Genomic DNA, 72,089 nt, shown 5'->3' with positions numbered 1-72,089 from the left:
TGCAAAGCAATCGCACGGCAAATGGTACCCCCGTCGCCTGCTTCGCTCGGCCAAGAAAAAAGAACGAAAGGAAAAAAAAAAAAAGCGCGGTCGGGTGTAGCCACGTGACATCCGGCACTCTCTCCACTATATTCCTCCGACCTCCGCGCGCAGGTTTCAGTTTCGGTTTCTAGCAGTTGCGTTTCTTGGCTTTATTAAAAATATACGTGACTCTGTAGCAAAATATTAACAGGGTAGTCCTCCGAAACCATACTAAATCGACTGCAAAAATTGAAAATTTTTTAAGGGGTGTCAGTGTCCCTTTAACGTGCACCACGCAGTCGTTATACACGACAGCACGCCGGTACGATGCACATCCAGATCGAAACGGGTAGGGGTGGGAAGTAAACCCAGAACCCTTCAGTTCCGCAGCGCTGCCGACTAAGAAATAAAGTACACCAAGCATTTGTGTCGTGCTGCTGCGCGGGCGCTGGAGCGAGTTTCCAAAGTATTTGTTCGACACTATTAAACTGCTCATAATTAGTTGCTAACAAATTCTGGAGTCCAAAGAGCGATCCCACTGATCGAGGCAGCCTAGTAGGCTGCATCACGTATCGAGACCTCGACGTATACACCAAAGGCGATTATTGCTTGGCACCAGAAAGCACATACACATTTTTGGGGGTAATGAATAAAAATAAACTTCTTGAAGCTTCTGTGAAGACTATTGTAAAGAAACGTTTATGAGGTTTCGCAGGAATGGTACGAAGAATAAGTAAGGCTCATAAAAGAAATCTCACTTTTTTTTACATTTTTCTCATAAGGACCTTATGGGAAAAATGTAAAAACGTCACTAAAACACTCTGTTAGGAAACGCACCATTGAAACCCGGACCGGTCGCGTCCACCGAGACTAAACTAAATCCGATAACAGCTTCGCCCTTCAGCGGTAAGTCAAAATATGATGATCTATATAGTTACCTCGAAATAGCCCGGCTAGATTGCGCCACCGGCCATTCCAGTGCTTTGCTTAATTCGTGCTTTCATTTCCCTTAGTGCAAAGATGGATACCCTACTGAAAAAAATAGTTTAAACTGGATTATGGAACATAAAATCTAACAGAATTTCTTGATGGAAACCTAAAATCTGATTTGCAGCAGACAATTTTCTGCTAACTGAATTTCAGGTTTACAGCAAGAAATCCAGTAAGATTTCCTGTTTCATAATCTAGTTCATATCGTCTTCTTTTTTTGGTGGGGAAAGGATTGGTTTTGAACGAAGCCGGATTTTTACGTTAACCATGTTCAGAAATTTTGTTTCTTATATTCACACTTTGCATTTCTAGTACCATACTGTCACACAAAGCTTTTTTTTCCGCATCCTGATATTAATTAAAAACGTCATCACTATAACTTCACTGAAGTCTACGTACAGAAGCATTGTCACACCTTCATACATTCCGGAGCACTAACACAAATCAAACCATCAATTCCACACAACTGATTTCCCAAAAAAGTCCCATACAATGTAGAGCGCGGCATTGTAGAAAAACTGACGCATTTGCAGCCATATCTTGACTTCAAGTATTCATGCAGGCGGCCGTTCTATCACTTCATTCCTTGGTTATATATGCTCTCGTGTCTCCCTGTGTGTTTGTGCGCGTTACCATGCACGTGCGTGCGCGTCCCTGTGTGTGTGTGTTGTGCGTGCGTGTATGCTTCCGTGGGGGCGCGTGACCATGTACGTGCATTCGAGCGGTACGTGAGCGTGACTCTGTGCATGCATGTGCGAGTGCATGTGTGCGTGCGAATACTTGCATGTGCACTAAGCGTGCCTCTACTTACGTATGTGTGTGAGTGTTTGTGTATGTTTGTAAGCGTGCGTGTTTGTGTGAACGTGCGTGTGCGCGTACGCTGTGTTCAGTCATGCTGGCTGAGAAAATATATATTTAAATTGCCATGTTCCCGCTCATCAAAATAAAACATTCAGTTGAACGTTTGTTTAGGCTTCAACTAGGCTTAGGGAATCTAAGTAGTAGGAAGTTTCTTGACTCTGGAGTTCGTATGCAAACGAAAACAGCCCTTGGCATGCTAGAAAAACAAAATAGTCTATGTGGCAAAAAACGCCACGGTCTCTGAAAACACTTTTCTTTGTATGCAAGTTTTCATTGTGTGCTGACTCAGAATACAATAAGAAACATCAAAAACATATGTACGCGAACGTATGCCAGCTAAAGGTAAATGACTCTCGCACGGTCAAAGACAGCAGTTATTGTCTAGACTCCACGTGGAGGAAAACAACGCAATTCTCGTTTTCGCTCAAAACGTACTCACTTATTTTTTTTTAAATATAAATTAAACATCTTTTATTACCTTGAGCAACAATGCGCGTAGAGGGCATTGTGGGCGTGAATGATTTTTGCGTCAATAAACCATACTGAAATCCAAAGCGTCGTCAACATCTATCGTCTGATATTGAGGAAATCACCGCAGTGTTTAGTGTCCTCTTTATATACGTGTTCATCAGTGCTAAAACAAGTGAAAATACCTTGTTTAGAATGCTAGAGTTTTGTTTCTCTTGTTCCGAAGAACCTCTTGATATTAATAAAACTCTCTTCCCGGTTGTCGAAGTGTTATAGTGTGCACTTCCTTTTACTAATAAAGTCTGACAATGATTATGTCACTGTGATATTCTAGTCCGCATCACACAACGAAATATGGACAGTGTGCACTATGCTCAGTAACATGTAGTGCACTGATTAAGGGCAGCGAGTTAACTGGTTGCATTTCTTACACAAGTGAAAGAGGAAGTTCTAATATATCGCTTTCAATTGTCGGATAGAGCTCCAAACACACGCTTCAGGTCGTTCTTTTTAGTGGTGTCGACGAAATAAATTGAACATAGTATCTAAACAGCGAAAGGTTGATGTAGACTCTCTACGCACTCTCACCTCAAGAACTTCAGCACAAAGAATTAAACTCCGCGAAGAGTGTGACCAGTTTAGACCTTGGTTGTGAATTACAACACCTTCATATGTATCTAATATGAGTTCTTTTTATAATATCGAAACATTCGCATGTCAAATGCAAAGAGCATCGTTTGTTTTTTTTGTTTTTGTTTTTGTTTTTGACAAACGAATATTGTAAAAAAGATTCCTCATCCTATGCAAAAAGGCCTTTTTAGGCCACAATGGGCGTAGGTCACATGGTAGATGGAAAATCTATTCAGCGCAGTACGACTGCTACCTTGGGATTCTTACCGTGTATAACATGTACGACCTCACCCCCGTATCATGCTCGTCTGAGTCTGCAGGGACAAAGATTGAGCTCAGGACCTACTGAGTCAGCGGTGCATGTCTTCGGTCATTATGTTCAAAGTGTTCAAAGCTACAACGTGCTAATACACTTAGCCGCCAAACCCGCTTTGAAGTCGCACTGCAAACTCCCAATAGTCAAGAAAACACAACCTGCAAATATTTCTGAACATTGTTGACAGATGACATTTTATTGTGATGACATTGTCTGTACAATGTATATTTGCTCCTTTGCGTTGTTTGACCGTTTCTGTCTGCCATTTTTATGACTCGGCTAGCAGTAAAAACTGCAACTGCTGTTGACACGACACAATGCACGAGCTGGCAAACAATCCTTAAAGTGAACTTAAAGCATGGCAACCTTTGCTAGCAATGTATGTCTTCAGAATAGTTACTTGCGATATAATCGAGGCGCACACCTCTTTTGACTATTTCCTTCTCTTTCTGAAAAACAACAAAAAACAACTTGCCATGACCGGAAAATAGGAAGCAAATGTACACACACAATTTTAAAATTAATCTTGAAAAGTTTTGGATGGGGCCTGCTTAGGCCGAAGACCAAAATGCAGAAGGGAAACATAATAAAGTGGGCTTCACCCCTTTGCACCGAAGTGCTTGAGCCTGGATAAGTGGCTGACGAGGAGGAACACTTTGGTCAGCTATACTCTTTGTCACATCTAGAAAAAGGGAAGTCTTGCGCATTATGCAGGCACTGCACGAAGCAGCTCTTACAAGATTTAGTTGTCAGAGGAAGAAATTATATCAGTTGGGTTTCAAATGTGTGTCTTCGTGAAATACCAAGCTAATCTAAGGTGCACATATATATAGCTTAATTTAACACATTAAGGAAGAAATGAGTAACGTTCCGCGAGCAGTAGGGCTTTTTTACTGTGGTTCTTGGGGTGAATAGCACTATAGGTGGGTTAAAAAGTCTGCAACAAATGTTTGATATACCGTCTACTCAGTTTTTTCTTCTCAAATTAAATGTAGGGGGTGTGCGCTTTTCGGTGTATAGGTGCACGATCAGTATATTACTGAACGTCTGTGTCAGACAACAACCTGCGGCATTCGCGGTGAGACAGCAACACATTAAAATAAAAGGCTTCAAGCTTTACGCCTACACTCTCCCGCTCTTCCGCATTGAACCTTATCCGCTCAATTTAGATTAACTTCTTCCCGTACAAAACAAAACCGCCCCACTGCTGCCTAGCAACAGTCATTTGTCCGAGGGCTTGATAATGATACAGGTGGCGTCCTTCAACTCTGAGCGATACGTGTTTAGCTTCGAGCAATCTTCCTCCAATTTGGAGCAGAAGTTCGCTTACTTCAGCTCCTCGACCATCTTCTCATAATAGGAGGGGCACTTAATCTCTACAACTCCATGTTGAGGGCCTTCACAGGAATCGTGTACAATCCAATCCAGCGATGCTCTAAACCATGGGAAGTCTGGTTTCACTAAACAGTCCGCACGAACCGAGTTCTTGATAGTGCCTCGCTGCAACAGGTTCGTTGGTGAGGCCGTGTCTGAAGAATGAGTTACAACTAATGTCATATCTACTATATTTATTATTAGAAACACTTGAGTATACGTTTCAGTTTGGTATTCCTCTGAGAAATGCATCCTTCCTATTAGGTCTTTTTCGTGCTTATTAAAACTCCCCACTGATACTAAAGCTCAACTCCACCACTAAAACATTTAGAGCTTGGCAATGATTGGTTGCCGTACACAAGCACTGTATTTTGTAGGGTTGTTCTCCTGAACACAAACTTAAAAGAGTAAAACAGCTGTTTTCTAACATTTCCTGCTTTTGAACAACTCGCCGCACTGCAGAAACCTTGGAGATGCCCTTTGGGACAATAAGGGCATCCAGTCTTTTGTCGGTCCACTCTGGCCTTCAGAAGGCTGTGCCAGAGTTTGAAGCCGTCAGACGCATCATGCTCTTTTTGCACTATGTCAAGCTCTTTGATCGCTGCCTTGTGTTCTTCTCGAAGTCCCTTGCTTGTATTGGTGTAATCCGTAATCTCTAGAATATACAGAAAAATAAATCGTATTGATATGGTCAAGACCAGCAGATTTACTGGTGAAGAGCTCTTTAGTACCAGTCGAAGTGGAGATACCTCTTTCATCCTGATGATGTCTTCAACTCGCGACTGAAATCACTCAATGCAGAAGACTTTTTGTCTTGGGCTGCCCAGTCACCGGCACGTTAAGCTCCTATTTGGACTAAAAATGGCGTCTCTCAGTGTTTATATTTTGATGTATTAGAGGACAGTTTATTAAGTAATTAATCCCACACCTACATTTGTGTGGTAAGAATTCCTTGTTTTTTTTTCAATGTTTTCCTGAACTGCATAGGTTTTACGCAAATTTGAAAAATGTAAAAGATGACATCTGCAAAAACAAAATCCACACACAAAAAAGCTTTTTTTGAAGTTTCGCTAGTTGCTTTAATAAACTATTTTTTTTCGTTCATGTCTCAACAATTGAAAACCTCCTTTTGCTCTATTCGCATGGACTGACCCACGATTAATCTGATTGTTTTTGAAATTAATAATATTAATTGTAATCGTTACTATTTCTTCTCCCCACACCCTTCCTACAAAAAAAAAACTCTCGAACAAAATCTCCCACATAAAAGCGGTCAACCAGAAGTGGTGGATTTCGAGGATCAGCATTTTGTAATTTGGTCATTCTAATTTCATACTTTACACTGAGAAACGCCTATTTTCAAACTTGCAGAAGTGTATGCCATCTTAAAAATGTGAAGTAACACGAAACGTAACGGTTGGTTTTTCAAGTGAAATCAATTACCTTTTCCTCACATATATTCAAGTAATCTAATTGAATGCATTTTAAGCAAAATTAATTTTAATTTATAACTTTTATGTGGTAATGTGTAGAATACTTCTTTCTGCCCAGGCAACTCCCGACAAACCCAGGAGTGCATCGTCTGCTTCCCGAGTTCGGAAATGCGCACTGCCCGTCAGTCTTGTCTGCCGTGTGTCTAGGGGGCAGAAAAAAACAATTGAGACCGGACAGCTTTTACCGATTCGAATAGATAACGGATGATGGAGCTTACCTATTGAACTTAAATGCATTTTGATCGAATATGTTGTGCTACTAAGAACAGCGCAATTCTTGAAAAAGCACTACGCTCTTTGCGGAGAAGGCCTCAAAACCTTCCCGTTCCACGTATGTGCAGTATTTTAGACTCTGGACTACAAAATGCTCAGAACTTACAAAACGTAACAATCATGAATATAACTTCACATAATAATTCTGTCCAGCAATCCTAGGTAAAGAAACAAAGAATCGCCCTAGCTGTACTGTTATTTTCCAGGGAGGATACTTGAGTGAAAATAAAGTTTAAGCTAAAAAAGCCTCGCTACTCTACGTCATGGAAAGTTTCCTGCAAGTGGAGTCGACATCCAAGCTGAAACAGTCATTGCTCTTCTAAGTAAAGTGATTCATATATCGCGAAGCCTACACGCACACAGTGCAGTGGCGAAAAACATTTTTTATTGCAGACGGGCTCACTCCCCAGCCCGTTGCTGATGCATAGAATGTATCCCGAGGCGCACCCGACAGACAAGTGCAGAGTCTGCCGAAGGGAGACGGCCGGCTTCGCACATATGCTGTGGGATTGTATCAAGTACCCGGAAGAATCAAAGTCTGGGAGCATCCCGCTGCGACTTGAAGCAGCCGCAGGGAGCGATAATCAAGAACAACAACTCTGGGCCGTCCAGCAGGTCATCGGGGCGCTGGCCCGGCAGGGACCCAGCGCCCAGAAGACGATGTAGGCCCCGTCCGGAGCGCGCGCGCAAGCGCGCGTTTTACTGCAGGCTAAAATAAAGTTTACCCACTCCACTATTGCAGGCTCTATTTCACGACTATAAAAAATGTCATAACAGCTGGTGCTGCAACACCAACCAAGTAACACAGTGACGTACAGTCGCAGTCAAGCTTAACTAAAACGCTAAAAAATCTTTTTTTTTTTTTTGCAGTGCGATAGTTTGACGGCAGCCGATGATATCAAATGGTGGTCACGTGGAGGCGGACCAATTCAGAGCGCGAAGAGACGGCGTTGCAGACTTTAAGCTAGGGCAGGTATCGAAGCTGCATCAAAGATACACCACAATAAAAACGGTGTTATTTTAGCTTTATTTCATGATTTGTGTCGGGAAATGGCAAGGTGCATAAGATCTGAGAACTTATGGCGCTCCCCCGTGCTCTGGGATGAGCCGTCGCCACGTGACCAACTGTTGGCACCGACTGCCGCCAGGCTAGCGCCATGTGGAAAAAGACGCGCGGTCGAGCGTACCAGTTAATTTGATTGCGACTGTACACCGTCTTCCATTCACATACTATACAATTCTTGCAACGTGCAATGCAGCAGTGATTATCTACAGTCCACGTCTGTGAGCGAAGTAACTGGGCATCGGTTGTCTCCATTTAACATTGCAGTGCTGACAACGAGAAGACGTAGCGACTGCTTTCGAAACGCATGTTTCTGTACCTGCGGCAAACGCTGGCTCCGGAAATAAATACGATTCGCCGAAAGGTCGTGTTACGTGTTTATTTGCTGCTCCGCTCGCCCCGTACAATAAACGTAGCGTCCTCGCTATATCTTATTAACTCGATTCGCTCAATTCGGGGCCGCCATAATGAAATGCAGACGAAGGAGGAACTTTGCTCCGCAGCTTTCAGGCACGAACGTTTCTTTCTTTCTGAAGGAGCATATGTATTAAGAGGGTACAGTATGGCTACAGTATGGCCCCTCTTCGTCCGACATGTCAGAACCATGCGTGGTGATGAATGGTGACAAGAAAACGGGAGCTCCGGACTAAGAGCGAAAATAAGTATTTTCTCTCCCTCTCTCAGCGGTATCAAGTAAATGACTCGTGCCGCGAAAACAACAACAGAAACAAATTCGTTCATGTATTGTTTGACCGTTATTTTCAACCGAATTAATTCTATAGTTATGAAAGGATTTGTGAACTCGTGAAGTTAGACTTGTTGCACAACAGGAGAACAATTCGTGTGCTGACATATTTGTATACGCTTGTAAATAGTATAATTGATTCACCAGAGCTACTCAGTCACATCTACTTGCACGTTCCTCGTAGGTCTAGTAGATTTTATACTTCGTTTTACCCTACCGATGTTTACCATGCTGCACCCATGACACGCCTACAACTGACGTATAACCATTTAGGACAGATTTGTGGGAATGCTAGTCTTGATATTTTTGATGAAGAGCGTAAATTTCGAAAGTGTGTTGAGACCATAATTTTGTCCTAACATTTTCTTTTTACCCTGTTTAGAATTTTACTCTTGATTGACTCACTGATAAGTTCACGACTAAGGTGGCGTGAAGCTTTTGGTGGGACACTCAAAATAAAAACAAAACAAAACAAAAACTCTGGCTTGGAGCATTTGGTGCTGGTGTCGCCATCTCGTTGAACCTATGGAAAATAAATCCAGCGAAAACTGCCCTGGTAAATTTATCTACACAAATATGCAAATGCCAAGACCTTTAGTCTTCCCTTAAGGGCCCGAGAATTACTATTGGAGACGTCTCTAGTACGTACCACCATTTGTCTTGTCGCATTTATCATCTAAGTAATTTGAATTCCTAAAATTTTTCAAAACGTGTGCAAAACATTAAAAATAGTAAAATTCCTTAACTTTGTAAAATCTCCAGAGCTTGTTGAGGATAATCGAAGGGCCGTACAACCTTCATTGTATTCTAATAGTGAACCAAAAAAACAAAAATCAATACTCTGGTGCATTCCTGAAACTCAAATTTGTGTAGCGAAATTTGCCCATTGAGTGACGAGCGCGAGAATTCTTCTTAAGTGGTACGCCAGCGAAACGCCTATCGTGGCACAAGCTTGGCGATCCCAGGGGCCTAAGTTGGGCCTGATACGGTCTTGCTTCAAGGTGCTAGTTAGTGGCAGTGTATTTTTCTCTTGCGTTTCTGTGGTTTTTATGTGACTGCGCACATAACTGCCAAAGAGCCAAGCTTGAGCCAAAGATGCCACGTGTGAACCGAAGAATCGGCAGCCTAAATCTGGCACTTGTTTGGAAATTTAGGCCCAAATTTGCCACATGAAAACCGTGCAAATAATGAAGCCTAACTTAATGGATCAGGGTAAAGATACCCAAATTCTCGCTTAAGAAGGTAAAGGTTGGCTTTACCTCAACGTTTTTAGGCTTTTCAATAAAAACCAATATTCCTACAAAACAAATTGGCTCCAAAAATACACGGATTTCACTAAGCGTTCCACGCATGCTTGACGCCGCCATAATTTTAGTTCACAGGAGGCAATCGGCAGTGCACGAGACGGTTCGTGCTGTCTCGAGCTCTGCACGGGCTGAGCTCTAGTGAGGTTGTTGCACGAGCAGAAAGATTAAAGTTCTCGCGATGGCATTGCGGTAGCGGTGGCGTAGTCAAACTGGCTTGTGACATCGATCTATTGTACTACCTGGTATGCTAAACAAACACAATAGACCCTTTTCAAAGGTCAGAGTCACCTTGTGGCAGCTTCAAGAGCCTCAATACTGCCGCTCTAATGGCGGTGATAGAAGATCGTGCTCTGCTAAATCAAGCACCCTCAATTTCGTGAGTCGAAGGTGACGTGAAAGAACCAACACCTTTTGCCCTTTCTGCTCTATGCTTTCGAAGACGTTCGCATTTTCTGGTGTGGAGAGGCTGTGTAGTGCCGCCATTAGAGCGTCGGGTTTAGCTCTGCACAGGGTGGGTAGACTGACTTTCGGGAAGGGTCTATTATATAATGCATTACTTTGATCTAAATTATAACATTACTGAGTATCATGATATTCACACTAAAGTAGATATTCACACTAAAGTGTGAACACCTACATGTAATCTTTTTATCCATAAGCATATCACGGTATTAAATTGTAAGCAAATGCAGATAATATTTTTCCTGTTTTGAGAAAACTTGTATCACCATTTAAATAATGTGTTTTTAAGAGTGGAAGCATTCAACATTAAAATAACTATGTGGCTTTCTCAAAGAGGTAACTGTAGAAGAACTTTCTGATGTCATCTCCAAAGGCACCTGTGTTCGTGCGGCCATTGTCCTTCCACGTGTTTTTGTTTGCAGATAAAACGATTGTTTGTTACTTGAAGCGCTGCATGTCACGAGAGTATTATGTTCTTATTGTCTTGGCTCACGACGATCTAGTCTATTGTAAATGAAAGGTTTAAACCCCGTAAAGAAAGTAAGAACAGTGACATTGCAAATGTGCGCTTGGTTGAAATTCTAAAACCCGTGTATTATCAAAGTGTTTTTAATATTTTATATATTTTGCTGCTGGTTTCCACAAATCATAATCGAAAATAAGGCCTCGAATTCTTGGAGGACATGAAATAACACGGACACAAAGGCACACCCACTAATTTTTCTGGCTACATTCTCATATTTCAAGTACATGGGTGCATAACATAGTGAAAATATTTCGTGGAGAAAGCACACTGGCTACATAACTGCTCGCAACTCAATATTTATCTCACACATAATTGCATACTGTAGTGTATTCTGTATTGTACCAGTTTATGGTATGACCTAACTGAGCAAACGTCAGACCTATCTTCTAAACCAACCAGAGAAAGATCATAACAGAGGTGTTATGACCTTTCTCAGCCGCTCGTACATCAACAGGCAAATTTCGCTACCCAAATTTGAGTTTCAGGGATGTAGTATTGTCTATTTTTGTGGTTCATTATGAAGATGTCATGAAGGTCCTAAGATTCTTAGATTTTACCTTGAGAGTGCTATGGATTTTAATAAAATCCAGAACTATGACCATTTTGGCTGTTTTAAGCGCATTTCGAGGCAATATTGAAATTAAAATTACTTAGAAGAAAAAAGTGACAAAACGAATGGTGGCAAGTACTAGAGGTAATGCGTATTAGAGGCGTAGTCCAGGTTAAAAACCCCAGGCTAGCGGTTCTACTGCACTGGCTAAATTTCTCATATACAGCCGACAGACCAGACGCCCATTTAGGCTAGCTTCCGGCGGTATAAAAAAACACGGAACCCAACTTGGTCGCTAAACTCGTCTAGCACAACTTTGTGCCCGAAGTTTGCAGAACGCGCTAATTGGACTTTCGCGACGCTGACTTCGCGCCGAGCGAGGTGTCAATCATTAGAACGCTCATTTCTTTGAGAGCGGCAGAATTACAGGCAGAATGTAGCAAAGTTCATCGGGGCGCGCGTGCAGCGCGTGAGGGGCGCGAGGAGTCCGCTGATTGAACGGCTTCGCTGATGACGTAGGCCCGTTTATCCCTACACCACTACGCCAAGCTAAAATTAATTCAATGCAGATTGTCCCTGGGCGACCTGTTGACGCTACAAATACCTCCGAAGTTTGTGTAAAAAAAATGTGATTAGAAACCTCGTTTGTCGAAGTTGTCGCTGACGTCAAAGTGACGTTTCCGAACTTTGCGAGAACCGTGGTTTGAGCTCGAAATCTTCGCTTTGCATCGAGGCGAGGTTAAACTTTGTCAGCATGGCGGTGCCGTACGTTGCGGCCGAGCTTATCTTCCGCCACCGTCGACGTCACTGCCGAGACCACCGGGGGCGCCCTTCAACTCCTCGACGACGACTGTCGGCGACAGTACCGGCTATCGAAAGCCGTTGTCAGTTGACTCTGCGACGAGCTTCGTTCGGCGCCCGGACTTCGAGGCGGCGCAAAATCGCGTCTACCATGACCGTGGAACAACAAGTTCTCTGCGAGCTCCGGTTCTTCGGAACCGGTAGCTTTCAAGGCATGGTGACGACTGACGAGCACCTGTTAGTCTCCCACATGACTATGAGCCGGGCTGTCAGAGTTTTTGCGGCTGCCATCGTTTTTTTCTGTAGTATCCGAAGAGGTACTACTAAGCTAGTATATAATTCAGAATGTTGAAAAACAAACAAGAACCGGGGTAAATCTTGGGTAGGATCGAGTCTCCCGGCAGCCGGCAGAATTATTTCCCGAAAGTCTACTGGAAGTTGTCACTCATTGGCGGTCAAATCAGTTCATCGAACGACGTGTCATCGACAGATCGTTTCATCCGCACGCGATGTAATCACATGAAGGAGATTTTCTTCAGTTAGAGGTATATACACATTAAATATTTTCACACATTTATACATGTAAGTGGGGTGTCCCGCAACTAACACCCTAATAAGTGTAGCGATAGACCTTATAAAAAATATGTAAACCTCACACCCTTAAAAATGTGTGATTTTTTAAACCCGTTTCTTAAGACGTGTGATAATGCACCACACATTTTTATAAAGTTGTAAAACTCCACTACCCCTCCTCGTAAAGGTGTAATTACCACAGTACACTTCTGTTTCGGGGTCTACACAGTGGCCCGGGACCTCATAAAATGACTGAACAAATAAATTACAGAAACGAGTCGCCGAAACAGCACGTCGCTATACTTGGCCGGTGTCGACGCAATTTAGGCCGAAAACTGGCTCCAATATTGGCCGGATGTACGGTTTTGCGCCTCGTCCCGACATCTGGCAGGTATGGGCGTACCGATGCAAATAAACGATTTATGTCCAATAGCACTGGCACCACTGACCTTTTAGTAGGCTGGATCGCGGATAGAGACCTCTTGCAGGGGTCGAGCGGCACCACCGGCAGTCATATAGCTTCACACGAGCTAATGCATGCTATAGGGGAAACGGGAAAACTCAATTTTATTATGTTAGTAGGTTGTTCTCGACCATGAAACTTCTGTCATGTTTTCCGCAAATAACAGTTAATATCATGGACAAGAATATTAAAGGCTTTAGAATACCAATCTTTTTTTTTTTTTAAATAAATGTTCCGTGGTTGAGGGTCGAGGGCGACTTTGTTGGGCGTTGACTGTAATGTGTTTAATGAGACAAGGGTTACCGACAGTTATTTGGAGTCATTCGTGATCTCGGAGTCATCAGAGCTCAGCAAACGATCAGTTACAAGGCCTTTACTGGGGACATTCGCATCGTTTTAACCGCGCTTGTACATATACTTCTGGGGAAAGCTCTTTGGACTGCTGTGAGGGCTTCCGTGACAAACTGAAACTCGGAGCGTGATGTTCAGTCACTTAACGTGTCATTTATTTAGCAACCGAAGCAAGTAACGTCGGTAAAGTCGATGGTGCTCCGATCCATTCTTTTTTTTATCGATGTTCGAACGCTTGACGAATGTCTATTTGATCTCCAAGCACCCGATATAATGATCGCAGCACGTCATAAAAGACTCGCCCTCGAGCACCGTGTACAGGCTTCGTACTGTTGCGTGTTTCTCCCTTAGATTTGCGTTTATTGCCTGTTATCAGGCAATGGCCGCCGGTGATGCCAGTGACGGGCTCCCGATCCGCGATCCAGACTTGCACTGTGAGAGTTCCAATGCATTGTACCCGCGGAGTGCTGCACGGAGAACCGGCCCCAGTCGAACTTGCCGAATGCACCGAGTGCAGACTGATGCTGTCGCCATAGATGTTGTAGAAAAGTACCGACCTCAAACAGAAACTAGCGCCTTTTTGTTCGACGTGATGGGTGGGAATGCGAGAGTGCTCCGGTCGCTGCCATCGTTTATCTATAAACGTTGGTTGCTGCAAGGTGTAACTTACATTTGCGATGACTTCCACTTAAGCAACTCGGCTGTCAGAGATATCTATAGACGGCGTAAGTTTCCGAAACCAGCTGACTACAAAACAGCATACCACTCGAGAAAATTAATCGTACTGTACCCGCAAGAGCTTGCTTCGTCTTAAGCACGGTATTATGAGTGAACCACTAAAAGGATACGGCTTAAATCTAGTTTGTTGGAATATCTAGCAATACGTTTGGTATTTATTTCCCTGGTGAGGGCGTTGAGAACGAGAGCTTTCTCAAACAAAATACGACGGCGCAAGATAGCTGCCGTTCAAATAGGACTTTGCTCAAGCCTCGGGCAACGTCTCCATGTTGAGCTTTCCCGGGCACTGAGTGAATGCGTCACAGGTTCCTGCTGTGGAATCATTGTCAACAAATGTTCCACTTTTCACCCGCACACGGACGATGTGAGATCTCGTGGCCTCTGTGTTTGTCCTGAGTCTTTCAATACACTGGTAGGTTTCAGCGTCTGCACGGCAACATAGCGACTCAAATTTTGCAAATAAAACACGGGTCGTCGATTCCTCCCTTCGTGAAATATCAGACGCTTACAATTCAAGCTCGCGTTTGAGTTTGTGGCTTGCGAGAAGCGATCTCGAGCAGAAAATCTACTTTTTCTTTCGGTTCCGCTTTGCGGATGCCTCATCGTAGCAGACGAACTCCCGTCGTCTGCTCTCGGTCTTCGTCTGAGCGAGGCATGACGGGTTCGAATTTTGGCCCAAAGGCGCTACAGAGCCCAAAGAGAACGCACAGCGAGCGGCGTGAACGCTTGCTTCACCGCGGTGTCTCGTGCTCTCGTGCACCGCCTAGGGTTCGCGCGGGATTTTTCGTCCAAAGTTGCGAAGTTGAGCGCGCGCCGGGAAGAGGAAACTTTGCGGCGTTCTTTTAGTCAGTCCCCCCGCTACGTCAGAAAGCAAAGAATGTTTTGTTCCACGAGTTTAGCGACTCTGATCTCGACCACGCCCAGTGTGAAGGAAACGGCGCGTGCCGAACGCTTTTTGATTGGCACAGCTATCCATGGATATGAAGCCAAAGCTACCGGTGCCTGTGCGTTCGCGTTAGGGTGCTCGCGTAGCTTGAGCACCACTGAAAGTTGTACACGCGCGCTCTTCACTTCTTCAGAAATGCCGCCCGCCTCAGCACGGCCGGTCACGTTGCACACGAACAGTAAATGTGTAAAAGAAAAATATTGTTACGAGAAATACAAAAGGAAACCTGATAGTCTTTTAATAAAACGCTAAAACTGTTGTTGTTGTTTTTTTGCGTTTTACTAGCGCCGGCGACCAGATCCTGACAGATTCTTATACCACTTATGCGCCGTTTCAGTGTTAAAAAATCACGGCCCATGTTCAATCTTTAGAGGTCAGAACACGCTTGTTCGTCGCTTCGGAAAGCGAGCAAAGTACCTGCCATACACACGAACACTGATGATCGCACGGTTCATTCATCTGCACATATTCGTTCATATCCTCCTCGGAGACCACGTACAATGGTGTGAAGTGCCCTTGTTGTATATTCAATAACGTGGCTCTTGATTCTCGCAGATGATGATGATACCGTGTCTCTAAAGCTCATAAACAAAGAATACTACATGTACACGGGACGAGACAAACAGTGGGAGGATTGCTTGAGCACAAACGAGCACGTACCACTTGACACTAAGCGTCGTACCGCGTTCCACGCGGCGGCGTGTGTTTCCAGAACACCTCCGGTTGGATACATTTCGTTTCTTGTGCATTAATAAGACAGGTAGGAAACGCCAGAAAGCCAAGGTGGAGTGGTGTAGAGGTTAGCACACTGACCGGACATTGGGAGGCCCAGAGTTCAAATCCTGGCTCCGCCAATTTTTGGCTTTCGGCGGGTTCCTGAAAACTTTGATTCTTTGATTCATTGGATTAAGTACGGTTCATTCATCTGCACATATTCGTTCATATATATATATATATATATATATATATATATATATATATATATATATATATATATATATATAGATTGGGTGTTTCAAAGAACGCAGGCCAAGTCACTCCTGCGAAAACTACTCATCGCAACAAAAAAAGGCTTGTGGCGTTTTGGTCCTGGTCCAGGGGCCCATTTAGGAAAGTTATTAGAGTCCGAGATAATTAAGTTTTTAATTATTTTTGCGTAATTAGCTTTTTTTAATATTGTACTTAAGGACATGGTTTAAATTAAACAATCGATCAGCATCATCAAAAAACACTAAATCAACAAATCGCAGAACGATAGAAGGCGCGCGAAGCATTTTATGGCTTTCTGAAAAACCGCACAAATTCGACTGCTTTTTAAGTTTCGGTTTGCTATCGGAGCGCATCTCGGCCCCGGCGGCACCGCGCCCCGTGGAGTAAGAGTGCAACCAGCCCCCTTCTGCGTCGCGCGATGACAGCGCAGCAGAGGTTGGTTGCACTATCTCTCCAAGGGGCGCGGTGCCGCCGGGGCTGAGATGCGCTCCGATAGCAAACCGAAACTTAAAAGCCCGTTGAATTTGTGCGGTTATATATATATATATATATATATATATATATATATATATATATATATATATATATATATATATATATATATATATAGTACAAATTTATCTGTCGTTTGTTTAATTGGAATATTGCGGAATTCGCAATTTTCGGGTTTTTATGTTTGAGTGTCAGGTTAAGATTTAGGATTGTTTGGCAACAATTTTTCAAACATTTCTAATCCAAAAACTATATGAAAAAGTAAATGCCACCTCTGGCGCATAGTTCTTAAAAGTTTTATAAAATATTTGTCTCAATATTTCTTTCAGCAAAAAAACACTTTTTACAGTCCCTTTGTCTTTTTCTACTGGAAAACAATGTACGATACTGACAGGTGATTACACATTTTGGAATATTGTCCGAAATAAACCAGTTTCGCAGTTAAAACTAAAAGCTAAATATTTTTTTCACAATATCCCTCAAATATCGATTGTATTGTTTCGTAACAGCGTACATTTCCGTTTATTTACCCTCCCCATTTGTTTCAGCGATCTTTCAAAAATACTTAAAGATATGATATTAAAAAAAACTCTGCGCGTACAAACTGCCAGCCATGGCGGACTTCAGGGATTCATAAAACATACTAATTAGCTGAATTTTTAACAAATATACTACACTTCCTTTTAATTATTGAAGAGAAACCTATGGTTCACAATATAAACCTGCTGAGCACCATCGAAAACCACTAAATGAACGGAACATTATGAAGCAACCCGAGGTTAAGAAAATGCGAAAGTTGACACCAAGAGAAGAGAAGCCAACTTTTAACTTTCGTATCTCCTCAGTCTTGTGTCGCTTCAAAATGTTCAGTATACACGAGCTCTCTTGCGGCCTTGCGTTCTCTTCGTTAAATCAACTAAATTTTAGAAACATATAAGGCACGTACAGCCTCTTACGGCGTTCCGAAAAAACACAACATTTTGACATTTCTAGGTTGTGGTTTTCTATCAAAGCGCATTTTTGCACCAGCAGTCCCCTCCCCTGTGGCCGAGGCGTGCGACGCACGTGCACCACACTTCCTTCAATCCTACAAGGAAGGCGAGACGGTAGCTCCGCGCCTCGGCCACGTGGAGGCAGGGCCGCTGGCGCCGTTGGGACACCGAAACATAGAAACGCGTCGACGTTAAAAGTCTTCGTATGTTCTTTTTTTACTATTATTAGAATGTTGTAAGATATTTTGGTTTCATAATATCTTAAAATAGGTTCATTTATTAGTTTTCGATTATGTCTATAAAGTTTTTAAATGAAACCATAAATTTATATTTATTACATTAAAAGGTGGTTATTAAATTGCAGATAATTATCCAACTAATTAGCATGTTTGTTTGTTTGTTTGTTTGTTTGTTGTTTTCTTGTTTTTTGGGGGGGATTGCAATCCCTGATTGCTGAGGCAAGTAGCTTGTTCCAGTACAAAGTTTATATTTTTTTCTCTACCACCCCCTATGTTTAGGGGTTTTTGAAAGTCTTCGCTGAAACGCCCGGTGTATTCGCGACCGTACATAATACAGGTGCTGGCCGGGGGCGTTATCGCAAAGCCTCCATATGCCGGCTTTTCAGGGTTCACGGCCCCGTATTATTAGAGGATACAGAACAAACGAAGCAAAGAACATGCGAAAGCATAAACAGGCAAGAAGAATAGGAAAAAATTAGAAATGTTACAATGGTTTAAGTTCAAGAACAAAGTACAGCTGGAAGGGACACAGGCAACACGTGTGCACTTCTTTCACAACAAACAAAAAGTGCATGTGACGGTCTTCGCCCTCTGTGCCAAAGCTACAGCAGCTCGGCGCTTGCGTAATGCGCTATCGTTGTGTCGCCATTGTCGTTTTCGCGCCGCTTTCTGAACCGAGTCTTGACCATGATTCGAATTATTTTCACAATATCTTGGCTTCCGCTCTCGATTCGGTTCCACTGCATCATCCGTACTATTTCTACGACGAGCCTCCTCAGCGAGCCGTAACTATAAAATTCGCATTCTTCGGACCCGCTACGGACTTTCCGAGGTATGCGGAGCGCAATCCATCTGGTTCTTTTGCAAGAGTTCTGGTGACATCAGAAAGACTCTGAGCTCTGATTGGCCCTGATGGAAGGATAGTGGGTAGACCTTAAAGCAGCTTACTTTGAGGTCTACCTACTATCCTTCAATCAGAGCCAATCAGGGCTCGGCGTTCTTGCGTCACCACAATCCCTGCAAAAGAGGAAGACGAACTTGCGCTCCGCATAGCCTTACGGCGGACAAAATCGTCTGCTTGGATAGTCGTGCGCATGCGCCGGCACAAAGGGGGTGACGACTACAGCGTCTCTTTTGAACACCCGATCTCCAGCACGCGCTCGTCGCCTTCAACCGTGCTCTAGCGACGTGTGCAAGCTTGAAGCTCACGAGAGGCCGAAGCGTTATCGAATGTTGAAGAAATGAAATGAATAGACCCTTTTTAAGGCAAACGCCACCAGGTAGTGCTCCAGTCTTTCACGTGCCAGAGAACTCCCGGTTTATGAAGAGAATGAACCAAGGCCACCTTAACACCGCTGCTTGAAATGTAGATGAAACGTTTAACCACCAATTCTCTGGGTGAACGCCAAAAGAAAGAAGGAGAGCGAAATCTGTAAAAATGTTTAGAGTATTCTTCTAAACCAACTCGCCTCCTCTAAAACGTAACGTTGTACAGCCGAAGGCTGTACAATATTACATCTTGTCCATCTAGCATTTATGCTTTCTAGCACAGGTGACATAAGCAAGCTCAACAGGAATGCAAAGACGGTTTGACCGGAGGTCGCTTGGGACGCAAGCGGCAGTACATGTTTGTAAAGAGCAAAATGGACTATACTCACTCTATACTCGGCGACAATTTTTTGGCAATGCATTTGAGGGTACAAGCACGCGTACCCTCTCCCATTTTGAGCGCTGAATAAAACTGTGCGCGCGCTCTCCTCCTCTCCCCGGAAATGCTAAGAAAAGTTGTCACGGAGTATAGCGGAAACGCTTGCTATTATCTATATGTCACAAGTTCAAATCCGGCTCTACAGACAAAAATGTTATGTATTAAACTCAGTGGCAGCGGCGGGAGCAGCAAGGAGTTCCTGGCTGGGTGCAATCATGTGATTGATTACATCGCCTAGAGTTTCTGTAAAAGCCGACCACGAAATTTCCCGGCGAGGTTCCCACTAACACGGTCGATGTAAAATCACCACAGGAATGTCGAATATAGAAAAAGGGGTGTTGAATGTTCAGCAATTAGGGTGGTGGCGCCCGCGATTAAGATGGAAATAAATTACACGAGACACCGAGATGCGTTTGGCAAATATTCGCTGCACAACGCAAAAAGAAATGGGAAAGTATATGAGAGTATATATTCAAGGTCATATGCAATGTGTGTTTAGAGGGTCCAGAAATTAAAAATGGGAATCTGCGTTAGGAAGTATTTTTAGCCCCTGGGTTAAGTGTGTGGGCGGGAGGGCATGGAGTAAATAGAAAAGACAGAGTATTGCTTAATTAGTTTGCTGACAACCTAAGAAGTGCTTATTGACATTTTACAATTTCAGTCTTGGAGGCATAATGTAGTTCGGAAACTGACGCTGGACCTCGTGACTAGCCATGACATAAAATTTAGATTAAAAATGCATAGTGAGCGCTGCGGGACGATAAGAGTCATCGTACGCATGATCTTGGTCACCATAATTTTGCATAACTATCACCGACCCTTGGTCTTTTTTTAGGCGTCAATGACGAGCGGCATTTCAGGATCAACATGCCATGATCTGTGAGAATGTCCGTATGGTGTCGTTCGTCATCAAACTTTGGAAGATGAGAGCAGTTTAAAAACAAATTATTAAGGGTAGGGCAGAACTTTAAGTACAAGTATATGAGATGCGTATTTAAAATTATGAGTAGTTTATATTTCGCATATAATTCCAAAATATATTTGTCGATTGTGCGTAAATATGAAAATTGGCATATGCAGAGCCCAGTCCATCTGTAAAGCCTAAAAAACACCCTCCATAATTTAGCGATTATTGTACTGTTGTTTCTGCTTTAGATTTGCTAAGTTTGACGTAACATTGATCTTCGCTCTTGCTTTAGTTTGCAGTCTATGAAGAGATGACCATTATGCTCGTGCATGTGGTCAAACAAACTCGTGTTGCGCAGTTCCAAATGTTCACAGGGCGACGCCTTTTGGTAGAATGATGCAGGAAGGTCCCTGCCTTCGACTGCTGCGTGCGCATCATTGTGCAGCCCTCTTTTTTTACGCTACAAAGTCAGACTCGGAACTTTTTGATCAGGGAACAAGGTAGTGCACTAATATCGCACATGATCAGTATTAAGGAATCCTGAGATCTGTTCCTGGCTCCAATAGTTTTCTAAATTAATTAAATTGGATTGTTTTCATATCTGAGCATCATGACTTTTTTATACTTCAAAACATGGAAAGGACTATCAAAATGCCCTTTGATATGTAAAACCTCACGGTTTTTCGACACTTACATGTGATGATGCATTTCCAACAAAAAAAAACACATTCCTGTGCACTGTTCAGAACAAAGCAGTGAGACAATTCCTTGAACAAACCGAGAATGTACCATAATGAATGAAGTAAAGCGCTTTACTCCCTTATCGTATAAGCGAAAGCTGTCAATGTTTTTCTATAATATTTTATAAAAACACGGTACTTGTGTGAACGTGAATCACTGATAATAAAAAAGCAATTCGTGTGTGCTCAAAAATGTATTTAACATTATTAAAATTTCGTTTAAAAGCTGTGTAGTTAAGACAAACATAAAAATACAAGGCACAACTATCTGTCACTCTTTTTTTATTTTTCGTTTGTTCTTTTTGCATACAGACACAACTTAAAAAAAACGAAGACAATAAAAAAGTACACCGTCCTCTCGGTATTTTGCCAACGATCCTTCCAATGCCTGACGCAACGAAATTTGAGGCGTTGCAATCAAATATATGATGTCACGTACAGGTGCACCGCGACATATTCTTAGGCAACATTCACCCCCTCCGACGACCTTGGATAACAATGCCTCCTACGTAACAACGCATCTGCGTTAATATTATAATATACAACAAGAAAATCACTTACCATGAAAGCAAAGTACTATATAAACCCGTCCCGAAATTCGTACGTACGTCGTCGGCACTTGTCCTGCAAGATGAAGTCAACTGTTGCAGCCCTTTGCTTCCTTACTGCTGTAGCGTGCTGCATTGCAATGCTGCTTGGTAAGCCCGATCTTCCCTAAATCGTTCATTTTGCTTCTTGCGATCTGGAGTTCTTTTCTTGGCTTGCAATCTACTTTCCAGTCGTCGAACTATCCCAAAACACTTCCTTGTTTTTACAACTGGACGTGATGAAAGAGCCAAGGAACAAGGATTCATCTATTTGTGTAGTAATTATTATCACTAGTGAGAACTCTTAAAGTTTACTATTACATATTCGGAACAAAAAAAAAACGAATCGGTTTATATTCACGCTACCAGTGGCAAAACGACTTTACAATCTACGAGTACTTCAACGGCTGCAATAATAAAAACTACTTAAGAACCTGTCAAAAATTTAAAAAAATATATTTTCAGCTCATAGCTCACAGCATTTTTAACAAAATGCACGTCCAAAAGTACACACTCGGTTTCTTTAGATGGCTGATTTAGTGCACCCCTTTTACGTTTAAAGCTAGCATATTAATACAGTTAATTTATGTTTTGAGTCATAATTAGGTTTTGCCCTTGCGTATTATTGCCCTTTCATTTGGTGCATTGGAAACACATTAAAACTCGTTTTACAAATGCTCGCTCTGCGGTGAAAAACTCTTATTTATATGACAAATTTTTTGGTCTAATAAGCGCATATGGTTAAATAAGATTATATAAGAACATATAAGAACCTTATGGAAACATATACGTAAAATATAAGTTATAAGAAACTTCTTATCAGTCTCTTATAACTTTTACTTATTTATATACTCTTATATGGTTCTTGAAGGGTCTTATTATCCTATTTGATCATTGTGTTTATTGGACCAATAGTTTTCTCATGCAAATGAGATATTTTAAAAGGGGCTAAGGTACCAAAGGGCGGATGTTTTAAAACCTTCATTTTAAAACAGTAATAATAAAAAATTGTTTGACAGTGAATAAGGCTTGAATGTAGCCACTAAAATATAAAACTTGCTTAAAAACAGGGCATACTCGTGCGGTATTACTAAGTCGCCAACACACAATTTTCGTCATGTTTTAACAAAGGAAAATATAAAGCAGGTTGACTTCTCGCATAGGTCGGGATCCGCAATCACGCTTCAAGATATTTCGAAACTTATGGCAAATATTCGTAATGCAAGATTTCGAAACAATGTTTTTCTTGTTTTGTTTTGAAAAGCGAGAAGCGTGATATAATAATAGTTAGTTACAATTTTTCAGACGTTTAAGGTGACGCCTATGCTATTGTATTTGGTAATTAAGGTCAGATACAACAATACGCCTCAGAGTTAATCTTGCCTTGTCCAACATTCATGTTGTTGCATGTCTTATTATTATTCGTTTAATCATGTTTCTTTATTTTTGCTTCTGCTGATTATTTATACGTAAAACAATATGTTTCACATTTCTGGGTGAAAATAAAATACCTCTCTTTTTTTACCTAAGCTGCTATGTATCAGTGTAATAATTCTTCAAAATAACTATATGTAGTTTTAAAAGCTGTGATACATACTTAACACACGAATCTCTCAAATATTTTTGCAACTTTTCTGCAGAAGAACAATGCAGAGCACCTCGTCCCACCGCATCTTGTGGCAGCAATGCTTCTCTAAGATATATTTACTTCTTCAGCAACCATACTAACCAATGTGAACGCGAATTTGGATGTACGAAGGGAATGAACAGCTTTGAAGACAGAATATGCTGCCTGACCGAGTGCCCATATGGTGAGGTTCGCGCGTATTTTGTTCTTCACGTCCTCTTACCTTTTTTCTTAAGCTATACCCGATGCTGACGTTTCTTATTGGGGCTCTTAAGAAAACGCACATGTACCAAACAGACCTTGCTTATTCTGACTTTTTCTAAAACCATTACGCAACCTCCCCACAGGATTGAAAACGTTGTAGGAACATGTTTTTCGCAATGGCTAACTTAAACAAGTTTTACTTTATTCGGTCGTAAAGCGCGTCACGATAATTTTATGATTGAAACGTTTTGAAGTGTGTTACTGTGGGCGCACGAAACCTGAAAAATAATGTATCATGTTATTAAGAATGAACATTCGAATATTGTCCTGAATTTAGACTTTTTTAATAATATATTAGAGAAATGAAGTAGCCAAAAATATTTAGAGACAGCTCACGCACCACTGTTTGAGAATGCTTTTCGTACTAAAGAGTCTGCTACAATCGTTCTTATTATTATTTGCTCGCAATAAAACTGTTTACGACCAGACTTAGAAACCATTAGAGCTATTAAGCTTGGTGAAATTATTAAGTTAAATATGTTGTAAGTGACTCAAGGAGACGAATTGAACGATCACCCTATTCGTGTTGATTACCAGCCCCAAGCTGAATGAACAAGAAAAGGATATGTGCAAGGATAATTTGGCTACCTCAGTAATTATTAAGTTGCCCTCTGCTAAGTACATCATTTTTATTTGAATCATAAACACGTCTATAAAACGCGGGGTTTAATATTGATTTCAACATGTGTGTTACATATGTGGGTGTGTTTATATGCCCAGGGAATCACCACCCGCCCGGCAAGCCAGGAAGCAGTAAGTATTGTTCACCAACTAATATTCATTACTAAACAAAAACTCGTATGCAACACAAGCCGCCACGTCGGCGAAACGTTGTGATGTTTATTCAAGGTGACTTTTATCTGGCTTTCGGTAGAGAGATTTTTGGGTACCGCTGCTTGGAGAGTCAATTTGATCACTACAATGTCACCACCAGGCTTATCATATGGGAGAGCCTAACATTGTATCGCCGTTTCATTACCAAAAATGGCTCAGCTGGTTGTCCAGTCTATAATCCTTAAATCTACGTTGGAAATCATTCCCAAATTTCCCGAGTTTGTAGCACCCATACCAACCTCCAGATGACCCAGACCACTGGGCAGTGTGGCATGTCGAAACAATTAACTTATTTACCTTTAAAACTAAGCTCGATTTAAACTTTTGTTTTGTTTTTTATTAAGAATTCATTGAGAAAGAGATGTAAAAGATTAGTTACCTTTTAAACTGCTTTAATTTTGTATCTGTGTGTCTGCAGAAACTCACACTGGCGGTGCGGCAGGCTAGAAGTCAGTAATGTTCGCCAACTAATGTCCAGCACTAAACAAAAGCTCAATATAAACTTTGAAAAAATTTAAGTGAATGTCTTACTCGATATAAACCTTAAAACGCCTCTGCGATTGTCAGATTTCTTGCCAAGACCTCGCTATCATTGTCCATCGCTTTACAGCACCAAACGTAAGATACACTAATTAAATATTTTCACTAGCTTAACAGTAGTAACTCTCTCAGCTTGTACTTAAACCAGCTTTCGACGAAATCGACTGGACGCAAGTATCATCACTCTTTAACATTCTATGCTGCTCGTATTAATATGAGGTGTCCCAAGTCACCAGGCTCGATCTAAGATGAACCGTAAAAATCGACGCCTGCACGTAGCATTCTAATCTTTTCATCAAAGGTATATTTCACAGGTCGGTATTTTCTTGCAAAATTACAAAGTGTAGCTCCCTTTCTGTAAAAAAATAGGGCCAAGAAACTTGCCAGGGTCCACGGCGAGCAGCGACGCAGACGACCAAGTCGAGTGGTGGGGCGCGCTTGGTGCACGTATTGATAGATGGCGCTACCTCCTTATCGAGACTGCTCGCGACCACCGTGGTTTATTAAAATTAACATAATATTTTAATGCGAACGCTTTAACTGTCCCATGCAGCGAGCCGACGTCACCAGCTGTGAAGCCGCGCCTAACGGCAGCTAAACTCCCCTCTCCCAAAGGAGCGAAGTGAAGCCGCGATCTGAAGGCTCCCAGCTTTGAAACCGCGCCAAAAGCCGCGCCAAACGGCAGTTAAATTTCCCTTTCCCAATAAAGCGAAGTGAAGCCGCGATCTGAAGCATCCCAGGTTTGAAGCCGCGCAAAAAGCCACGCAAAGACGGCAGCTAAGTTCACCTCTCCAAAAGGAGCCAAGTGAAGCCGAAATCTGATGGATAGGCTCCCATTGGCAGGCGCGCGTCATAGCTTCAAGGAGCGAGGCTCCCAATGGCCGGCGCGCGTTAGTTTCAAGGAGCGTCACCCCATGGCGCTGCGGGCCCGCGCCGCAGCGCGCTGATAAAAGGAAGCGGCTGGCTGCGGGGCCGGGGTCTCCCGGAGCCCGCTCGGGCAGACTCCGGAGCGGCTGAACGGCCGATGACAGCGCGGCGTGGCCAGTTCACGAGAGCGCACGCAAGAACGACTTTCTGCTTTTGCATTCACTACTCATAAGAAGTGCTTAGGTGTCCCTCTAGCCTTTTTGCAATGTACCTTTGGTTCAAAAATAAATGCGAGCAATAAAAGCAAAACAAAGTTAAAAAAACGCGTCAGCGTAATGACGGCGCTCTTGCTGCTAACGGATTTCGTCTGCGTGTCTCTGCTTTCTTTCGCTGGTCGGCTGCACCTTCCCAAGCTGCTCCCGACGCCATATATCAATACGCGCGCCAAACGCGCCACGCAAGTCGACTCGGTCGTCTGCGTCGCCGTTCGCCGCTGACCCTGGCAAGTCTTTTGGCTCTATTTTTTACAGAAAGAGAGCAACGCTTTGAAATTTTACAAGAAAAAAACGACCTGCGAAATTCACTTTTGACGAAAAGTTTTGATTTCCACGTGCAGGCGTCGATTTTCGCGGTTTATTTTAGATCGAACCTGGTGACTTGGGACACCATGTATATTTAAGTTTGCATGCTTTCCTCGAAGAATAAGGAGTGAAATTTATTAGCTCGAAAAGTATGTTCTCTTCGAATCTCGCCGTGGTACGAAAGTGTTATCTGAATATGATTATATATATTAACCGTTTTTTCTTCATTACGTACTGCTTGCTTGCAGTGAAGTCTATCTTTGTTTTTCTTTAGTGAAATAAGAAAGGTTTCTATCTTTTCTACTTTTCGCCAATATAAACAGGATGCAAACTGGTTTGGTAGTGATGTATTTTGCTTGCAGCAACAAATTGAAGTTTGCCTTAGGTCCCGGGACTGAATTTTAATGTTTGATGTACCTATGGATTTGCGCATCCTGCTTGGGCCTTCCCAAATCTCAGTACAAAACAAATTTAAAAAATATACTATGAGATATTACCTGTTCATGGCAACGCATCAAGAAAGCAACCGGCTTGCGGGGTGATGTTCATGCGGAGTGGCGTTAGGCTGCATTCGGTTTGGGAGATTTCGGTCTACAACCCTAGAGAAAGTCAAATGGGTCACCGAAGTTTCACTGCTATGCTGGTACAATTAACAAAAAAATTACAAATTACAAGGAAGTACAAAATACTAGCACGCCTTTCTAGATCCAAAGATACTGAGCTGGTATTCTAAAGTCAATATTCCTTCGGTTCGCGTTGAAACTTATATTCGAACTTCCTGAATCGAATTGCGATAACCCCGGCCTCCAGATACCATAGACCACAATCATCTGTGGCGCGTCGATACCATTTATTGATTTAAATTTGCCACTAAAGTTGTCGCTTTTTTCTAAGATTTGACTAGAAAAGACATAAATAGTAAGTGTGGTTTTATTAAGGGGTTATCACATTGGTTTACAATTTATTTTTTGTTGTAGATACCAGTCACTGAGAGGTCCGTGCATACGTCCACTTTCTCTTGTAGCCGAATGCCTTTGCACTACCTGTGTAGCAGCTTCCCCATGGTCTGCTGGAACCCCTTTTTGAGTGCATCTCACTCCCACGCCTGAACAGCTGCTTCCAGCTTATCAGTGACCGTGAAATGGCATTCTCGCAGGTTTTTTTTTTTTTTTTTCATCCCACCCAACAGGTGATAACCACCAGAGGCCTGGTCAGGTCATACCCATCAGAGACGAAACGTCTGACTGGTCGTATGACGTGTCAGAAAAACGTCCGAACCTCAACAGGCGCTGGTCAATCACTGCGCCGTGTGCATTTACGTGACGCCGTGATTGGCCGTCACCTGATCAGGTTAGGCAGTCTTTGTGGCAGGTCGTACGACGTTTGGTTGCACGTGGGTATGACCGGACGGTCCCACGGTGGTTGTGACCTGTTGTGTGCACTAAACAAAAAACCTGCGAGGACGCAATTCCGTGGTTATTAATAAGTTGCAAGCAGCTGTCCAGGCTAATATGTAAGGCACTCCCAAAAAGTGGTTCCAGCAAAGCACGGAGGAGCTGCCACACAGGTGTTGCAAAGGCATTTGGCTGCAGGGAGAGTCTCTCGACAAATTGAACAAAAGCGCAGACCTGTGACTGGTGCATATAAAAAAAAAATTGTAAATCAATATGATACGCCCCTTGTACATTGTCTTTAAATTGTGCCTGCGTGTATGCGTTGCGTGCGCAAAACCACCCCTGGGCAAACACCGGATATAAAAGTAATTTTTTGCCAACTCATATCAAGTAATATCATATGTGATGATAGCGTCTATCTCAGCTAATCATAACCACCCTTCTGCAAACATGGAAAATCCATACAGAAATGTTAATCTGCATTCGTGTTCAAGGCTTTTGGTTCATTATTATATAGGGAGTCTATAACGCGTTTGAATTCGAAAGCCAAACGCAGGACGCCGGCGTTCGAGATTCTAAAGCGTTCGAAGAGTGCATTGAAGGCAAAGGCTTTAGGTCTACCCACTAATCTTTCCAATCAGAGCTCGGCGTTCTGACGTCACCGCGCGCTCTCCTCTCCTCCTAACTCTTAGTTTCTCGGCCCATAACAAACATCGCGAAATATTATAAAAACAAAAGCACTAGTACGCCCTTCTAGTACCAAAGAAACTGATCTTGTAATCAAGTTATTAATTCTTCGGTCTGCACTAAAGCCAGGACTTAAATAATATGACCTATAACGTAATACCTCCGGCCGTCGAATGCTACAGATCGAAGCAAAGTATGCCATGCCGAGCTCATTATTTTATTAAAATGGAAGTCCGTTTATGCATCTACTTCTCACGTTGCTGTTGTCGCTACCCTTAGCGTGCCAGGAGTGAGTGACGTACGTATAAAAAAGAAAACTTCAAAAATATGAGTTATATTTGAGCACCGGTACTTTTCACATTTTTAATTATGTTAATCAAGTATTAAAACATTTGAGGCTAAAGTTACCTAATCCTATTAATTCTACAATCTTCAGTATGGTTATTTTCCTCTGATTTCTTGCTTGGTTGGTGCGTACGCCATCGGCACCTCTCATTTTACGACACTTCTACAATCGGAGTACTTTCGATGTGCATGAAAAATCCCCAAAACACCTACAAAGAGAGCAGGAATTCAGGCAGTGTATACAATGTATGTACACATCGCGACACTGTTAGCGCGAACACGACATCAGTGCATTTTTGGCATTTTACTTCTAAATAGTATTAGCGAGCACGAAGTTTCATCGCTTACATCATAGAATAATAACTTGGATGACATCCCTTGGTTTCAGAGAAAAAAACTTAAAAAACCGGCCACCGCTTCTTCGCGCTAACAGTGTCGCGCCATGTATCACTATACACCAATTGGATTGGTTTGATTTGAACGCACCTAAAGTTTTATCTGTCGAGAATTTAAATCAATGTTTTTCTTTCAGGGATAAATTATTAATCAACAGCTTCGTTGGATCCGCACGCAACGCCTGCTGTTGGGTTTAGGAGAAACTTTGCGACAAGGCGCCCAGATTTCTCTGAATAAAATCGTGCATTAAAAATTAATTTTATTATTTCTCATTTTTTCAGTTAGAAACCTTGGTGCAGTCAAACTTGCAAATAATTTTGGTGCTGTTATTACTGCGAAATAAATTATTGACATGAAAACTAGGCACTTTTTACTACAGTTGATTAAGAGAAACATACTAGTCCTGTACACAACAAGAGAGACGCAAAAAGGAAGTCAAATTTTTAGAAATATTGAAATGTTAAGATTATGATAAAATACCTTCTTCGTTTGGATTCTTTTGGTCTTCTGGGGCAGCCATGTTTATTTAGGTAGGCTTAAAAGACTGGTTAACATATTTTTGTTTCAGCGTGACCGAGTGTGCTCTAACGACTTGTGACTTTCTACGATGGGAGAGCACACTTGTGCTATCTAAATACCCTTTTCCGTTTACCCTCGTCCTCAGTCACATAGTTCACATATGCGCTATACGGGAAGGGGAAAACAATAAACACCGTACAACTTGAAACAAGTAAAATGACGTAGAAGAGGCAAAACAACAAGAATTGGCAGTCATGATTAAAGTGGAAATACCTTTCTGTTACCCAGCGCGGGCAAGAAAATCTTTCCCCATACCAGAGGTTCCGCAATTCAAGATGGCGACAACAACATTGAGTTGCCTTGTAATTATTCTCTCGTCATAAATTTGAAGCAGTTTTCACAATGTTATAACTTATAAGCGACCGTTTCTCATTGAGAGTGCGTGTATTTCATCCGCAAATATTGCAAATCCGTTATCCATTTATTTATTTACTCGCAAGGCCGAAGCATTACAGAGAAGGTCGGTAAAAAAATGTAACAACGTAAGCAAACAAAAAATAGGCAAAGTTACAATATATAATTATATATGGCAGTTTTGAACAGGTTGGTGTCTGTCATGGAAGCGATGAGGACGGGGAGGTGGTTTTAGTCGTTGCATGTGGCGGGAATGAAGGAACAAAAATGCAAATTGGTTCCACTGTTAGCCACGCCAGCCTTGAAGCGATGATCGCTGCGGGAAGAGATGCATGAAGGCGGCTGGAAAAGAAGTCACTGAGAAGGAGGTAAAAGTGGTAGATTTTCTGAAAAAGACAACATCGAAAGATTTTATGGCGTAAAGCGAGGTCGGGCAAGTTTATATTCAATTTCATTGCTGTGACGCTAGCTATACGAAAGTAGATTAAAAAAAAACGCGCAGAGCAATTTTGGATAACTTCTATGATAAAAATAAATGAGTTTAAATGAGTGTCCCTAATTTATGACGCGTATTTAAGTTTTAGTCCTTCAAAAGTTTTATAAAGCAGAAGTTTCAAACTAGGGGGGGCTAAAGAAAAGTTTCACCGTAAGTACCCGACAGTAGAATTTGCGTTTCTTGTTACGTATAGTCAACGTGAGTTTGCCGAGAAAGGTTATCAATTAATTGAACGCCGATATATTTGTATGAACTAACTTGGGTCAAGGGAGCGTTGTTAAGTGAGCAAACGGTTGGCATAGCGTAGGAGGCAAGACGTGAAATTTTCATGAATATGCATTTAGTAGTGTTGAGTTTTATGAGCTAAGTATCACACCAAGAAAAAATGTTGCCTAGGTCAGATTGAAGGATGTCATGATCAGAAGGACTAGTAATGTTCCGATAAAGTACACAATCAGCTGCAAAGGATTTTATTGACGAGAAAATGCTAGTAGGTGAGTCGTTAACGTAGGTAAGCAACAATAGGGGTTCAAGCACTGATCCCTGCTGTACGTCAGACATTGCAGGGCACGAAGAGGAGTTAAATTCATTAGCAGTTACAAATTGCGTGCGGTTAGACGGGAAGAATTCAATCCTTTTTTTTTTTTTACAAAAGCAATTTATGGCAGACAGTATCGAAAGCTTTGGAGAAGTCGACAAAACTGCAGTAAACAGTCTATGAACTATATATAACAGAGAAAGGATAAAACTTGAGTCTCGCATAAGTATTTATAAACAAAGGGGACGATAGGCAGGCGAACTACCTTCTACTTTCTACAGTCGTCTGGAAGCAGAGACGACTCTAGAAACAGCTTGAGGGGTTCCCAATCAAGCTGCTTTTAGCAGCTTTTTGTCGGGAAACCCCTCCAGTACTTCTGAAAAAATAATGTTTATTGTATTGTATTTTATGATTCTAATGACTGCGAAAAAATCTTTGACAGTATTATTGACAAATAAGCTTGAGTGTTCTCTTTATAATTTAGGATTTATACCGTCATCACCTAAACACAAGGAAAGCTTCAAGTATTGAATAAGTTCACGTATTCCATACCAGTCAATAACTAAGAAATTCATTGCAAAAAAAAATCACGTGCAGAAATATAAGAAACCGCAGGCAATGCAACGTCAACAAAAATGAAGGCAGATTTCAATACAGTATAACAACTTTCTCGCGGAACAAGAAGTTCAATATCAGCAGTCAATTCAATCGACCTTTTCTCGTCACCATTGACCACATGCCAAAATTTGCGAGGTTTGGTTTCAAGCAACAATGGAAGTGTGTGTTGAAAGAAACAAGATATAGCGCACGTTCGTAGTCATCTTCGACGCTGTAATAGGCAGCCCATCTTTCCCGAATCGATGACAGTTTGACTTTTCTAAAAACGACGCTTCTTTTTATACAACAATCTTCTTAACGATGGCGGAAACTAAGGTGATTGCGTATTTTTAACCTCCCGAAAAGGAATATATTGACTAGTTAGCTGATTTACTTTGTATTTGTACAGAAGCCAGTTTTCTTCTGTAGTTCTCTCGGAAAACCTCAGAAGGAACTCGTGCAAAAGGCCTGAAGTTCTGCACTTATTAAAGTGTAATCGGCTCTGCTATAGTTCCTTATTAACTTTATAGTCTCAGGTCTGCTAGGCAAACTGTTGTGGACGCAAAAATAAATAACAGAATGGTCACTTAGGTCACAGATAAAAGCGAAAGTAATTAAACAAGATCCGGATGTGTGGTGAGTACTAGGTCAAGTACAGTTGCGCTGGACTTGCGTGGTGCGGGTCGACAATTTAACAAGCTGACTCATGTTGAAATCAGAGCATGTATTAAGGAAGGCAATACATTCTGAAGAATCATCTCCACTTACGGGAACAAGTGTGTTCTAAGGTATGTTAGGAAAATTAAAATCACCGAAGACACATATGGGTGAAGCGGGTAACCTTAGACGTATTTTATTCAAAACATCATATAAACCTAAGAAAACACCAGCAGGTGAAGTAGTCGACCGATAACAATTACAGGAAATTACATCCTTCTGATTTATACAAACGCACACGCAAATCAATTCAAGCGGAGAGGCAATGTGAAACATTGAAAGAAACCAACTTGTCAGAAACCGCAATCAAAAAACCACCACCAGATCTAGTACCACGATCGCATGTATAAAAAATAGACTTTTTTTCGATTTAAAATTTTTGTGTGGTGTACTTTGGCGGACAGCCACGTTTTGGTTAAAGCCACAATGTCAGCAAGGCATGTGTCAACGAGCGATGATAACGCGTCGCGTTTATTGATGACGCTCCGATGTTACACAGTAGGGAGAAAATATCCCGAGTGGATGGGCTAGTGCGTGCAGTCGCTTTTAGTTACGATAGTGGTTGACTGACGCGGGCGCCAAAAGAAATATTTGAAATTTTTTTAAGGGATATCGCAGTTGGTTTTGTTTTCGCACACACTCATAGAGCGTGCGTAAATTTCATTTCGCATATATTTCAATTTTTTTAGTCCAGTTGTACAGTTATCGGAAGTTTTCTAAGGCTACTGATAGATTATGTCTGTGTTCAAATATATCGCATCTTAAGCGATCACAACCAGTTGTTCAGTCACAGTTGGTCACACTTACAAGCCATTGTGTGAACCAGCCTTAAAATTTTTTTTTTCTGATACAGCGACACAAATAGAAACGATGTGCATCACCGAAACATTTGCTCGATAATAGAGGACGAAAGAAAGTGCGTGATAGTCCAGCTGGAATGTTGATAGAGATGTTTCCCTCGCCGATAAAGGTGTAAGCCACGGACGGTCCGGCCGGAGTCGTCTGGCTTCGAGCTTGCTCGTACCGTATCGTGTCAGGGAGAGTACGCCACCCTGCTGGCCGACTCTCTTGCGCTCCTCCGCACGTCTCCTGGTTTTCGGGGGACCAGCGAGATAGTGCGGGACAAGGGGAGTTTCCCTCCGAATGAACGGCCGTCTGGTTGAGGAGTTCTGGATTGGACTCCGGGCGACGGGTCGAATCGCGGTGTGAGCTCGTCTGACTGGCGATGATTCCACTCTAGAGTTTCCCCTGGCTCTGACAGTCGTTGTCCCTTCCTCCGAGTTGACGTCCATCTGCTGAGAGCTCTGGCCAAAACTCCTGCGACGACAAGTAGCGGCGTGAGGTCGGCCCAACGGCGATGACTCCGCTCGCGATCCTCTATGGCTCTCAGGTCGGCGAGCGCTGCGTGCACTCTGTGTCCACGGCTCGCTTGACCGCTTTGTCTTGTTGGGGACCCCTGTTTCCCAAACAAACGCTGTTGGATACAAGGATCATTGTTGTTGGCATGGTGTTGGCGAACCGTCGCGGCGACCACCCTTGCTGGTAGCCGTCGGCCGCGCGGCGGGACGGGCATCGGTTTTTCCTTTTTACACAGGTCCCCGGACGTAAAGGTACGTGACCCCCCCCCCCCCCCCCAAAAAAAAAAAAAAAAAAAACATGAATAAGAATTGAAGCATCCGGCCTAAACAAAACATCCAGTTGTACTGAGAATTAAAGCTAATTAGAACGTCTAGTCGAAATAAAAATTTCGACAATATCAAGGTATCACCCGACTAAATACTTCAGCCGAAGCGAGATGACACCAACAAAACTGGAGCCATGATCCCGCCAGATGATCAAGCGCAGTCGTTTTTGGCCATTAGCAATTACAGCGCTCTTGGTCATTCCAATTTTTCCACTTTTTATTAAACATGTCTGCGTATGCAAGAACTCTGAGAACCAGTCTCTAATTTGCTTGCAGTCCCGCAACCCGTACATTGTTTAAAATACACTAAATATACGTCCAAACTTTCTTCTTGCTGTTGTGTTTCACGAGTATTAAAATGATTACCAAGGTAACTAAGGTCGTGGAGTTGCTGTCAGCTTACAGAGAGTACCAGGGAAACGTGATATATGATGTATGAAACATGGGACCACTCTCAGCCGCTGGGAAAGGCAAGAGATAGTCACACCTCCCCTTCTAGCCTGCCATAGCCAGGTGTCTGAAAGTATGGGACTGCGGCATTGCAACTTGGGATCTCTGTTGCCTCTCGGAGACACGCAAGATTGTGGCCGAGTGATACATAGAATGAGTTTCCCCGGATATGGACAAAGGGGCTACAGGTATATTCACCAGCTCGCCTGCGTGTTTACTCTTCTTTCGGGTATGTCTGTCATCCGGATAACAAAAAACCTAAACGTTTGATCCTCAGGTCGCATAGCCACCAGTCAATATACCGTATTTTTTGGTCTGTAAGTCGCGACATTGTACGTTTATGCCACATCCCCATATAAATGACCGTTTCACAAAAACAGTCGCTAGATAAGTCGCACCACCTTTGTATGAGTCGCGCTTATCTAGTTGTAAGTTCGACACGGCGAAACTGTATTGATAAGCCCACTATAGTGATCGCGATATATCCCGAAGTGAGGAGCAGGTTTCAATATTCTCCCCAAATGATCTAAAGCTAAACGTGATCCCCATGACCCAATTTGCACAGTTTACGTTCTCATTTACAGAATAAAGCGCACATAGGTCGCACCATTGCATAAAACGCACCAACAAATATTTTTTGTAAAAATACGCGACTTATAAAACCGGAAATAACGTGACTCATACAATAGATTGTTAATCTATTATCACCTCACTGATTTGCTCTGGTTAAGTCTCGTGTTGCTTGCCGTACAAAAAAAAGTCATCGTAGGTGTCAAATGGAAGCGCCATTCGGAACGGTCCCGCCGAAAGCGCTCTCCGCTAGAATCAGCGCGTCTGCCACTGGCTAAGGACCTATTTCAACTTCCGCCGACGCTACAAACGACTGCCGTATCATTGAACAAAAGGTTAGGGCGCAAACGAGCAGTTGGTGGTCAAACATTGGGGGATATTGCTAGCTACCAACTAACACAGGTACCGATAGAGTAACCAAAGGGTTGTCTCAACAGCGGTGGCGATCTCAAAGGAGCCGTCAAACCTAGTAGCCCGCGGTCCCCACATCTCCGTGGTAATATAGACGACGTTTAGGGCTACATTACTGCGGGTCGGTTCGATTAATTACCTCCGTCGGTGCCAATGATCGTCTACCTTGTCTCACTCTCTCGAATATAGCGGAAGAGAAGACACACGTACCCGAGTAAGGACAGAGTCCAAGAGCATTTATTAGAACACTCTTAAAATGAACTACAATGTCCCCATCCAAAATGCCCCCCGCGCCGGCAAGGTAAGAAAAGGTCCTTACCTGGCCAGACGCGGGGTTCCGGAGAGCCAAGACAGGGGAAGCATCGGAGAAGTCGCCGACACACGTCCTATCTCTTTCGCGGTCACCCGGACGAGTCCCTTTCCCGAAAGCGGGAAAACAAGAGGCGAAACCTCCTCGCCTGTCAGCAGTGATCCGCAACCGAGCGGGAGGACGGAAAGAGGTCCCCCCCGGGAGAGAGTGAGAGGAGAGCCCCCCAAGCCAGGCGGCCCTCCGCCTCACGAACAGGTCGGAGCTCACGGCGAAGAAGGCCGAGCGTTCCGACCCGCGGCCGTTATCGCAGCCATCGGGGAAGGAAGACCAGAGGAATCCCCACATCCCCCCCTCCTTAAAACGGTAGGTGGGTCTCAACAAAGAATAAAGGAGGCCCACCTGCTCTCATAAAATAATATATCTCTCTGCGCACCCCCAACAAATACACGCGACACCCAGCGCGCGTCTTCACAGTGTCCGTCGTCAACAGCTCACGCACCAGGCCGAAGAAAAGGAAAGTTCCAGTTCCAAGCGCTTGACAGCCGCCGCCACAGCACGGCAGAGCATCACAGGCACCGCGCTGACGCCGCTGGACCCAGGTGTCGCGGTACGAGCTGGCCTGCAGTGGGGGGCAGCCAGGCCGTCGTGAAGGCGGCAGCACCAAAAAAGACCGACGACCGCCGCCCACCGGCGGAGACCAGCTGGGGAAGTCCCAGACACGCTGCCCGGGGGGTTCGGCGCCATCTCGGCCGCAGTGGGCTGGTGAAGGGGGGGTGGACGACCTGGGAGCAGACCTGCGAAGTCGTTTTGCGCCAGCAGCCAACACGCCCAGAGCCGGCCGTAGACTTCCCCAAAGGGAAGAAAGGGCGCCGCAGCCTCCGAACGAGGGGGCGCGCGCAACCGACGCTCGCCTGCCTCGGGCCGCAAAGGCGGCAGAAACGGGCAGGAGCAAGCGACAAACAAAAACCACAAAAAAGGTGGCCAGTTTGTCAACGGAGACAGGAACATGCCAGAGTGACCCGATTCGACACCAGAAGAAGAAGCCATAAAAAAGGGGGCCCCTCCGTTCAAAACGCGTCCACATACCAAGCAAGCTAATTGAGTTCGCTCAATGTGGGCACCGGGGAGAGAGCTTCTAGGGAAAACGCCGAGTTCTCAATCCCTTGCGCAGGCAGCTAATACAGAGGCTGCCTACAATACCCGGTTTTATAGTACCGGAAGAGTCCGTTGACTATAAGTGGCCAAAAACAGATAACAGTCTGCAGCTGACCCGTCTTCGGAAGTCGAGGTAAACGGATACGGAGACTTCGAAGGGGCGGATAGAAACAAACCGCCATGCATGCGCGTCTGCGAGCGGGGAAGATGCAAGTTCCCGCGCAAAAAGCCGCCATCTTGCTCCCCACGGAGGAAGACAAAAGGGGCCGCAGCTCACACGCTCAAACCTGCATGCTAGCTTCGCTAAATATTTGAGCTAGCTAGCTTACCAAGGCTAGAAAAACATGTCTTGCACTCGATGCGGCTTGATCAAGGGCTCACAACGGTGTGGACCCTTCTTTTGAGGCAAGGCCAGGTTTCAGAGCAACGTAACTGCTAAGAGTCTTAGAGTCGCTCTTCCACCTGGATCACGCGAGTCTGACAAATATCACCAAAGGGCGCTCTGGCTACATGGCGCCTGGGTTTCAGAGCAACATAACCTCCGAAAGTCTTAGAGTCACTCGTCCACCCAGATACCGTCAAAGTGCGCCTCAGACCGCGTAGCGCCACCACCATGAACGCAAAACTAGTGTCGTTCCTGGAAAACAACAACAGGCTGCAGGAGTACGTTGGCATCAAGCAGAAACAAATCTTTCCCGAAGAAAACCCTCCGCGCCCACGGCAATACCAGCAGTGAATACAGCGCGCGCGTCAACAGTGTGTAAACTGCTTCTCGACGCCGACGGTTACGCAGCCCGGCTCCCGGAGCCCGTCAGTAGCAGTACCAGCTACTTATCGACGTTATTGGCAGGCGCACCGTCCGACTCTAAATGAGTGTCCGCGACTACTCAGAGCAAAAGAAAACGCGAATATTTACATTCCCAGATTGCGCTGCTGATCCTTCGCTACTCTTTTCTGCTAAGCCTCGTTCCCCGCCGGACATAAAAGTCCACCCGGTACTCAAAAACAAACTTCATCGAAACATATATATACATTTCCCAGGACAAGTTGTTGGTGGTGCACAAGGAACCCAAATACACACAGGTGAAAGGTTCGCCTCAAGCATGGAGAACAAAGGGTCTCCCGCAACAACGAATGTTGCTTGACGCACGCTAATTCAAAAACAGGAACGCGCGTACGAATCACACTGCGCTCGCTCAAAGGAGTGGCACTGCGGGTTGCCGACTCGGCATTAATCGCTCAACCATAAGTGGCGAGATGAGGACGCTCGTGGTACGGGGCGATCAAAGGCAAGGATGGTCGGCAAATAGGCCGGACGAAAGGGACGGAGGCCAGGTGCCACGACCACGATAAAGGACGCCGTGGCCCCACGTTGGGCGCCATTTTATGTGGGATATTGCTAGCTACCAACTAACACAGGTACCGATAGAGTAACCAAAGGGTTGTCTCAACAGCGGTGGCGATCTCAAAGGAGCCGTCAAACCTAGTAGCCCGCGGTCCCCACATCTCCGCGGTAATATAGACGACGTTTAGGGCTACATTACCGCGGGTCAGTTCGATTAATTACCTCCGTCGGTGCCAATGATCGTCTACCTTGTCTCACTCTCTCGAATATAGCGGAAGAGAAGACACACGTACCCGAGTAAGGACAGAGTCCAAGAGCATTTATTAGAACACTCTTAAAATGAACTACAATGTCCCCATCCAAAATGCCCCCCGCGCCGGCAAGGTAAGAAAAGGTCCTTACCTGGCCAGACGCGGGGTTCCGGAGAGCCAAGACAGGGGAAGCATCGGAGAAGTCGCCGACACACGTCCTATCTCTTTCGCGGTCACCCGGACGAGTCCCTTTCCTGAAAGCGGGAAAACAAGAGGCGAAACCTCCTCGCCTGTCAGCAGTGATCCGCAACCGAGCGGGAGGACGGAAAGAGGTCCCCCCCCCGGGAGAGAGTGAGAGGAGAGCCCCCCAAGCCAGGCGGCCCTCCGCCTCACGAACAGGTCGGAGCTCACGGCGAAGAAGGCCGAGCGTTCCGACCCGCGGCCGTTATCGCAGCCATCGGGGAAGGGAGACCAGAGGAATCCCCACAACATTTGACTAAAAACCCCGAGACTGGGACGAAAGGGACGGACAAACACAAAGTCTCAACTTCGTATTTGTCCGTCCCTCTTGTCTCAGTTTCGAGGGTTTTAGTCAAATACCGTATCATCATGCCTCCTCTATCCTCAAAAAATATCATTCTGAACTACATGTCCTTCCACGCCGACCTCCGCGCCTGTCCCTTACCGTACCCCCGACTTCAGAAACGCTCTACTGAAAGTCTTAAGTTTGAAAGACCTTATAAGCTTAGGACAATACCAAGTGAGTCACATGCGGGTAAGTACCTTTGCCACCGCCTTTGCCAAAAAATAATGCTCGTCTCCCGAGGCGAGTTTCTGGTGAAAGAGCAAAACTGTTTTGTTATCGATCCTGACAAAAAGGACTTCAAAATGAAGCTGCTCTGGCTACCGCAACATCTTTCAAAACGCCGCGTCATAAAGTCTCTATAGCCTAACGGAACCGTGAAAAAGGTAGCCTAGGAGAAGTGGAAGTGTCCGGGTCTGGAGCGCATCGACACCCTTAATAGGGTACTGGATTATATGCTCAACGACCATGTACCGGTTAGTCGAGTGTCCTACCTGTTAAATGTGCTTCGCAGCCAGATCAAGCTTTTAATACTAGGACGCCCGTACTGTAACAGAGTGGGTCACGTCCGGCGGCAGTACCGCACGCCTCGGTGTGCTGACTGCCATCGTTTCGGACGTTCTGTGGTGGATTGTGTTTTTTCCAATGCTGAAAAGTTGCATCAAAGACCGGGAGCCAACGCCGACAAAGCTGCCAGAGACCATTTTATGGACGCCTGGGAGATGGTCGACGCTACAGGTGAATTGTACTCCCATGATGCCCTTCAAATCCCACCTCCGGACACCGCTTTACAGCCACCCGACGAGGCCGACCACGCAGCGCCCGGAGAAGGCCCGGTAGAGGTAACTCCTTTTGCGCGGTCAATTTCAGAGGTCCTCGCTACACTGTCTGCCGAACCTACATCCACCACAGCACCAACCGAATCACAAACTTTTGTCACTTTTTGCCCCCCCCCCCCCCCCCCCCCCCCCCCACCTACTCCTGACTTGTCGTGCCTGCTCGCTACTGCATCCGCTACTATGACTCGCACTGCAGATGTTCGAAATGGCAAAAGTAAATCTTTCGGGGTTCGAATGGTGCCCTACGACAAGCACAATTGGCAGTTAAAGATACCCAGCAAAGGTCCGAACGGCGATAATCCATGCTAGTGACCACCATTGTAGCAGCGTTCCTTTTTAGTTTCTTACGACATACCGTGCGGTGTTTACAGTTGAGGGCGAAGCTGAAACGGTATTTGTTGCGTAAACATTTGGATTTTGTACCATCAAGGAAACAAAGCTATTCACCCATGAGGACACTGCACACGCTTTAAACCCCTTACTTGATGTTGTGTCAGTAATGCAGCAGGCGTCTTGAGGCGCTGTTTTAATGCCAAAGCATTAACTGGTCCCATGGAGCGAACCGGCGTTATCAGCTTCTAAAGCCGCGCCAAAGAGGGCCTAAATTCCCTTGACCCATGGAGCGAAGCCTGTAGTCTCTTGCAGCCATCCCACTGGCTGGCGCGCGGCGTAGTTACAAGAAACACCACCCCACAGAGAAGCCCTCTCTATGGGGCAGCGGCCTTGCCGCCGGCAGAGCCGTTTATACTAAGAGAGTTCGGCCTTGTTAAGGAGATTTTGACAGCTGCTGTCAAAATCTCCTTAATTTGTTTTTTTATAAGAAAATCTAAGCTTTGCGTAAATAAATCTTTTACTGCAGTCTTATTTTGTGTTAATCAAGAACACAACTCACTAGAGTGACCGTGAGGCTGCTTTTTAGCCGGGAATCATATCCCTTGTCTCGTTTCATTCTCTTAATAGACCTTTGCATCGCTTATTAGCCGGGTGAAAACTGATGAGTCACTGAGCTGTGGAGGCATGCGCAGGGTCTGATACGCTATTCAGCTCATCAACGGCGCATGCTCAGAAGACGTTCCACAGCCCATAAGACAAAAATAGCAGAGCGCAGAAGGCGATTTTTGCAAAGGTCTGTAGGGACCGGGACGATTTCTAAGTATCCAGCTCACGCGCATGTTTCGTGGAGTTTTAGGGATCCGACGCAAGTGTCCTGTTTTCTTGAAACTAACTACCTGTAAGCATCCATCTTTTTTTTTTTTTTCTTACAACAAATTTAACGCACAAAAAAAAAAAAAAAAAGCTCGAAATTTCGGGAGAAAGATGAAACCGCGAATGCAACACGGGGCTATAATTCGCATACACGTCACATCCCCTCAGCCTTAACATGGGGTTTGGCTGCTAGTTGAGCGGTTTAACGCTTGTTCGTTTTTTCCTCTACAACGATCATTGTGTGGAGAGAAAAAAAAAAGTATTGCGCGTTTTATAGGTGAATGCCAAGAAATAATTCACAGCGGTGTTTGCTGAAAGAAATCAAATTGCTGACCCGTCCCTCTAATCAGCATTCAGGTTCAAGGCATTTGGTCCGCGACTGCATGCGGAGTCTATTTTGTCACTACGGGGACACTGCCATAGTGGGACCTGTAACAAGCATCATGAAACAATATGGAAACAAAAAACACTCTAGCACGCCCTTACATATTGAAAAAAGCTTATTTGTTATACAAATTGTTATATATTTCGTCTACAGTAAAACCAAGGCCTAAATATTTTGAACTGCGATGTGATAACCCTGGCCTTCGAATGTTCCAGATTACAGAGCAGTACAGACGCTTTTACAGCAGCTGTGCAAGGGCGCCGCCATAACCGACCTTCAATTTTTGTTTCCTCCTTATGCGGAGGGCAAGTTCGTCTGCTTCTTGCGCAGGGGGTAGCGGTGACGTCAGAACGCCGAGCCCTGATTGGCTGATCGCGACCCCCTATCTGAGCGTCGTCTGCTCCTTTGCAACGTCGTCTGCTCGCAACGTCGTCTGCGTCTGTCTTACCTTTCCTGCGACTTTCGGAAGTGCAGAGGCCAGGTTCACAAAACGAACTTACGCCAAAAATATGCGTAAGACAAAACTTGAGAACCAATTCGTATTTACGAAACGAAATTTTCGTAAGTTTTGCGCAGGTTACGACGAAATCCTACGAGAGCTCCGAAGCTGTCTTAATCAAATCAGCATGGCCGACAGCGTCGCGGTCGCAACGAACAAGGGACGTTTATTTTTCTACGTGCGCTTCTCACGCGTCCAGACTTCAATCAGCAAAAAAAAACTAAAAAGTATTTGAAACAGACCACGAGGAACAAGAACGCTGGATCCACAAACACCCGGGAAAAGCTCCAACGGTTACGATTCCACCGACAACGACCAAGCGAGTACGGCAGTTAGGCCTATCAGGCACTCCGCGACTCGGCGACCGTCTGCCCAGAACCGGCTGGCGTGCTGAATGGAATATGCCCGCGCGACCTTTGTGAACCCTTCCCGTATTATACTTTGATCGCTGACCACAATTTTAGATTAAGAGGTCACTTTCTTCCTCTTGTTATCTCCTTGTTTCCCGAGGCAACGGTGACTCTCGCCGGTGAAAAAGCGGTGAATCTCCGACAAAAGCAGGAAAGGTAAAGCAGCCATCGCTTTGACTAGCAGACGTAAAGCGTACGATGTTAACTGCGCCAACCCGCCGACGCCGTTAAAGAATGAGGGGTCTCGCCGCACACGAAAGGAGGGAAAAAGTATTTGGGAGGGAACTTGCGGGGCACAAACACGCTTACCTCTCGGTTCTTAGCAAACAAACCTCAGCGCCTCGGGAGAGCTCGCCAGTGAGTCGTTTGACTTCCCTCCTTGATGCGTGTCTGCTAGTTGTTAGACAAAAACAACGTACCGCTCGAGTTATTTCGTCTGCCCCCTAACGCGTTACCGGTAACGTCGTTACTGAGTTCATTCAAATACACGAAGTCATTCACGATCACATCACGATTTTATTCACATCACGACTTCATTCACCATCATATCACGAATTCATTCAAATTCACGACTTCATTCACCATCACATCACGAATTCATTCACTATTACATCACGAATTCATTCAAATTCAAAGAGTCATTCACCATCACATCATGATATTTTTCAGTTTCAAGAATTCATTCAGAGCCATTCAAATTCACGCCGTGAATGTGAATGATGGTGAATGAGCGACTTCATGAATGAATTTGCCGAGGTATGGTCACAGGACGAGTCCCTTTCCCGAAAGCGGGAAAACAAGAGGCGAAACCTCCTCGCCTGTCAGCAGGGATCCGCATCCGAGCGGGGGAACGGAAAGAGGTCCCCCCAGGAGAGAGTAAGAGTGAAGAGGAGAGCCCCCCAAGCCAGGCGGCCCTCTGCCTCACGAACAGATCGGAGCTCACGGTGGAGGCCGAGTGGCCGAGTGTTCCGACCTACGGCCGTTATCACAGCCATCGGGGAAGGGAGACCACAGGAATCCCCACAGAGAAACTAAAGCGCGAAACACATCTACGACGAAACCGTCCGATCCGACGTGCGGACTGCCGGAATGACCTTGGGGGGCGAGGGTTTTCGTAGCACCGGAAAGCGTTGAAAACCCTCGCCTCCGACCGTCGTATTGCATGGTTGAACGTCGGATCGGACGGTTTCGTCGTACATGTGTTTCGCGCTTAAATGTATTAAAGTGCTTCAGTTCAGCTCGGGGTGATCGTTATATCCCAAGACTTATGGATAAATTCTAATAACAATACGGGGTGTACCTTAAAGTTCACACTGCACACGACTTATTTTCGCGAGGACCACATTTTCACTGACTTCGTGACTTTCAAAATATCAGGAAGAATGGTATCCCGCGAATATATCTCAGCCCATGGTAACAAACATATAAACCTTTGGAAAAAGAGCTCTCTGGCCGCCGCCATTTTGCGACTCGAGCGACCCCTATCAATCAGCAATTTCTGCCACCCGCCTGAGCTGTGGAAACTCGGTCAACGCGAAACCCCAACTGCATTGTGCATTTGGAGTTCGCCGTCTTCTCTTGAAAGATTTCACTATATTTGCTTGTTTAAGATGCTTACCCTTTTTGTGTTATCTTTCATTTTGAGAACCAGAGAATACCAGGTCTCGTAGTCTGCTCGGTATTCGCAGAAAACAAACGAAGAAAGCAAACGTCAAGCAGCCCGCGACGCGGGCTGTTCGACGTTCTTCAAGGATTATTTCTATTTAGATAATCACCGAAAATAATTCCCAATACGAGCCGTATTCCGTCCGATCGTCGTGAAGTGACGGTCGTCGACACTGCATATTAGATATGTAGAGGCTTGCAGCGACAGCATCGTCTTCAGGGCATGGTGGCGGGAGGCCGAAGGCGTGGGTATAAAACTGAGAAGAAAAAAACCCTTAGTGAAAACAGCAACAACGGACGATTTAATCTTCGACGTTTCGGCCGTCCTGACGAAGGCCGGACTCCGGCCGAAACGTCGAAGATTAAATCGTCCGTTGTTGCTGTTTTCACTAAGGGTTTTTTTCTTCTCAGTTTTATACATATATATATATATCCATATACACACACATATACCATGCACACATATAATGCACCATTGTCATCTGCATCGGTGCGGGCCTAAGATCTGCCGTTGCCGTCATGGCGGTCTGGGTGGGTGTTGGTCCCAGCGCCTTCGGCTGCTGCCAAGTCGTCCACCGGGGCCGTCGTCGTCGTAGACGAACTCCGCCAGCTTTGTCCACAGCAGGGAGACGATCGTCTTGTCACGAATGGTGGGTAGACTCCAATCGACATACGTCGCGGGACGGATCTCGTCTGGGAGTTCCTCCAGTTTTGTTTTCCGAAGGCTAGCGTGGCGCTCGCACTTCTAGACAACATGGGCAGTCGTCGCGGCACTCCGGCACCGGCGATACGCCCCCTCGTCGGGATCGTCGCCGAAGAACTTATGGCGCAGCGCCGGGGATAGGACAGTGTTGGTCGCCAGGCGGCGGACGAGGGTCTGAGCGCTCCTCGGTAGGTCATTTGGCATCGGAGGAACGGGACGCAACTGCTCGTCCGGGCGTTTCTCCCGCTCCTCACGAAAGTGCCGTAGGATTCTCCGCTTTCGCTGGTTAGCACTTTCTTTGACGACAGACGGGGCGGCCGGGCCGGCCGCCTCGCCGGCTGAGTTGTGGAATGCGTTCGGCGCGGATGATATCTGGCGAACTGCTGCTCGCGCCTCGCTGTGGGCCCACTCATTGCCGTCAATGCCCGTATGCGCGGGCACCCAGGAAATAGTAGCTTGGATGTTGAGCTTGTTTCGAAGTTCTAGGAACGCGGCGAGCAACTCGCCGACTATTCCCGTGTACATTGAGGGGCTCCCGCTCGCTCGTCTGCAAGTTTCGTACGCGCGAGTCGAGTCGGTGAACAGTAGGAGTCTGTGTGGGATGTCTGTTGGTGCAAAAGTTTGAAGAACCCACTGGGATGCTCGGAGAAGAGCCATGAGTTCCGCTTGCGAAGTGTCGACGTCTTCAGTGGTCGAAAGCGCAGCCGCGTTCGGATTGCCATGGGTGGTATCGACCCACGCGACTGCCTGGACGTGCTTGGGGGTTCTGTCCTCTCCTTCCCCGTCGTTGCCGGCAGTCGACAGCAAGGTCTCCGCCATGTCAGTGTAGATGATGGTGTGCGTAGGCGGTGATTTGTGCGTGACGCTACGTGTGTGCGCTTTGGTAAAGCGTTTGCGTCGCTACGAGTTGCTCGTTCCAGGTCCCATGTTTCGTGGGAGGGGTTTTCTGTCGGTAAGCGTGACCGGGGCGGCCCACGGAGGGGGCGAGTGCGCGTCTGCCGGGCGGAGGTCCAGACTGGGAGGCACGCCAAGCTCTTCCAATATGGAAAGCCCAGCTGTCGAGCTGCTGAGGCGGTCTCTCTGGGCGAGGAGCGCCTGTTCGGCGAGTTGCGACAGGAGGTTGATGCCGCCGTGTGCGTACAGCTCCCGAAGGGGCGTATACTTAGGCAGTCCGGTAACAATGCGGATGGCTTCGCGATTGAGTTTCTCGAGTTGCTCCGCCTGCCTGGGCGTGAGGACGTTATAGTTATAGCCGTAGAGGATACGGTATTCAAGCAGCGCCGTGACGAGCTGGCGCGTTTTTCCCTCCCGCGTGCCCCACTGGAGGTGTGTGATTCTACGGATGAGGCGGAGGAGGGATCTGCACTGCAAGGCGACTTTCGTCACCCACGTGGTGCCTTTGCCATCTTGATCTATGTAGGCTCCCAGGATCCGAACGGAGCGTTTTCGCCGTATCCTTTGGCCGGCCACGCTGAGGGCGATTTGGTTGCGGACCGCTTCGGTCTTTCTGTGGGGCCCGTTTAAAACCACGACGTATTCGGTCTTCTCGGCCGAGGCGGTCATGCCCACATTCCGAAGAAAGCCCTGTATGACGTTGAGGTCAAGCTGAAGCGTGTGCTCCTGTTCGCCCGCCGATCCCGTCGTTGCCCAGATGGTGACATCATCGGCGTATACGGCGAAGTGCAGCGACGGAACCGCTTCAAGGAGTGGGGGAAGTCTTGCCATGACCAGGTTGAAGAGGGTGGGCGAGAGGACCGCGCCCTGCGGTACCCCGGTCCTGTTCGGTTGAGCGGGTTCGATGTAGTCCCCGGCTTTGATCCTGCACGTTCTGTCGTTCAGGAAACTCTTAGCGAAATTGAGAAGGTGACCGCACACTCCGGCAAGCTCTGCGCTCTGGATGACCGCCTCGTGAGAGACGGTGTCGAAGGCCTTGCGAACGTCCACCGCCACCACCGTTCTCGTCTGCACTTTCGAGTAGGCGTCAAGGACCTGGTGGCGCACCATAAGGAGAATGTCTTGCGTGCTCATCCCGTGGCGGAATCCTAGTTGATGTGGGTGGGGCGGGTAGTTCCTCTCGAGCTGCCACATGAGTCGCTCGAGGACCATACGTTCAGTGAGTTTACACAGGTTGCTGGTAAGGGAAATTGGCCGGAGGTTAGTGAGCTCATTCGGTGGCTTGCCCGATTTTGGGATCGGTATTTAATATTTAATAATAATAATAATAATAACTTTATTCACCATATCACATATGGTGGGAGCTGGAGAAAAAAGCTGACAAAGCAGCTTGACGGGTCTCCAGCCCCCTGAACAGGTACACAGCGGGGCCAAGTTACATACAAGCAAGAAAAAAAAAAGCAACAGCAAAATAAACAGAAAACATCCACAAAACGCTGTTATGGTAAAACAAAAAGATGACTAACAAACCGTCAACTTCACAAAAAAAAAAAATTGCATGAAGACTAGACGACTGATAAACAACATGTTTATATAAAAAGTAGATAGTCACGTAACTCACGCGGGCTAGAAGATAATATATCAATATTCGAATTCAGGAAAGTGTTTAGTAACGTTGGAAGTGTATTTCTAATCATCTGAAGACCGTAATCTGTACGCGATGTACCAACCATCCAGAAATCTGAGTGGCGAGTAGAATGTGTCGGCTGTTTTTTCCTAAGGGATGCCAAGCTTAGCAGGAAGCTATCTATCACAGAATATTCTTGTTTATACTTCATGATAAGCCTGTATTCATATTGTTGATGTATTTTAAGTACCCCGAGTTTTTCAAAAATTTGGTCCGTGTGAAAAAGATAAGGCACGTCACACACGAGTCTTAACGCTCTCTTTTGCAGTATGAATATTCTATGTAAATTTGTTTTAGTAGTGGTACCCCATACCAAATGACAATAGTTTAAATGAGATACAAATAGTGTGTTATACAAAAGTAGTTTAACACTTGATGGAAGAATTAGACGGTGTCGATGTATCAAACCAATTATACAAGCAAGTTTTGAAATAACGTAATCTAAGTGCGCTGTCCAAGACATGTTGTTTGAAAACAACACGCCCAATGTCTTGAACGTGGTGACCATTTCAATGGGGGACGAGTACAGAACGATGTCGCTCAAAAGGGTAATTTTCCTGTTTTTGGGACTAAAAAGCATAGCTTTAGTTTTGTCTTTATTTATTCTTAGATTATTTGATGTAGACCAAGCCTCCAGACTTCTCAAGATGTCGTTTGCGACTTGTACAATATCGCTGCAATTCCGAGACGATATAAAAATACTCGTATCATCAGCGTATATGATAAATTTAGCTGATGGTGCAATATTAACGATGTCGTTTATGTATATGTTAAAAAGAAGCGGACCAAGTATACTTCCTTGAGGTACTCCCGATTTTATAGGTTTTAATTCAGAGGCGTGACCCCCGATATGCACATATTGACGCCTGGTTTCTAGGTATGACTTAATAAGTACTGCCGTATGCCCTCTAATACCGTAAATATAAAGTTTCTGAAGAAGCAAATCATGGTTAATAAAGTCGAATGCCTTTGTAAAATCTATAAATATACCTAACACTACATTTTTGTCTTCGAAATTACGTAAAATGAATTCTTTTTGGGTCCAACAAACCAAGTTCCGTGGAACGTCTCTTTCTAAACCCGAACTGCGATTCCGTAAGAATGTTATGTTTGTCTATAAATGTGGTAAGACGACTAAAGATAATTTTCTCTAAACCTTTTGAAAAGACTGGAAGGAGAGACACAGGCCTATAGTTACTTATGTTATTTCTGTCACCTTTTTTGTAAAGTACAACCACTTTTGCTATTTGCATTTTTGTAGGGAATGTGGCTGTCTCTAGGCTAAGATTAAAAATGTGTGCAAGGCACCTGCTAATGGTGTCCAAAACATAAATTACTGGCCGTATTTGTATATCATCAGCGTCGCAGCTATTACTAACGGTTACGTTACGAAATACTGCTATTACCTCGTTTTCAGTTACAGGATTTAGATAGATAGTGTCCCCAATTCTTCGTTGTATATAACCACAAGCTTCGTTTGTATCTGAGGTTCCTACTAAATTTACAAAAAAGTCATTAAAAGCGTTTGCAAGAGCGCTACCAGTAAGGGTCACGTTATTATGAATTATAAACTCAATTTTTTTTGCGTTTCACCCCGGTGCAAGACTGAATTGAGTTTTCGCCACAACCGGTCGGTGCGATTTGATGTCACACTGAAATAGTTGTGGTAATAAAGAACTCTACGTTTCTTCAATTCCTTGTTCAAGCTATTTCTGTACTTCTTGAAAATTTTAAGTTTATCTGGGTCTTTAGTTTTAATAAAATTTGCGTATAGCTTATTTTTTATTTGTATTTTTGCAATTAGCTCAGCTGTTATCCAGGGTTTACGAGCACGCCTAGTGCATCGTACAGATTTACAAGGAAAGTGACGTTTATAAATAGAGCTGAAAATATCTAGGAATGTCTCGTATGCCTCATTCGCGTCCGTTTTATTGAGTACATCAGTCCAGCTTTCATTGCACAAGCTATCTTTGAAGCTATCTAAGCGGTCAAGAGTGATGCATTGAATCAGCGTACTTTTTTTAGTATCTTTGTATGTACAGGAGCTTTTGTCTATACAAATAAATGTCGCAAGATGGTCACTAATGTCGCAGGCTAAAACCCCTGACATTACCATTTGTTGCTCAAAGTTGGTTACAAACAGGTCAATCAGTGTTTCGGACGTGGCGGTGACTCGTGTAGGTTGATTGATGACATTCGTACATCCATTAACTTGAAAGAGTGTGGCGATCTGCTTTTTTGAATTGGTATCACTTAGCATATCAACATTAAAATCTCCTCCCCAGATAACGTTATACTTCCTTTCTTCAATAAATGCAAATAGGTCATCCAAGAACTCACAAAATTTTGAGATATTTCCATTGGGAGGTCGATAAAACACAGATATGACATTCTGATTTGTTAGTATTGAAAGCACTTCGTAATCTGAAGTCGAACGACAGTAATCTTTCAAAAGTTCGTAACTCACATTTTCTTTTATTAGCATAGAAACACCACCGCCACGCTGAGTTGGTCGGTTTACGCAATGACAGTTATATTTGAGAAGTTTGAAAACATCGGTATCGCATTTATACCAGGTTTCGGATAACATTATTATGTCAAAAGGAACGTCGAGTAATCTAAATAACAATTCTAAGTCAGCAGATTTATTTTTGGCGGATCTAACATTCAAATGAAAACATTTAAATGAGGTGGCACATTGCCCGTCGTCCAAATTTCGTTGATCGCGTCAAGGAGAAGCTGGAGGTGGAGTTCAGGGAGGTTGCGCAGTTCTGAGATGGTTATCAGGTCTGGGCCAGGTGCGCTTCGGGCGTTCGCCCTTGCTAAAGCTGCGTGAAGTTCGCCCATTTGAAACGGTTGGTCCATGCCGACCTGCTCGAGGAGAAGAGGGCAGACGTCTTGCGAGCAGCGCCCGGTTAGGACGCAGGAACATTCCTCGTAGTTTTAATGTCGTCATTCTTGTGTAGTCCCTCAGAAAAATAAAACGAGTTCAGTAGAACGTTATTTGAATCTACATTGGTGACCCGGACTAACGAAAAAGCCGACCTCAAGCGCTGCGATGAATCAAGAAGAAGAAAATGCTTCTGCCAACTTCTCAACCTCGGCGCCCTCTGCGGAAGGCGTCTCCGTCGTCGCCCTCAAGCTCCCACCGTACTGGCCTGCGGATCCCCAGGTGTGGTTTTTAAGAGTGGAAGCGCAGTTCGCGACTCGGAAGATCACCGCTGATCGCACCAAGTATCATCACATCGTGGCCAGCCTTCCACCAGACATCGCCACCGAGGTACGCGACCTGCTCCTCCAACAACCACCCACAGATGCCTACGCCACCCTCAAGCGGCAGCTGATCCGCCGCACAACAGCTTCTGAGGAAAGACGGTTACAACAACTCCTGACCACCGTGGAACTTGGTGACCGCCGACCTACCCAGCTCTTGCGCCGCATGCAGCAGCTAATGGGTGAGAAGGCATCTACAATCGACGCTTCGTTCCTGCGGAACCTGTTCGTCCAGCGTCTGCCCACAATGTGCGCATGATCTTGGCGTCCGTTGGAGACCTCGGGATTGAACAGCTGGTAGAGCTCACCGACAAGCTGACGGAGATTTCGACTCCGGTTGTATCGGCCGTCCAAACTCCTACGGACGAGATACAACAGCTCCGCGCGGAGATCTCCCGCTTGACGGCCGCCGTCGCGACCCTGCAGCAACATCGCGGACGTAGCCAGTCGCGGCCCCAACGGCGCCGCCCATCCTCTTCACCAGCACGACCCGACATCTGTTGGTACCACCGCCGCTTCGGCGATAATCCCTCTAAGTGCACCACACCATGCCACTACACGGGAAACGGAACGGCGGAGCACTAGAGGCGACAAGTGCCTCGGCCACTCCGGACAGCCGCCAACGCCTCTTTTACGTCCCCGACCGCGACACCGGGCTCCGCTTCCTCGTGGATACCGGTGCCGAGGTCAGCATACTACCGGCAACACCTAAAGAAAAGCGGATGTCCAGCACCTCGCAGCTCCAAGCTGTGAACGGGACGCCAATTCCCACCTACGGTGAGCGTTCGCTAACCTTGAATCTCGGTCTCCGACGGACCTTCCGCTGGGTGTTCGTCGTTGCGGACGTGCAACATGCCATCATTGGCGCGGACTTCCTCCGACACTTCGGACTTTGGGTGGACATAGGACGAAGGCGTCTCCTCGACACGATAACTAACCTCTCCGTGTCGGGCGTATCATCCGCAGTGCCTTCTCCAGCTCTGGCGCATGTCATTCCTAACGCCCCAACACAAATCACAACCATCTTGTGCGAGTTCCCGGAGTTGACGCGCACTGGCTGTGACGAACGCCCTGTGCAGCACAGCGTTTCTCACCATATTGAAACCACCGGAGCACCCGTCCATGCTCGACCGCGTCGTCTCGCCTCTGACAGGCTGCGAATTGCTCAACCGGAATTCCAGCACATGCTTGAATTGGGCATCGTGCGACTGTCGTCAAGCTCATGGGCCTCTCCACTGCACATGGTACAAAAGAAAACAGCCGGAGACTGGAGACTATGCGGCGACTACCGCGCATTAAACCGCGTCACTGCTCCCGACTGTTATCCTATCCCCCACATCCAAGACATTACATCCAGCCTCGACGGAGCATGCATCTTTTCAAAGATGGATTTGGTGCGCGCTTATCACCAAATCCCCGTCGCCCCGGACGACGTGCCGAAGACCGCGATCATCACGCCATTCGGACTATACGAATTCGTCCGGATGCCGTTCGGTCTTCGAAACGCCTCCCAAACCTTTCGGAGGTTTATTGACGAGGTACTGCGGGGACTAAACTTCTGCCGTGCCTGTGTCGACGACCTCCTCATCGCAAGCTCCACACCCGCCGAGCACGAATAGCACCTCCAAGCTGTGTTCGAGCGTCTCAAGAGCTACGGCATCATCATCAACACCGCCAAGTGTCAGTTCGGTGTAGGTGAGCTGGAGTTCTTGGGACACCACATTGACCACCAAGGGATCCGTCCACTTCCCGCGAAGATTGAGGTGATCTGGAACGTTCCTCGACTGTCAACGCGACGCCAGCTGCGGGGGTTCCTCGGAATCGTCCCCCACTGCGCAACAACCCTCCAACCGCTGCAAAAATTCCTCGAAAAGAGCCACGGCGAGGCAGCCGCTTTGACCTGGGATGCAACAGCGGAGCGCATGTTCACCAAAATCAAGGCAGATATCGCCGACGCAACCCTTTTCGTGTACCCCGAGGACAACGCTTCCCTGTGCGTCATGACAAATGCTTCGGAAGTTGCGATTGGAGCGGTCCTTCATCAATGGCAAAACGACATCTGGAAGCCCAGCTCCTTTTTCTCCAAGACACTGTCACCCACCGAGCGCAGATACAGCACCTTGGGACGAGAGCTTCTCGCCGCATATCTGACGCTCCCCCACTTTCGCTATCTCTTGGAGGGAAGAAGCTTCTTCATTTTCACTGACCACAAACCACTGACCTTCGCAAAACGATCGCTGAAGTCGGATAGCCAAGCCCACACAACTCGTGAGCTTCGCCAAATGTCGTACATCTCGGAGTTCACGACGGACGTGCGACACGTGAGCGGCCGCGACAACCCTGTGGCGGATGCCTTGTCACGCCTCTGCGTCGGTGCCGCTGAACGCCCAGTGCTGGACTTCGCCGCCCTTGCTGCTGCTCAGAAACCAGACACCGAGCTCGGCCAACTGCACACAGCTACGCACTCGATGGAGCGGCGCGAGGTACCACTGCCCATGCATGACACAACTCTGTGGTGCGATATGTCAACGGGAGCGTCTCGTCCCCCTCTTCCCGTACACTTCCGTCTACTGGTGTTCGAGAAACTGCACTCGCTATCGCACCCGTGCATACGAGGAACACAGCATCTCGTCACTTCACGCTTCGCTTGGCCCGGCATGAATCGCGATGTTCGTCAGTGGGCTCGAGAGTGCATATCCTGTCAGCGAGCTAAGATCCAGCGACATACCATCATGCCCCTCTCCACCTTCGCGACTCCTGATGCAAGGTTTGTCTAGGTCCACGTTGACATTGTCGGACCGTTACCACCATCACAAGGCCAGCGGTACATCCTCACTTGCATAGATAGGTTCACACGCTGGCCGGAAGCTATTCCCATCTCGGACATTACTGCCGAAACCGTCGCTCGCGCTTTTGTGTCAATTTGGATTTCACGTTTCGGAGTACCGTCCATCACCACGACCGATCGCGGACGCCAGTTTGAATCGTCACTCTTCACCCAACTGACGCGCCTGCTCGAATCAAAGCATGCGAAAACAACCGCCTATCATCCGATTGCCAATGGGATCATCGAGAGGTTCCATTGGCAAATGAAGGCAGCCTTGAAAGCACACCAGCGCACCGACTGGACTGGCGTTCTGCCCATCGTCCTTCTTGGTGTGAGGACAACGCTCAAGGAAGACCTCTCGTGCACAACAGCAGAGTTGGTCTATGGCACCACACTCCGATTACCTGGCGAATTTTTCACACCAGCGAGCAACAGAGACTTGTCCTACCCAATAAGCTACGTGACCCGCCTAAAAGAGGTCATGGAAGGACTACGCGCGACCGCACCTCGAACGGCTCGTCGAGACAATTACGTCAGCGCACATCTCGACACCTGCACACACGTGTTCGTTCGACACGACGCGGTGCGAACTCCCCTCCAACAACCGTACGACGGCCCCTACAAGGTCGTAAAACGGGGACGCAAACAATTCACGGCCACAATCAGGGGAAACAACCAAGTAATCGCCACCGACCGCCTGAAGCCCGCTTTTGTAAACACCGCTTCTGACGCCGATTTCCCCCTCCCCATCCTTCCACCAGCTACAAATTCTTCGCCTCGTTCTTCACCGGCTTCTCTACCCGCGCAAGACCAGGGAGCGCTCCCTATCTCGAAAAAGCCGGAAAGAACCACACGCTCCGGACGGCGAGTTCACTACCCGGACAGGCTTAAACTCTCCCTGCGTGAACCATAGACTTCAAGTTCTCCTGCTCGTGCAACCTTTCTGCGCTCTGTACCACTAGCGGGGGAGTGATGTAGAGGCTTGCAGCGACAGCATCGTCTTCCCCGCAACACGCTCCCTCGAGCCGCGGAGGAGGCTGACACGCACCGGGGATACCCGACACTAGCTCGGGGCCCGGTTGCGGGCCAGACGGCCAGACCTCCGTGAGGGTAGACGAAACAACTCAAGTCGCCCCCACGGCAAGAGAGGAGAGAGGAGAAGAGGGCAGACGTCTTGCGAGCAGCGCCCGGTTAGGACGCAGGAACATTCCTCGTAGTTTTAATGTCGTCATTCTTGTGTAGTCCCTCAGAAAAATAAAACCAGTTCAGTAGAACATTATTTGAAACTACAGATATGCTGTACTATTTGAAACATTTTTCAAATCCTGTTCTGATAATGGGGGACCGTGGCTTACCTACAATGAATGTACGGTTGTTCGTCTTCGGGTAAAACCCGATTTTACCCGATTTTTACACCCCGAACATGTTCCAGAAGAATCGGGTTAAACCCGATTTCTCCCCGAATTCCAAAAGCACATAACCAACCTATTTATTTTTACTCTGCGCGGAGTTTGCGGTGCACACACGCTATCTACCTTACATCGGGACAACAGTGACCTATAGTTCATTTCGCAAACTGCGTGCAGCACTGTGGACGCTACACGGCTCTCAACCAACCGCCCAACTCACCGTGACAGTCTACGGAGGCCGGCTGATGAAAAGCGACAATAAGCATTGGGGCCTCGGAGGGACATTTCCATTACCCCGCTGTGCAGGTGGAACAGAACAGTTAGTTCACGGGCGCGCTGCCTACCTGGCCAGCTGCGCACCCGGCAATATTATGTTCCGTTTTTATTTTATTTCGAAGGAAAGAATGACCTCTTTCGGTGATGTGGCCTAAGACGGACTTGATACTTTTTGGGTGGTCAGGAGTCGTCGGGTGCCGAGAGGGAGGTGCACATTGTTGCTGTTCGTAGTACTCAACTTTGAGGCAATGCCCTGTATCCATGTAAAAGTTAACAGAAAAAAATATAACACGAGTTCCCCACTTTCTTAATTCGTCGCATTCTGCAAAATTGGATTCGTCTGCCTCTTTCCCATTTTTCTTATAAGTAAGCTATTCTTCTGGGACTGAATAAAAACACTTGCATGGTTTTACAAATATACGAACACGCAAAAAACGCAGCTTGAGTGATGAGCAAAGTGCGGACATCGGTTTTAAATATAAACACCGCAGTGCGAACAATGCCAAGAATATTAAATTTTAAATGTTGAATAAAATATTTCGTAAATTAGCTTTTCTCCGCATTTGTCGGTTTTGCGGTGTGCATTTCACCGGCAAGCCTCTCTCCGGTGAGCTTTTCTCCGCCGCCCGTTCTCCGGTGAGATTTTCTTTGCCGCCCCACAGTAACAGCCGACCATAATAAAAGGTGTGCGGATTTTTGTCTAATACATTCACCTCTATTTTATAAAATACTGAATCAAGAGTGCGTTGCTTCGGGTCAAACGAAGCCTCTTCAGAGCGAGACTTTCACAACTTCCAAATAGAACGTGTGACGCCTACTACCAAAAAGCTTGTTGTCTTTTTAGCTTCATTGAAGAAATTTTCGCAATGTTCGTTTTTTTACGGTAGAAATCAGCCTCCAGGAGTTGATATGGAAAGCGAATGTCAAAATGAAAACAAAATCGACGATCTCACGTATGTTTCTTCCTCATTTAAAATATGTAAACATGTTAAATGCATCTCTGTAGAATATTTGAAATCCCCAGATCAGATCACCTCTCAGGTTCGAACAGAAAGAAGTGGTAAGACAGTATCGACCCTTTGATGCTTCGGTAGTTTTTGTCTGTCTGTGTTTGGTAACTTCAGGTCTCACGCAAGAACCGCTTGAAGCGTGAAATCTTTCACCCCCCTTTTCGTGACCCAAAACGCCAACAAAGAACGGAACATCCTCCCAATGACGCGCTCTCACGATTGAAAACTAAGGGCTCACGCCCATCCGCCAAATATCTTCGCCGCCGAACAAAAAAGGAAAAAACAAGAGACCTTTCATTCGCATATGTGCAACCCCAAAACACCAACAAAGAACGGAACATCCTCCCAAGGACGCGCTCGCCCGCCAAAAAAAAAGAAGAAAAAAAAAAAGAAAAAACTTGGAGAGCCACTTTTCCTCAAAATCCCGCCGGTCAACCCGAAGACCTTGAAGATGCAAGAAGTCCGGGGCGCAATAACACATTGCACAATTTCAAGAGTTAGTATTCGCGACACCCTCATAGATGGCGCCAGCTGACAGCTGGATTTCTGGCATTTTGATGAGCTGCAAACTTAGTTAAATATTTTCACAATGAGGATCTCTGGAAAAAAAAAGAGCTTGTAAGAGGTATATTCAAAAAGTCTTGGTACTCAACATTGCGGCGCCTGAATGTGTATTTAGGCCCTGGTTTATTTTTAAATGTTCATGAAGAACGGAACAAAAAACAATGGCTTTTTCAAGCAAGTTCAAGTTTCCGTAGTAAACATCTAACATTTAGATCGGGAAAAGTAGCGCCACCATGTTACTCAGTTTTGAGTAACATAGTGGCGCTACTTTTCCCTTATTGCTAGTGGAAATGCATAGAGCTTGGGTGCTTCGCGCAATCCAGATGTGCTTGTGAATGATGAGTAATCAGATAAAATAAATGTAGAGGTATGTTTTGGATGGGTATTCAAGTTTTATAACTCGGTTAGATAGCCACGGGTACCATGGAGATAACCTCCGAACATGCGAAAATTATATTTACGGCGTGAGTCAAAGAGATCGATTGCCGTTTGAAGGGAACGCATAAATCGGTTTCGTAAGCTTTAGCGCTGGGATTTACGACAAACGTGCTCGAAGGTTGATGGATTAATTATTTGAAAGCATGAATCATGAAACCTGCGGATTAAAAAATAAAAAAATTAAAACAGGCTTTGTTCAAGGAAGAATTATCACTAAGCGTTCTTTTTTATTATTATGTAATATTTGTTTTGGCCTTATCTGGTGTCTATTACGACTGAAACATTGATAAATGAAAGGAAAATACAATTGGTTTACCTAATATTCGCTACATGTTGCCCAAATAAGCGTCACAGTGACAAAAAAATATTGTTTTAAATGTACCTGGAAAATGTAGGGAACACTTAGGTTTTGATTTTTCGCAATTTACTCAAAATAGCCGACGAATTCATAATTTTACCGAAACCTTCCGTCACCTTCGGGCACCACTGTAATAACTCCCAATGCAATGCATAAAAGAACCGATTTTTGCGGTCATTTCAAACAACCATCAATACATTTGACTCAGATGGTATTGCGCCCTTAAAAAAAAAAAAAAAAACATTTCTTATTTGCTTTTGCACTTTGGAACTTCAAAGCAGGAAGGAATAAAAATGATGCAATAATTTCCTTTACCTTGAAAATTAGATTTTGACGATTCCGTTACGGATTTTAGAAATGTTTGTACAGTAACTTGCTAGAGTAGGAAACACATGATTAAAATCAGCGAACAACGTTGGGAAATTGTTGAAGAAAACATAAGACAGGAAAGACGCTGAAACTCACAACTTCAAAGGGAAGAAGAAAGAAAATGACACAGAATATACAGGCACGTGCCAATGGCTAGCGATCTCCGGAGCGCGAGGCGATAGCTTTAGAACTTTAACGCTTTAAAAAGGATATTTTTTTTTTTGTGATAAATCCACTGATGGCTGGCTCACGCAGCGCTCCCCCAAACCCTGTATAATAAACGCCTCATAAATTTCTCTGGTAAGTTTTCCCTTATATTTACCTATAGTATTAGTGTTAGCAAGAGTTGGACTACATGAACAATTTCGACAGTGTACAGACAAGTGACCACTTACGTTGGTAATGTTCACGCAGCCTGTCGTTAATACACCGTCCAGTCTGTCCGATATAAGTTCTACCACATGACAACGGGATGCTATACACCACGCACGAGGTGCAGGGCACAGACGCTGAGACATGCTTTGTTGCACTTGTGTCTGTATACATTTTCTATGCCGAGATGAATCATTAAACGAATTCGGGCCTCTTTATTATTTTTTTTTTTTTTGGGGGGGGGGGGGGGGAGCAGGAGAACAACCGGTACGCCATTTCGTTGAGCTACAAGTGTCAGGCTATGCGATACCTTGTGCAAATACTGTGCCACTACCACCCGTTTTTTCTCAACATCGCGCCTAGGGCTTAGTGCTCCATTTACTTTTTTTAACCAAAACACGCCCCACTTCACTTAACACCGGCCAGAAAACCTCGGAGGACCGGAGTCTTTGAATTTGGGCATTAAAGCTATCCTTAATACAATGAAAGTAGGACTTCTTTAGAGCGGAGCCAAGACATGACAGCGCGATACCCGTCTTCACCGGTTACACATGACTTTAATCATGTGTAACCGGTACCAACTAGCCCAGTTCACCACCCTTCTACACTTTATAAAGTAGGAAATGTTTTAATTTGTTTTATCTTGTTTTATGTTCTATCCAATAAGGATCATTATATAAATTGTCGCACTGGTCAGACCGGGTAAAGAATTTTACATAAGATGATCTCGCTGTGTAAGTAAAACAGAATAATGTGCATTATTCTGTTTTCACTTTCGTAAGCGAAAAGAAGATTGTTTTTGTTCGCCTCCAGGTGCAGTGTAAACAATCATTGTTGTGTTGAACTTTGCGACAATTACTTAAGCTGTACGTTGCAGGTGTTACCCCCTCTCATGTTCATTTTTGATGATTTTTTTAGAGCACAGCTCTTAGGCGCCCAGGTCACGGGACCCCCCAGCTCACGTGATCCCCCCCGAGATCACGTGCCCCCCCCCCCCCCCCGAGCACACGTGACCCTCAGTACCCTTTTTTCCTCCTTCTCAAGAGCTGCGCTCTAATTCGGCGTTATAGGGAGTTGTAAACGGCTTTCATTTTTTTATTACAGTTTCAATCAGCATGAAACGAAAATATTGATACAAAAAAGTGTTTCCGGCGACTGTCAAGTATCTTTACACCTTGTATCATGTAATCCTAGAACAACAATGGTTGCTTCCGCTTGCGTTTGCGCGATACGTTAAAAACAAACTTATGTGGTCTCTTCAAACAGCAGTCGGTCTATTTTACTCATGTGGCGGTGTTTCGTGCTTAAAGTAAAAATTCTTACCTGTTTTTGCACTTACACTGTTAGCAAAAATCTACATATCTAGAAGCGTAAACCGTCGTCCCAGGGCAGACGCCATAAATGCTAATAAGCACTGGAGAAGGGGAAGGAAACGACAAACGACAAACACAAATCTCCAAACACAGCTAAGTGACTGCTGCGCGACCAAAAAAAACCCTTCTGGTACTGGTATCGAACCAGGTACCTTTCTATTTCCAGTGTAGCGCTTTACAAACTGAGCTAACCGGGAGTTAGACGTCCATAGAGCAAAGAGGTTTTATCAGCTGCCACCAGTCTAACACCACCAAGGGTGAACTGCCTGCAGTTTAAGGCTGGAGAGGTCCCTAGTTCGATACCAAGACCAGGCGGATTTTTTTCGGTCGCGCACCAGTCACCTTACTTTCTTTGGAGATTTGTGTTTGTCCTTTTGTCCATCCTTGCCGCATTCTCCAGGGATTATTTTCGAAACTGTTGTCCAGCTCACTTTCATCTTTGCATTAATTGCACTATCATCCCGAATTGTTGTGGTTTTACACGCAAGGCTCGGTGTATTATGATTACACGCGAGATCTCGGTTAAAGTGAGCATCTTTGAACGTGTTCGTTTCGCTATCATACGTCTAGGGGTGTTTTTTTTGCGATGGCCGCATAAAGTTAAGATCCCGTCTCACTTGATGTGAGACGGGATTTACGAGTGAGGCCCAGCGCTTTACACTTCCGCAGGCGCGAAAGCGTAGTTTTCAAGTGTAGATTTTAGGTCTTCCATATGCGTTAAAGGGCAACTCCGGTCCATACTTTCGATTTTGGGATGGGTCCATATCACATGAGCGAATGACATTTTAGCGAACAGCGACATTTGAGCGAATGGACGTTTTAGCGAATAACCGGGGTGCGCGTTAACCCATCCGCCGTGCTGCGCTTTACGCCGCTTCGCGGCGGCAGTCTGCGGCGGCTCATTACAAAAATGTGAACCCATTTGGCCCACCCGAAAACGGCGCTTCGCGGCGTCCGACTATTCGCTAAAGTGTCATTCGGTGAAACGTGCGCGTTCGCTAAAACGTCATTCGATCAAGTGAGTGCCTCCCTTTTGGGATTATGACAGTTTTTAGTGCAGTCAGCGTCCCTGAATTGCAAGGTGTAATTTTTTTTCTTGTTACTGTGCGTAGTTTTAAAGATATGACGCCTCAAAGTTTTGTTTCGGGCGCGGTCAACAAAACCGAAACTAGCCACTCGAGGTCCCGGCAACACTGGAAATCAGCCGCAATGTGAACGTGACGTCAGGATCGTTCTCGTTCAACGAGTACGTAGGCCGATCGGCACCTAAATCTGTTACGCTAGCCGTCTAAAGATAGAAGGTAAGCTGATTTTCTTTCAATTCTGTATGCGTGGTAGTTATCCAGCATATGTAGCAAGAGTTAGCGCGTATACCCAAAAGCTAGCGACTGGAAAACCCGTGAACTCGTTTGGTGCCCTACTCGACGGCTGTCGCCGTGCGTACTCTTCCGGTCTTCCGTACTCATTGCTAGGCCTAAATTGTCATCGGGGCTCCGTGGAAAAAGCGGCGTTGCTCTACGCCGCGCTGCCAGTGGCATACACACTAAAAATTTCAACACCCATGTTCGTGTTAAAAGGGTGTTTTTCCGAGCTCACAACCTTTCTACACCATTTTTACATGATTTTTGAATATTAAAGGGTGTACGGAAAGGCCTACACCCTTCGTACATCCTTTTTACACCCTACGGCTACCGAAATCGTGTTAAGAGGGTGTTGCGGTGGTACACCCATGATTTCCGAGTCGTCGAACTCGGAAACCGCCGAATTGCAGACATACGCGCCGACAGCAGAAGTCAAGAAGCAGTCTGCTCAATTTAGAGGATTTCGTGAAGTTCAAGTAAGCACAATGGGCAGCTGACATCCAAGCCAAGCCAACGCTCAAGTTGTTTTCAAGCCAGATGAATGCTGGCGTTGTGTACAAGTACAAGCTCCTTGGTTGTTTACGTGCAAGCGACCATGAAAATAGCATCGGTTACTCACGCACTTCTGCTGAGAATGGTGAGACCACATCGGTTCTATTATGATACATTCCGTCTCATCCTGAGATGTACTAAAGCGAAGGCTAGACGTGCGAGACGGTTCGGGCTCACAGCTTTACTGTGAGCCTGTACCGTAGAGGTCGGTTCCGACACTTGCGTTTGAGTGTGTTTGTCTGCGTTGCGTTTAGAACCGAAAACGAGTCACCGGCACATCTGTGCTTCGTATGAAGCGTGGATTCCAATTCAAAGAATAATCTTGGCACGCGATATAAGCAGCAGGGATGTCCTGGTTTCTCGCAGCCGCAACGCGGTCAAACGCAACTGTTTGAACCAGGCTTTACGTGGTTGTCCTGTGCTTGTCCCTCGCGCTTTATTTTTTCGATTTTAAGTATTCATTTTCAACTCGCTCGCTTTTACCAGTACTGGTAAATACTCAAGCTGCACGAGGGTTCGTGCAGTGCGACCATCTAGCGATGCTATGAGCTTGTGCTCGAGCCTTGACTTTAATGCATCTTAGTGGGGAAGGCAATCATCGGGGATATATGACACACGATGATGCCAAGTCTGTTCACGGCGGACTCTCGTGCTGTTCTGATTGGGGGAGAAGGGGCGTGTAAAAAATTGGCAAATGGAACATGGTTAGCGACAGCGCAAATATATGTTGGAAAAAGTTCAGAATATTGAAGTGCAGCAGCCTGAAACTGTGGAGTTAAGCAATTAGAGAATCATTTGAAGACATCTTTAGAGGTTCAGCCTTCTCTCCCCCCACACCAATATCGAAGGCTGCTAGGATATTGGTTCAGGCTAAGCCCTCTGTCTTTCAGTCAGCGAACTCGAGCCGTTCCACCTGACCTTGTTATTCCATTACAGATATGTTAGAAAATGGAATGCAGATTTTCTTTACACGGCCAAAACATAAAGTGTTATCAAATAATACCTGCCATATTCATATTCTACATTTACAGACCGGGGCTGCCCCGCCTGTGGGGGGTGAAGATGCGAGCAGCCTCGAAGCCCACCAACAGTGGCAGTGTGCTGAGAGCGAAAGCTGGTGCCTGACGAAGGCCAGATTGATCTTCGAATGGATGCGACTGCCTGCAAATGGCTACATGCGTTGATATTGATTGGCATATAGACTGCACAGAATGCTTATCCCTACCTGATGGATGCTAGGAGGGTATGCATTCCATATTTTTTTACTGATCTCTACGACAATTGCTAAATTGCGCTTCCCCGCTCCGTGATTGCGGCTGCCGGACGACCATCTTGGGACACGGAAAATTAACCTTTTGGAGCGTTGCAGAGGCTGGCCGGCAGCGTGCTGAAGACATGTTTTTTGCTTGTTTGTTGTCATTGGGAGCGTTAAAGTGGCCCTGCAATAACTTTTTGACTGGTTTTTAATTTGGACCGAACCTGAGCGCACTGAACGTAGTAATTTAAAGAAACTTTTCTTTTCTCAAATTTCGCTTTATTTTAAAAGTTATAGGCAAATTAGACTTACAAAAACAAGCAAAAAATAACATCCTTCATGACGTCGTAGGTCCTGGCTTGAGTGGCCGTGAAGTAGTAAGCTCATCGAGCGCTCACGGCTGCCGTACTCAGTGTCGACGGCTCGAGAGGGTGCCACTAAAGCACGTGTTGACTAGGCTGTATGAAGCGGGCTGCCAGGGCAGCTCGCATTGCATTTGCCGCGCGATTAAAGACTAATTCGGCATAACACTTCATTGGCCACAAACGACGGCAAACACGGGGTAAAGATCAGTTCAGAACGGGAGCCACTTCGCGCTGCCATACCGCCAAAGGGTCAAATTGCCAGCCAAGCCCGCGCCGAAAGCCTTGGGAACGCTCGGAACCGGTCGGATCCTCGAGCCGGTATACGACCGCAGCGCCACCGCGTACATCCGGGACCTTTCTAAGCCCATTGTTCGTCGGAGCCTCATCCCACTACGCCTTTCTAGTACAGTAAAACCTCGTTATAACAAAACGGGATATAACAAACTAATGGATATAACCAAGCAATCATAATTCCCCTTGCTTGCTAATAGTGGGAAGAAATGGACATTTGCTATAACAAACTAATGGTTATAACGAAATAATTACGACCGCTCCTTCAACTTTGTTACAACGAGGTTTTTGCTGTATGCGCCGTTTTTTTCACCGCTTGGTGGCGGGTTTGTCGACGGGTCTTTTCTTGTTTCCGTACTTTATAAACTGCATTTGTTTCTTTTCTGATCTAAAATACTGAACAAAAACTACTTTCATACATAATTGAAACGGTTCGCGACACTTATATTTTGTATCGACTAAAAAAAAAAGCTTTTAGCGGCTCTGACCAGTAGTAAGCCCAGGACCAAAGACGTCACATATTCCGCGCTTTCGGCAACGCGGGTCGCCCTCGTAGGTGGAGGAGGTTTCCGCGTCGTCCGGTTAAAATATGACTCACTGATATTTAGTTATTCTCTCCGTGCCCGCTGGCTTGCCCGAACCCAAAGAGACGTGGAAACCGCAAAAGAGGTAGACGCTTAAGTATGATTGCAGCTCCCCTCTAAGTCCACACTCCTTTACTCCTACTCTGACACTCCGAGTTTCATACTCCAGGCACAGCAACTAAACGGCGCATGGCGTACAGGAGCACGACACACCGAATCTATTGACGAGCCACACAAGCTCCTTCCCACCGCACGGTTATGACGAACCTGGCATCCCATGGATACGGGTGGGAGAAGCCAAAATTATTTCGGTGGTAAATTAATTAAAGCCAGTGTAGAGCGGCAGAGTACAAAGTAAAAGAGACGGCGACGTTATGAAGTTTCTACGAACGTTTAAGTATTTCTGAGAGGTTTGGAGACTCGCTTCGAGCACGTGCGGGGAAAGGCACCTTGGCTGATCTATTTATTGACCGTGCAAGCTGTTTATATTTGAATTAAAGACAACATTCTTGAACCCGTTTGTCGACGCACGAAACCCTCACACTTGCCAGATATTTCGTGGTTCCGTATTGCAGCGAGACGGAATGCGATGGAAGCTGTTGATGTGCTATGCCGATACCGGAACACTGTCGTTCAATAGATAGCACGTCAATTCGTTTCAGGCGAGACATGAACATGATGTTCCGGCTTTCCATTCGAAGTATCTTGATTCTCTGGGCAAAGCATCCTAGAAAGGGCAGCGCTTCGACTGTCTTCTCATCTCAACAACTTTTCTGTCGCTGTGCTGTCGGTAACCTCCCGTTCAATAGATGAATTCGTTTTCAGGCGAGATGCACAAACAAACCTTTCCCGCAATGCTAACTGTTGCTTCGGCTTTCCAATCTAAGTATCTTTATTCGCTGCAGCTGGACTAAGCAGTTTATAAAGGGCAGCCGTCCCACTGTCTTCTCGGCAACTTTTCTGTCGCCGAGCTATCAGCACGCTCGTTCGATAGATCACTTTGTTCTCAGGCAAGGCACATGAACAAACCTTTTCCGGAATGCTAATTGCTGTCTTGGCTTTCAAATCAAATTGTTTTTACCATGGATGAAGAAAGAATAAACAATTAAAACAGGGACAACACAACTACATCTTTCATTTTTTGAAAGATGTAGTTGTGTTGTCCCTGTTTTAATTGTTTATTCTTTCTTCATCCATGACTTAAACCAACACGCTCTTCTACTAAGCATAAAGAAGTTGTTTTTACCTGCTGGATTAACCACTAATGGACTGAAAAGGAGCAGCTGTACGGCTACGCCTTTTGTTTTAACAATCTCAACAATAGCACAGCCATCTTGTTTGTGGACGTGACATCACGGAGCGCAAAGAAGTCACTTGTGCTCCAAGAAATGCTCGGAGCACGAAGACCACGCTCGAGTGTCAGTCTCCGGCGGCGCTCCCCTCTGTTTAGTGAAAGGAGCGCCAAACGCTCGCAATGTGTAAAAAATGACAATTTCCTTTGAAAACGAATGAAATTTTTTCGCAACAGCGCGGCACCGCAAGAAAAAGGCACAACTTGTCGAACGTCGAGTCTCGCCGGTCTTGCGGCGCGATCAAAGCTTCCTTGGCCTGCCAAACTGCTGCGTCTCTGTGCCTTTTCACGCTTGGATACTTATCAAGAATCGATGCCATGGCAGAGCTTTGAAGGTATGTCGCACATAGGCGTCTTCTCTATCACCCAGCTGTTACAGCGAGTATCAATAGGAAGCGAAATCGGTGGTTGCTATTATGGATTAACCATGGCTATGTTCCAAATCTACTCAAATGGATCACATGACAGCACAAATAGAGCAATGCTGTGGAAGAAGGTAGGTTTTCGAAGGCAAAAGTATGAAGCGGCGATATCTGAAGTTTGTCAAACGTTGCCCGTCCATATGGTTGTGTGCAATCTGTCGCCGTCGCCATAGCCTCCTACCCCTCCTTTGTCGCCACTGGATCATGCCCGTTTCTGGACTGCAAGTGCCGCAAGTTACAAATACAGTCGTAAGAGTAAAGTAAAATGCTGCTCCAGAGGCACATGCATCTTCATGCACTTTGCACTCACGAAACAAATCCACACGGCGTTAATTCTTGATCAGTATTCAAGCAAGCGAAGACAAAGATGCAGCACTTTGGCATGCCAAGGAAGCTTTGATCATGCCGCCAGAACGGTAAGACTTGCGTTGGACGAGTTGCCCCTCTTTCTTGCGGTGCTGAGCTTTCGTAAAAATTTCCACGTTTTCTCAAACGCAGTTCTCACCGTTCGGGGTTTTAACAAACTTCTTCAGTAAATGACAACGAACGAGCAGAAAACATGTCTTCAGCTTACTGCCGCCCAGCCTCCGCAACGCTCCAAAAGGTTGACTGATAATCTTTGTCCCAAGGTGGCCATCCGGTGGCCGCTCCTGAGCTGCAACGACCAAGCGGAGACACGCGATCCAGCAAATTGTCGTGGAGATCAATGGTATTGCTTGCACGGCGTACTATTAGTCTTCAGAGCAAACACAAGTGTCGCTGCGGTCGCCACGTCTTGATTGGGTGAGGTGTACCGTGACGTCTGGTGACGGACTCCGCTTCGCGTTCTGGCATCTGGCTGGCTTCTTTGCGCCCGTTTCCTTACGATCGGAGGTTTGTGATCATGCTGACCTACTGTTCAGCGCTGCAATGCAATTTCCAAAAAGAAGCTGGTATCATATTCTACCACCCGAAAACTTCGAGATTAAAGAGAGCATGGACAGTCAGACTAAGGATGGGAAAGGCACCGTCAACATCGGCCGTTGTGAGCTGTAAGCATGTTGAGAAGCGGGGCTTCGTTTACCCAGTGTACAAGGCACTGGGTGAGACTTATGCTGACTGAATTTTCATAGCTTTTCCAACCGTTTTTGTCACGTTTACCTTTATAATTGGGTTATAAGTATGGAAAGCTATCGGTGGAGGCAACTCCGTCGATGAACCCCCCGCCCCCTCCACACGATATAAGGCGGTTGTGCAAGGGGTTGTGGAAGCGGCGGTGTAAGTGTTTCAGACACTGAAATTCTGTTCTTTGCAGATTCATGAGTTAAGCGCGAGACACATGCGCGAAAGATCCATCTGATCCGACGTCCGATCCGACAGTACTACTGCCTGATCCGAAAAATTTGGTCGCTTCAGGCGTCAGATCGGCGATCCGACATGCGTCAAACGCGCCAGATAGTTTCGCACGGCGGACGGATTGTCGGATGCGTCCAGCCAATGACAGCACAGCTAGCGCGAACGTCATGATGACGTATTTGGTCTGTCGGGACGAATAAGAAAACGGGACGGGCGACGGGAAGCCGGACGCGTGGATCCCGCTGATCCATTCGAGAAAGATGGCCCCGGCAAAGAATGCACGCGCTAACAAGAACGAGCTCCTAGCTTCGCTCGTGCGAGCTAAACCATCAATCTGGGACCAGAGATCTATGAACGCGGACCTCTGCTGGAGTGCTTGGAAGTTGGATCTCCTGGGCGGAGCCGAACGGATCGTTGTGTCGCTTGCAAGGTCGGAAGCGTGTGCGTGTGTCTCAATTCGGAGCGGCGTTCGGACTGTCGGATCGGACAATTCTGCCGTCCATTTGTCTCGCGCTTTAGGAGAACATCAGACCCCGCTTTGCGGGCATACAAATGGCATTTAAGTCAAAGGCCTTTGGGCGGTCTCACTTGTAATTTTCTCCCCATGGCCCAGAATATATTTAACATGTTGCTCGAGCAGAGTGCAGCTTTTTCGCTGAGACGTTTTTGTTTAGAAACAAAGTTGAAAAACTTCTTAATTTATTCAAATCATCAGCAGCGTTGATTGTGCGAGATGTAAATATATTGCAATGCTCCTGCAAGTGTGGTGGCATTTCTTCCTTTTCATATACCAGCTGTGATTCATGCACTGTCTGCCCTGGAAACCATGCTCGGAATGTTGGTTGAAGTTTCGCCTGCAGCTACAGACCATACCTCAATAAGGCCGCATATAATAATTCACATTTCCTACGTAAAATGCGCACAAAAAAAAAACAAAAAACGAAAGTAATATGCCGACAGCTAACGCCGTCTCGGCCTTTGTAGGGCGAGTGAGGGGGTAAATTTTGTCCTCAGCATGACGTCACCCCGGCTCGCTGTAAGAGGTCGCCACCCAAACTTCTCGGTGCTAATACTCTCACCATACAATGCACCTGTTATTTGTTTGGCCCCTGGTCATGAAATCATTCTCAGTTTGCCATTCCATCTCACCGAGAGCCTGATTTCGGTCATTGAGGTCTCAACCGGCTTGCACTGAAGAAGTATTAGCGAGTTCGTTTCACGGCACTCGTGCCCACGCGTGTCCACCCGCAGCGTGTAGCGGGTTCATTTCAGCCGGCACTCCACGAGTGGTTGCACTGTCCGAGTTCGTTTCATTGCTGACACCCCACGCGTGCATGCACTCGCTGCACTGAGAAAATCGAGATTGCGCCAAAATGCAATCCCGTCGTGCCTCGCTCTGGCTAGGCCGGCAAGGTGCTGGAGCAGATGACGAGTTTGTCTGCTACGATGTGTCGCGGAACTGAAAGGAAAAAAAGTAGATTTTCTGATAGAAATTGCGTCCCGCGGGCAACGGAATCAAACGCGAGCTTGAACTGTGAGCGTCTCTTATTTCATGAAGGAAGCAGTTGACAAACCGTGCTTTATTTGGAGGTTTTAAGTCGCTCTGTTGCCGTAAAAACGCTGAAATATACCAGTGTGTAAAGAAATGCTCAGAACAAATGCATCAGCGGCCCCCGAGATGTTTATCACCTACGTGTGCGGGTGAAAAATTGAACATTTGTCGACAAAACTGCCCCAGCAGAAACTTTGACTGCCCAATAAGCATCAGAGAAAGCTAAATTTAGTGATTTTACCCGAGGCTTGGGCAACATCATCATGTTTAACATTTACCTACTTCAGCTAACTTGCCCCGTCATATTTTGTTCGAGAAAGCTCTCGTTCTTGACGCCCTCACCAAAGCTAATATCTGATCCACCTGTAATGACGATCGAACGATCGAAATCGAAAAGTTTTGCTGGGTATTCCAGCAGACTAGTTTTAAGGCGTACCCTTTCAGTGGTCCACGCATAATGCCATACTCAAATGGATCAAGCTTCTGCTCGGACAGCATCATCCATTTTCTTCAGTGTGAACGGTTATGAGAATTGAAAGATCGCAACCAGCTGCTTTGTAGACAGCTGGTTGCGGAAATTTACGCCGTCTGTAACTATCCCTATGACAGCCGAGTTGCTTGAAGTCATCGCAACTATAAACTACAGGCTGCAGCGACCAACGTTTGTAGATAAACGTTGGTAGCGACTGTACTCTCGCATTCCCACCCAACACTCCGAACAGCAAGGCGCCAGTTTCGGTTTGAGGGCGTTGTGTTAACGTAAGGGCAAGAGAACATTCCCTTTCTTTGCGTTCCTCGCCCTCAGGAAACCTAGCGGTTCATTGTGACAGGTGTGGCTGCACGCCGTCATTGCGTGACATAAAGATTTTGTCTCGTCACAAAAACAAAACTGCGAGGGAGATAGACGAAGCATTTTTTATCGCGTCTACAGGAGCTGACATGTGTGTGAGCGCTCCTTCGGTTGCCCTTGCAAATGACGAGGTGGATTTTGTAAGAAAGTGTGGCAGGTTCGTGTGACGGGGCGTAGGCGTGGGTGATGCCGCATGTTATTGGTTTGATTTGTTTGTTCTCTCCCCTTCCTCCTTTCTGTGTTTATTTCTCTTTCTTCAGAGCAATAAACTTTCAGTTGTAAGTCAGCTCCCTGTCTGTGTGTTTCTTCGACCTCGTCCTACGTCCTTTTTGTGCTGTTCCCTCCAAACAGTCGGTATTCTTTCTACAACATAGATGGCGGCAGCATCAGTCTTCCGCACTTGGTGCATTTGGCGAATTCGTTTGAGTCCAGTTCTCCGTGCAACACTCTGCGAGTGCGATGCATTCTGGGAGAGAACTCGAACGGTGCCAGTGCGTGTGAAACAAACTCGCTATAAAATACCGCTACCAGACGCATCGTCTGCTAACATGAGGGAATAATAATGAGTTTGTTTGCTACTAGGTAGGTATCATTCTCTGACAGAAACAAAACGACGAACAGACTGGCAAGTCATCTGCGAACAGAGCCAAAAAGGGACATTCGTCTGCTATGAATTGTGTGCTGCGCAGAGTGAGATCAAAAACTAATTGAAATATGGAACATCGGCTATTTTACGGATGCGATTGTCCTGTGCTTCGTTTGGCTATGCTGATTTGTTCTCTGGCTGTGTGTAACTTGACACCCACTGGTGCTAAAACAAGAGCTTGGGACAAGCACCCACCTTACCACGATATCAATCTCACTATCCGAAAGAGTATTGGATTTAATTACTGAGTGCTTTTTCCATTGACAAGAAGGCCCCAACATTTTCTAAGAACTCCAGTAGGGTTTTGTTGTTGCATCTTTATACTCGCAACTCATTCACTTTGCCAATTTCGTTTTTCTAGCCTGGCTCAGCTGGCAAGCTGAGCGACGAGTCTGAAACTGTACCAATATTGTTTCCGGTCAGACTGTCCATTATTATTTATTGTTCTTCCCTGCTATTGTGATATGTCTGCACTGTAGTCATGACAGGGGCTTGAATGGTGGCTCCTACTTTCTACACATGGGTCCTAGGAAACATTTTGTAAGTAATGAGGTGCCCACAATCATGGGCGTCAGCAAAGTGGCAGAAAAGGGGGGGGGGGGGATTATTCTGAAGGGGTGTAGCTTTCAAACCTATAACTTTGAAAGAAAACGAGGTTTGCCCCCCTCCCCCTCCTTTTCCTGCAAAACGTACTGCAGATGCCCATGCCCGCAATCTAGGCCAACGGTTCTGGAAAGAGGGTTTGTGGAACCTCTCCGTAAAGGCATCTTGGGAGTCCGCAAAACTCTGCCGGCAATAATTTTTTTTTTTAAATATGATTTGGGGCATTGAGTTGAGCCCAGTCTGGCCATGGCACATTCACAGCTCCGGGAGAAAAAGGAATCTACAGAAGAATACCTCTTTTCACTCTTCCCCCTTTTTATTCTTGGTAAACACGTTTGCAGTCCACCCCCCCCCCCCCCCTTCCCCTTTTTTTACACTGCCTGGCGTCTCCCATCACTTCTGCCAGTTCAAAAAGGGTTTGCTTGCCACGATTGGCGGTTTCCTTCTTCTCTCTATAGCATCCTTTCTGCTAAAGTGGAAAGAGTGTAGATTGAGCTTCTTCCCCTCACCGTACCGTCTTAACCTGCAACATACTATAGACCGACGCGCTGTTTACAAACAAGCCCGCGTTTGCCCACACCAGGTGTGGGCACTGCGCGTGCGCAGAAACCGAATTCGCGTGAAGGAAAGCGTCTGCGCATGCGCAGTACCGTCGACAGCGCCACCGCAACTGTATGACGTCAGGGCCGCGTGTTGGTCTATACTCTCGGGAACAAGATAATAGCCTTGTACCTTTCTGCCGCCACAAATGCTGTGCTTAGCATGTTTTTGGCAGAGGCTTTTGCTGCCACCACATGCCACGCTATGAAGTGGAGTGCCACGGTGTGTGCGTGCCACATGTCGCATAAAGCAGTGCACTTTCAAGCTGCGTGGATGCAATGACGGCAGAAAAAACACCAGCAGAGCGGACAATACAGAGCATGTTATTAACAACACTGGTTAATTCCCAATAAATCACAATCTGAATCATTACTGTAAAACCATTCATTTTTGCAAATCGGTCACAGAGGACATAATCGCGGCCACTAAATTTTGCGAATTCCAGACGCAAGCATTCAAACTCTTGAAGAGATTATAAAAGCAATTTTGAAATTTTATTTGACATCTAAAATGGGCGTCGGGCTCATCTCAGACACTGTTGACCAAGTTCCAGCCCGAACAGAAGTTTGTGTGCCGCACCAATC

At 45.7% G+C, this 72,089-nt stretch overlaps 4 pseudogenes; 2 read left to right on the top strand and 2 right to left on the bottom strand.

Annotated features, from left to right (window-relative positions):
• Positions 1-4,322: 4,322 nt before the first annotated feature.
• Positions 4,323-5,418, bottom strand: LOC120848475 (annotated as a pseudogene).
• A 16,232-nt stretch (positions 5,419-21,650) lies between these two features.
• LOC120848476 lies at positions 21,651-29,391 on the top strand (annotated as a pseudogene).
• A 15,311-nt stretch (positions 29,392-44,702) lies between these two features.
• Positions 44,703-45,413, bottom strand: LOC115316425 (annotated as a pseudogene).
• Positions 45,414-45,543: 130 nt separating this feature from the next.
• On the top strand, positions 45,544-46,134 carry LOC120848477 (annotated as a pseudogene).
• The last annotated feature ends 25,955 nt before the right edge of the window (positions 46,135-72,089 follow it).

Source organism: Ixodes scapularis, unplaced genomic scaffold (assembly GCF_016920785.2).
Source record: "Ixodes scapularis isolate PalLabHiFi unplaced genomic scaffold, ASM1692078v2 PGA_scaffold10__122_contigs__length_95168666, whole genome shotgun sequence".
NCBI lineage: Eukaryota > Metazoa > Arthropoda > Arachnida > Ixodida > Ixodidae > Ixodes > Ixodes scapularis.
Note: the sequence above shows the minus strand (reverse complement) of the source record. Positions and strands in the feature narration are given on the sequence as shown.